The 65,013-nt window shown below is 48.1% G+C and overlaps 3 protein-coding genes across 19 annotated transcripts in view; 2 read left to right on the top strand and 1 right to left on the bottom strand.

Annotated features, from left to right (window-relative positions):
* Positions 1-5,610: 5,610 nt before the first annotated feature.
* CACNG6 (calcium voltage-gated channel auxiliary subunit gamma 6) lies at positions 5,611-25,335 on the top strand. 2 transcript variants are annotated; one of them, XM_034637778.1, is made up of 4 exons: positions 5,611-7,285; positions 11,729-11,803; positions 13,549-13,686; positions 24,869-25,335. In XM_034637778.1, the coding sequence occupies exons 1-4, from the start codon at positions 6,955-6,957 to the stop codon at positions 24,970-24,972; spliced, it is 648 nt and encodes a 215-aa protein (XP_034493669.1). In that variant the 5' UTR covers positions 5,611-6,954; the 3' UTR covers positions 24,973-25,335. The 2 variants fall into 2 exon arrangements, with proteins under 2 accessions (XP_034493669.1, XP_002928008.3); XM_002927962.4 differs by lacking the exon at positions 24,869-25,335 and adding an exon at positions 20,859-21,528.
* Positions 25,336-35,894: 10,559 nt separating this feature from the next.
* On the bottom strand, positions 35,895-52,328 carry LOC105241461 (V-set and transmembrane domain-containing protein 1). Of its 7 annotated transcripts, none has more exons than XM_034637779.1 (9): positions 52,129-52,326; positions 47,575-47,610; positions 47,165-47,449; positions 43,495-43,533; positions 38,646-38,738; positions 38,370-38,397; positions 38,187-38,281; positions 38,047-38,078; positions 35,895-36,143 (listed from the first exon to the last, which is right to left on the bottom strand). In XM_034637779.1, exons 1-9 carry the CDS (start codon positions 52,163-52,165, stop codon positions 36,111-36,113), a joined length of 678 nt encoding a protein of 225 aa, XP_034493670.1. In that variant the 5' UTR covers positions 52,166-52,326; the 3' UTR covers positions 35,895-36,110. The 7 variants fall into 7 exon arrangements, with proteins under 7 accessions (XP_034493670.1, XP_011233983.1, XP_034493676.1 ...); XM_011235681.3 differs by having other exon boundaries at positions 38,187-38,224; positions 52,129-52,324; XM_034637785.1 differs by having other exon boundaries at positions 47,165-47,357; positions 52,129-52,321.
* A 7,060-nt stretch (positions 52,329-59,388) lies between these two features.
* Positions 59,389-65,013, top strand: part of LOC100466036 (T-cell-interacting, activating receptor on myeloid cells protein 1) — a 63,142-nt gene continuing 57,517 nt past the window's right edge. For 8 of the 10 annotated variants that reach the window (XR_004629091.1, XR_004629094.1, XR_004629093.1 and 5 more), the window contains exons 1-4: positions 59,389-59,521; positions 61,231-61,266; positions 61,396-61,686; positions 61,977-62,273. Coding sequence is in view for 4 of the 10 variants with exons in the window: in XM_019808706.2 (XP_019664265.2) it covers positions 59,488-59,521; positions 61,231-61,266; positions 61,396-61,686; positions 61,977-62,273 (658 nt within the window). In the remaining 6 variants the exon portion in view is untranslated. Of the gene's footprint in view, positions 59,522-61,230; positions 61,267-61,395; positions 61,687-61,976; positions 62,274-63,200; positions 63,449-63,533; positions 64,504-65,013 lie in introns of those variants that run through there. The other 2 variants (XM_019808707.2, XM_002927963.4) reach the window with 2 other exon arrangements.

Raw genomic sequence — 65,013 nt, 5'->3', positions numbered from 1 at the left:
TATTTTTTTGTGGGAGGGGGGAGGGCCGTGGAGTTTTTTTGCAGTTTTGAGATGTTTTCTTTTTAATGTTTTGCTGTGTGCATGTGGGGGCGAGGCGGGGGGAGGAGGGAGGGACTCCCAGCCCAGCCCAACTCCTGGAGAGGGGCCCATAACATATGAATATATAGTTATGCCTACAAACTATATATATGCCCTATGTAAAGAGACAGAAAGGTAAAGAGAAGGCTTGCAGAAAGGCAAAGTAATAAGGAATGGACGTGGGCATTCATTCACTTTTTCATTCATTATTCCACAAGGGTTTATTGAGTGCCTGTTGTGTACCAGGAAGGTACTGGGGAGGGAACATAACCGGCACAGACAGTTACTCGTTCATTCGTTATCCGAAATTTATTTGTATACCTAAGCACTAGGCATTGTGCTGGATGCTGAGCCTACAGAGGGAAGGAAGACAGACAGGGTTCCCCAATGTCCTCATAGAGTTTGCATCTTGTGCAGGAGACAGACGTTAATCAAAGAACTGTATATACGAACAGTAAGTTACAGTTAGAACACAAATGAGCAGAATGCTTTGAAATGCCCTGTCAGGGAGGTGTAACCCAGTTTAAAAGGAAGGAATATTTTAGCTGACATTGAAAGGATGACAAGACACCAGCCTGGTGAAGCTGGGGGATGTGTCTCAGCCAGGGAACATTCACCCAGGGCATATGCAAAGGCCCTGGGGCAGGAAGAGCTTCCAGGGAGGGCTAAGGTATAGTGAGCCAGGTACAGATGGGACAAGACAAAGCTGGGGATATAGACAGAGCCAGACTGCCCAGGGACTTGTACCTTAGGTCAGGAGTTTGGATTTCACTTGGAGGGTGGCAAGGAACCCTGGAATGGCTTTAAACAGGAGCATAATGTGAATAGGGTACAAAAGGGAGGCAGGAAATCAAAGAGGAGAGTGAGAGGCAGAGGCAGGCTGAAATTCAGCATCAAACACAGGCACTGGCTCTTGAAACTCACATTCCTGGGAGGAAGCAGGTAATCACACAAAGTCCTAAAGCACAGGCAGGTGTCTGGTATACGAGGGAAGCTCAGTGGGACTTAGACATTTGTGTTTCATTCATTCATTCATTCAGCCATTGACTCGTTGACATTTCTGTGTCTCTGCTAACATCCCAGGCCATGTGTTGGAATCAGGATCCCCGGAGATGAAACAGACCCTATCCCTGCTGTTGAGGAGTCCTTAAAACCCGTAATGCAGGCAGGGCGATTGGTGCTGTGACAGGGACCATGATGGGCGGAGAACAGAGTGACCGAGCTCCAGCAGTGGGCGGTACTCAGGGACACTTCCTGGAGAGCCTAATGCCCAGCTTAAAAAGGATGCATAGGAACCTGTCAAGTGATGAAGGGGGTGACTCAGGCAAAAGCCAGGGGGAGTGACATAGTGCGCTGTATTTGGGACAGGGTTCAAAGTTCTAGCATGCTGGAGGATAGGGTGGGGGTGGGAGGTCAGGTCAGAGAAGCAGCTAGAAGCCAGAGTTGAAAGGTGCTGGAGTTCCAGGCAGAGGAGTTTGGGCTTTATTCTGAGGGTAGGGAGGAGATATGGGAGAGCTTGGAGCAGCAGAAGTCCAGGACCGGATGTGGGTGTCAGAAGGAGCCACTTGGGAAAGTGGTGAACAGGAGGCTGACGCTGTGGGATAGGGGCGAAGAGGGTGGCAGGCGAGCTGTGCAAGGGCTATGGGGGTGGAGGGGGATGGATATGAAGGCCACTGAGGATGCAGAAGGGACGGTGCTTAGTGCATGTGCCTTCATTTGCTCAGTAAATATCTCCCCAGGTCTCCTGTGTGCCAGGCCCTGTGCCTGGCAGTGCTGGGGGTTGGAGATGTTTCAGACCCTGCCCTGCCCTCTAGGGCTCCCAGTCTGGTGGGAAGACAGCCTCAGACACGGATGGGGAGGAACGGATTATTGGTGGTGCCAGGGACTTCAGCAGCCTCTGTCCTGATGATGTGAGGCAGCAGAAGGAGGGATGGGGTCAGACTGGGTGTTGGGAGTTCCCCCCAGAGGCCTTGTGGGTGGACTAGAAGCAGGGAGAACCTGGAGGGCAAGGGACCAGGGAGGAATTCCCTGGGAGCAGTTTCAGGGAGAGTGGATAGAAAATGTGGGGGAAGGAATACAAGCCGGGAGAACAGAGTGCAGGGAAGCTAAATGGAGAGGCGAGGACAGGGAGAGGCAGAGTCAAAAGAGACAAGCTGGGTGGGAGGGGGGGTTCTTTGGTGGAGTAAGGGGTAGAACTGGTTGGAAGGAGTGGATTCTAGAGTCCAAAGGCCAAATATAGAGCAAGAAAGAGGTGGAGGTTGGGCAGAAGGGTGGAGGGGAGATGGGGAGGAGTAGAGGGATGGGAAGAGGGGGGATGGGGAGGGGGAGGATAAGGACATAAGAGAAAATGGGGTGAGTCACAAAGACAGGGAGAGTTGAAGACACTGAGGGTGACCCAGAGGGGCAGAGAGAGGGGCAGAAGTACACAGGTCAGAGGAGGGATGTCTCAGAGACACACAAAACCACACAGACACGGAGAGGTGGAACCACAGAGAAAGATCCAGAGATCTGTCCAGAAGCAAGTGCGGAGCAGACAGGATAGGAATGACCCACTTCTTTTGTGTTCAGTGCTAGTATGCAAGAAGTATTTATCGAGCACCAACCTTTTCGGGACCAAGGCTAGGCCTAAGGAATGTGTCAAGGTCCTGCTGTCCTGGATCCCCAGGAGAGACAAAGGATAAATACCGCGGTTACTGAGAGGTGCTTTAACACTAAGCAGGATGTGGTGACAGTGACAGTGATGGGACACAGTTGACCTCAGACGAGGTGCCCTGAGAAGACCTCACTGCAGTGGCACCATGTGACAAGGGAAGGGGGCAGGACTAGCATCCAGGCCACCCAAGGCAGCACGGAAGCCCCGGGGGTCACAGGTTTGGGAGGAGGCCCGGTGGCAGGCGGATTAACAGGGCTGAGCACATCGGGGCGAGGTCGGAGTGTAGGCTGGGTGCCCATCCTGCAGTCCGGGAAGAAATTCGCGTTTTTCTAGATTTCGTGTGAAGCCTTTGGAGGGTTTTGAGCACAGGCATGACATCACATTTTTATTTTTAACAACAACAACAACAACAACAACAAAATAACAGAACTGCATGGTTGTGCTGAGACTAGGAGTGAAGAGTGGAAACAAAGAGCTAGGAGCTGTTGTCCTTGTCCAGTCGTGGCTGACAGTGGCCTGGACCGAAGTGGAGTCAGTGAGGATGGGGAGAAATGGAGGACAGGGTCTGGAGTTTGGAGGCTGAGCCTACAGCGCTGGCGAGTGAAGAGTATGTAGCAGGACGCAGAGTGAGAAGCCAGAGTTACAGAAAGAGGAACTCTTTTTTTTTTTTTTTTAAGATTTTATTTATTTATTTGACAGAGAGAGACACAGCGAGAGAAGGAACACAAGCAGGGGGAGTGGCAGAGGGAGAAGCAGGCTTCCCGCTGTGCGAGGACCAACGCAGGGCTTGATCCCAGGACCCTGGGATCATGACCTGAGCCAAAGGCAGAAGCTTAAGGATTGAGCCACCCAGGCGCCCCAAAAGAGGAACTCTTAATTGGGCTTGCGCAGCACACGGTGTGTTGCCTGGAAGGGGCTCCCAGAACAAGGAATCAGGATTTGGGTGGGAGGGACCAAGCATCCTCCTTTGGATATGTCAACTTGGAGATGTCTGCCAGAAACCCAGGTCAGGGTATCCGGTAACCCGTTGGATATGTGAGCTTCGGGGAGAAGCCGTGGCTGGAAATATAAGTTTTGGAAACATCAGCATATAGGAGACATGGAAAGCCACAGGGGCTGGACGGGGTGACCTAGAGGGAGAGTGTCGACAGAGAAGTGACCCTGGCTAGAGGCTAAGGGGCATCTGTGTCAGGGGAGAAGAGGATGTAGCAAAGGGAGCCGCGGGGGAGACCAGAGGGTAGGCAGAGGCCAGGAGGAAGTGGCCAGTGGGGCTGAGAACTGCAGAGAGAGCCCAAGAGCCAGAGGGCGCAAGGTTTGACCTGGTAAGAGGTCACTTCAGTGCAATGGTAGAGACCAGAGCCCTGCTTGTGTGGAAGGAAGAGGGGCAAGCCATTTTTTTGGCGTGAAGACGAGAGCTTTCATACCAAGGGAAGTTCATACTCTTTCTGGGAAAAGACAGCAAGGGGAGAGAAGACAGAACCGTGCGCTCTGAAGTAAGTTAGCGCACGCGAGGTGCGGATGGGTGGGCAGGTGGGCGACTGGGCCAGGAGGGGAAGATGGAGTCGAGATGGCCAGTGTGCTGCAGGGGGTGGTGTCTGCTCAGAGGCTCTGGTTCCCCTCTGGGTCCTGTCAGGGCTGGGGAAGGAGAGAACGGGAGTCACTCATTTAAGAAGGAGTGCCAGGCCTTCCAGGAGCCTGGCCGTGCAAGCTCACAGCTGCTGGTCCGGAGAAGGGTAGCAAGGCCGGTTAGGATGCAGAGGGAGGCGCGACCTGATGGGGGCAACTTCCCCTCGCTTGGGAGGACCTGTCTGTGTGTCACATCTCGTTTCATCCATCTGTCCATCCTTTTGAGTCACCTGATGCACATCTCCCAAGGCCTGTGCTCCCAGTCCTGGGCTAGGCGGTGTGGAGGACAGACATGAGCTCCTCCTGTACCCTGGCCCTGCCCCAGGCTGGGGGAGAGCTGGACACACGCACACACGCAAACCACACAGGGCGCTGTGAGCATCCACAGCAGGGTGGACAGACAGGGCCACGGTGCACCGGAGCAGCCACGGACGAAGGAGGTGGTGGAAGGTGGGTCCCACCTGGCCTGTCTGCACGAGGGCTGAGGGAGGGGTCGAAGGGGTGAAGTTCAGGCCCTGCTGCCATTCCACATGGCTGTCCCGTCCCTGCCCCCGGGGAGCTGAAACTGCATGGACAGTCCCCCGGGGGTGCCCTGTCTAATAAACTCGACGACGAGGACTGTGGCTCTGGTTCTAGTGCCCCTGACACCCCACCTCTCCCTGAGGCCTGCCCTTTCCACCTCTGGGGAGCTGAAGATGCTAGCACCAGAATGAGCTCTTACATCCATCAGGACCCAGGGATCTGGGCCCGAGTCTTCTGTCCCAGGGGTTCTGGATCCCAGTCCCCTCCTCCCTCAGATCCAGGAGTCCAGGCCCCCAGCCCCTCCTCCCTCAGACCCAGGAGTCCAGGCCCCTCAGCCCCAGGAGTCCAGGCCCCTCAGCCCCAGGAGTTCAGACCCCAGCCCCCTCCTCCCTCAGATCCAGGAGTCCAGGCCCCCAGCCCCTCCTCCCTCAGACCCAGGGGGTCAGGCCCCCCAGCCCCTCCTCCCTCAGACCCAGGGGTTCAAGCTCCCAGCCCCCTCCTCCCTCAGACCGAGTCCAGACCCCCCAGCCCCTCCTCCCTCAGACCCAGGAGTCCAGTCTCCCAGCCAGGCCTTCTCCGGACCAAAAATCCAGGTGCCCTGCCCCCTCTCCTGCCACCATGGAGATGGGACCCTTGGCTCAGACGCTTGCCCCTTAAGGAAATATAAGTCCCCTCAGGCTCCAGTCGGGTCAGGACCCCGCCCCCAGGCCCTCCTCCCGGGGCAGCCTCCCTTCCTCCCCCCGCGTCCCCTTAAAATACCCGGGGTCCCTATGGCAACAGGCGCGACAGGTGCGGGTGTTATTTACGGGTCGAGCCTGAAATAGCCCGGGAGGGCGAGAGCGTGGGCGGGGAGGGCGAGGCCGGAGCGAGCCGAGCGGCGCGTCCGGGCGGAGCGGGCGGCGGCGTGCAGGACCCGACGGCTCGGAGGCTGCGCGGAGCTGGGGCCGGCGCGGCGCGGAGGCAGGAGAGCGAGAGGGGGCCTTCCCCGGGAGACCGGGGTGGGAGGCCTGCGGGAGGCAGCTGGCCTGGAGCTGAGCCTGGAGCGGTCCCGGCCCGGCAGGCCCTGGGAGCCCGGGGGAGGAGGAGCCGAGTGATCCCAAAGGGACGCAGAGTCCCTTCCGGGTCCCAGTTGTCCTTCGAATCCTGGGGGATTTAGTCCCTGTTTCCTGAGCCTCAGTGGGGACCACAGCCCCTCCCTCTGACCCAGAGAGAGACCCCAGGTCCCCCTCCTGAGCCCGGGGGGCGTCCCTCTGCCCCCTTCTCTGGACCCCACTCTGTCTCTGAGCCACTAGTCCCCTCTCTCAGACCCACGGAGACGTTCTCCGATCTCTCTTCTCTAAATGGCCAGGGAGACACCCACCCCCTTTTCCTGAAACCAAGCCAGGACTCCACTGCCCCCTTCTGTGAATATTGGGGTCCTTTTGCTTTTCTGAGACTCAGAAGGAGTTCTGATCTCCTCTTCTGAACCCCAGAGGGAACCCAGCTTCTCCCTCCTCAGACCCTGAGCCCAGAAGGAACCAGGAGGCATCTCCTCTCAAACACTCCGAGGACCTCAGTAACCCTCCCTGGGTACCCCAAGCTCTGAGCCTTAGTGGGGTGCTCAGATCCCTTTCCCCAGGACACCCAGTGTCCCTCTGGTGATTTCTCCCCGTGGGGACCCAGAGCAGCCCCTCAGAGCTTCAGTCAGTGCTCGGTTCTCCTTCTTCTGGAGACCCGAGGCCCCCCCTCCTAGAGACCCAGCTTCTAGCTCTGGGCCTTGGGGATACCTTGCTTTTCTTCTGGGTCCCCCCTTCCTTGCGGAGTTTCTGTGGCCTCCCCAGGCCCTCCTCTGAACTTAGAGGGTTTCTGGGCCAGAGGCTCCTTTTTTTCCCCCTTCTAAGCTCCAGAGGCGCCCTCGACTCCCCCACTGGAGGTTTCAAGGAAGATTCAGATCTTCCTTTCTCAGAATCGGGTGGAAACTGAGCCCCTCACCTCCTTCAGGACCCCAGGCGCTCCCCTCCCGCCCTCAGGACCCCTCCTCAGCTCTGCCTCCTTTGCACCTGTTCTGAGCCCCATCGGCTGCTGCGGCCTCTAGGATGATGATGTGGTCCAACTTTTTCATGCAAGAGGAGGACCGGCGGCGGCGGGAGGCTGCGGGCCGGCGGTGGGCTCAGGGGCAGCACCAGCTGACGCCGGAGCGGGAGGGAAAGATCAAGCTGGGGCTCTTGCTGAGCGCCGTGGGCGCCACGCTGGCCGTGCTGGCGGTGGGCACCGAGTTCTGGGTGGAGCTCAACACCTACAAGACAAATGGCAGTGCCATCTGCGATGCTGCCCACCTGGGGCTGTGGAAGATGTGCACCAAGCGACTGTGGCAGGCCGACGTGCCCGCGGACAGAGACACCTGCGGCCCCGCAGAGCTGCCTGGAGGTGAGAAGCCACGCCCCCAGCCCGGGGATTGCACCCCAAGATATCAAGAGTGGTCAGAGTCAGGGGAACCCATACCCCAGAGGGAGGCTGAGCCCCAAGAAGAAAACTTGCACCCTTAGAACCAGCCCATACTCAAGTCAGCTTGTGCTCCCCAGACACGTAGTGTGTGTGTGTTGGCAGGGGAGTAGGGGGTAGGGGAGAGAGAGAAGAGAGGAAGTCTGTACTTCCAGACTAGCTTGTAACTGACAGTCCTGTACCCACCTGCCCCCCAAGCAGCCTGTCCCAGTTATTTCCTGTGTCCCAACCTGCCTGTACCCCCAGACTTGTCTGTGCCCTAAAACTAGCCCATACCCTTAGACCAGCCTGCACCCCCGGGTAGCCTCTGCCCCCAAACCAGCCTGTACCCTCAGACCAGCCTGTACTCCTAGACCAGCCTGTACCCCCAGACCAGCCTGTGCCCCTAGACCAGTCTCAGACAAGCCTGTGCCCCCAGACAAGCCTGTGCCCCAGACCAGCCTGTACTCCTAGACCAGCCTGTATTCTTAGACCAGCCTGCACCTCCAGCTGTACCCCCAGACCAGCCTGTGCCACTAGACCAGCTGTACCCTCAGACCAGCCTGTGCCCCTAGACCAGCCTGTACCCTCAGACCAGCCTGTACCCTCAGACCAGCCTGTGCCCCTAGACCAGCCTGTACCCTCAGACCAGCCTGTACCCCTAGACCAGCCTGTACCCTCAAACCAGCCTATATCCCTAGACCAGCCTGTACAGACCATCCTGTACCCTCAGACCAGCCCGTACCACTATACCAGCTGTACCCTCAGACAACATCTTCCCCAGAACCAGCCTATACCGCTAGACCAGCCTGTACCCCTAGACCAGCCTGTACCCCTAGACCAGCCTGTACCCCTAGGCCAGCCTGTGCCCATAGGCCAGCCTGTACCCCTAGGCCAGCCTGTGCCCGTAGGCCAGCCTGTGCTCTAGATCGTGCTCTGCCCTCCAAAGCTCCGGTACGTCCAGCACAGCATGGGATCCCAGACATTTCTGTGTCTCCAGACCAGCCTGTATCCCAGAGACAGCCCGTGTTCCCTAGAGAGATCTCGTACCCCTGCATGCAGCCTGTGTCCTGACACGCAGCCTGAGCTCCGCTCACAGCTGGTAACCTCAAACCCACATTCCCCAGAAGCACCCGCACTTACCGAGACAGCCTGTGCCCCTGGAGAGAGAGTTTGCACTCCTGGGGTCAGCTTGCTTTTCCCACACTGGAGACAGGCCACACTCCCATCCTGCGGGCCCTGGGGAGACAGACCATTTTGATGCCAGCCCCCAGGTGGAATCTGTGCCCATTCCCCACCACCAATTCCGCCAAGCAGAGCCCTCTCCAAACACCCCCCAACATCCCAGCGGAGACCTCGTGCTTCCGGGAAACGTGCTTCTCCATTTCCTGTCCCTCCCACTCTGGAATGTCCAGACTGGACCCTCCGGTCTATCTTATTTTCTCTTACAGACGCCCCACAGCCCTCACTGTCCTGCAGAATGGCCTTTCACCCCTGGCGGTGCCAGAGAGCTATCCCATACCTCTCGCTCTCCCTGACAGGACACGCCATGCCCTCCACGTATACCCGCGGGACGTCCTCCACCCCTTGGGGGCAGGAGCGGGCTCTAGCTCCACATCTGACACCCCTCACTGCCCAGCCGGGATGTCACAGGCTTGATCACCCGCATGAGATCTCCCACGCTCCACTCTCCCAATGATGTCCCGTCACCTCTGTGCCCCTCAAAGAAGATCTTCTGTCCCTCTGGGCTCCAGATGGGATTTCCCTCCTCACTTATCTAGTTATGATATCTTACATCCATGGGTTCCCAAATAGGATGTCCCAAATCCTGATAGCAAGGTGGGATGCCCAGCACCCCTTGTTGTGTGAGTCCCCCACCCACCCAGGGTCCGGATTAAACACTCACTTCTGCAGATGGACTAGATTTTTTTGCCCCTCAGAGCCTCAGGCAGGAAGTTCCCAAACTTTTGCAAAATGGGATGCCCTGGTAATCACACGCTTGTGTAATATGTTTAGATGCTTCTGTGGTACCCAGGCTCTGTTCGAAGTACTTCACATGCATGAACTCATTAGTCCTCACATCCTCATAGCAACCTTCTGAATAGTTATTAATTATCATCCCCATTTTGCCGAAGCGAGAAATGAGGAGTGAGGAAGGTTAAGTGGCTTAATCTACGTACCGAGGCTAGTCATACGGGATTTGAATGCTGGTTGTCTCTGTTCTTAACAACCGCACTCTATCGCATCTCCTTAGTCTGCAAAGATGTCCCAAAGGTCCTCGCTGCCCTGGAGGGGATGCCCCCTGCCCCAGCCTCACTGCATAAGGCAGATTCCTCACATCCCTCGATGTCCCCCTATCGTTCAGCAAGGACTTCAACCTCCTCATTGGACCGTCTCCATCATCCCCCAGTCCTGACCCTTCAGGGGACACTCCAGAAGCTCACAACTTCCATTATCTCAGAAATATCCCACATATCGCCCTACCCATCGAAGGACATTCCATATTTCCCCAGATGGCATGGGGAGAGGGTGTGTGACCCATCCCACTCTTTCCCAAATGGGATATGCCATCTGGAGTCAGAGGCGAGCTGTCCTCAATCATCAGTAGCCAAAACGGGAGGGCGGACCCCCCCCACACTCTCTCAGACAGATGTACCCCACCTTCTTACTCTCTTGACGGGACTCCACATTTCCCTCATGGATGAAGACCCTGGGTCCCCCCCCGACCACCACAAATAGCATCCTCACCCTTTGCTCTGCTGCATGAAGCATCCTTTACTTCTTGCTGCCGCAGGATTGCTGCTGCTTCGGGGTAAGGACTCCCGTCCCACTGCTTCTGATGGGACCCCTCCGGCCCCTCTTCTTCCCTTAGGCCACGGCTGCGGCATCCCCCCACCTCGCCCAACTCACAGTTTATTTCTTGTCCCTCCACATCCTCCTTCAATTTGGAAAGTTCCTTTCTCCTTCTCCAGACCAGCCGGCCCCTCTCCTACTTCTTGTACCCCTCTTGCTGTCTACCTCTCTTCCCCCTCCCTGTGCCTCTGTTTCCCCATCTGTAGACTGAGAGCACGGGGCCAGGTGAATTTTGTGGGAAGTTGCTGGCTTTGAAATGCAGTTCAGAAAGTGCCCCTGCCTTTTTAAAGTTTAGATTTCTTTGCACCCCAGGTGCACAAAGTTGGATGAATCTTGCTCTTCTTTGGTTTACACGGCAGTTGTCACCAGCCTTCCCAAGATCCTTCTTGTGCTTTAGTTTACATGATATTCTTTTCCCCCTTCCTTCCTAACTCAGCTCTTTCATGTGTTTGATATGCATCCACAAATATATATGTTAACTTGGAAACGTGTAGCATTATTTATATCTGTCTGTTTTAATTTACATAAATGATATCATGCTGTGGACTTTTTCCTGTTGATGATTTCTTTTTCTCAACACTTGCTCAGATCTCCCCACATTGCTTTGTTATTCTAGTTCACGGCTACTATGTGCTGCAGAGATTTGCCCAAGAGGGCATCCCTCCCACTTACGAGATCCCCTAGGGATGGGTACTTGGGTTATTACAAGCCGTGTTGCAGCGAACACCCACACATATGTTCCTGCTCGTAGTTTTTGTCTGGAAACACACCCAGAGGTGGAATTGTTGGGTTATAGGGTCTAAACGTACTTCATTTCATAAAGTATGTCAGAGTGCTTTCCAAAAAAGACTAGTGTATACTCCCAGCTGTTTCCTCTTCTCTCCAGTGCTTGATATTATCCTCCTAATATTTGCCCATCTAATTGATCTAAAGTGGCGTCCCCTGCTGAGTGAAGCTGCGTTTCTGTGATCCCTGGTGAGGTGGAGCATCTCTTCATATGCTTGTGAGTCATTCAGACTTCTTCTGCTATGAATGGGCTATTCCTGTCCTTTGCCCATTTTTCAATCGGTTTCCCTCTCTTTTCTTACTGACCTGCAGGAGTTCTTTGTGTGTTCCAGCTAAGAATTCTCTCTGAGATGAGAATCTCTTCTGAGTCTGTTAGCCTTCTGTTCCCTGTATCTTGGTGTCCTTTGTCGTTTCTAATCCCACTTGACCCTCAACAAACCCATGCGATGGAGTCAGGAATGAGACTATTATCTCATTTTATAGAGAAAGATTCAGAGGCCGCAGAGCGGTCAGTGGCCCTCACAAGGCCACAGGTCTGGACCTCAGAGCTCCAGACTGGAATCCCAGCTCCTGTAGAGCTGGAGGACGGCAGGTGGTTTTTGCTTCTCCGAGCATCGTCGGTCACCTGGGTATGTCAGGGATCCGTATGTCCTTTTTTTTACGCTGCCGTGAGTGATGTTAAATGTCCAGTCCTGCGCTTACCCTAGCAACTTCCATATCATCACCTCTTTCTCTCTCCTACTCCCACAGAAGCAAACTGTACCTATTTTAAATTCTTTACCACGGGGGAGAATGCACGCATCTTCCAGAGAACTACAAAGAAAGGTGAGAACAGCACCGTGGGGGGTGGGGTGGCGGGGGTGGGGCGACGTGCTGACCCCGCCAGAGGAGTTCTCCATAGCATTGTCTTCTCTGCTTTGCCCTGGGAAGGTCCCATCTTTGGAGGCAGGCGGTTCTCCGAGCCCCGTGCCAATGATCCTGCCCCAGCTTTGCCTTTGCCGCGTGCTGTGTGACCTTGGGTGAGTCATGGCCGCTTTCTGGGGACAGTACTTAAGCGTCTTCAAGATGCCACGTGCTAAGGCGTTTCCTTGACAAGAGCTCCAGTCCCTTGCACGACCCTGCCGGGCACCTACTTTATCTGCATCATCCACACGAGAAAACGGAAGCCCAGAATTGGTTACATTTACTTTTCCTGGGAAGTGGCAGAGGCAGAGTTCAAACCCAAATAACCCTGACTATTGTCTCCTGTGGAATCTTCCGTGAAATGGAAATGCTGTGTATCTCTGCTGACCAGTGGGGTCGCCACTGGCCGCATGTGGCTGCTGGGCACTTGCCATATGGCTAGTGTGTTGGAGAAACTTTTTTTTTTTTTAAGATTTTATTTATTTATTTGACAGAGAGAGAGAGAGAGCATGAGCAGGGGGGAGGAGCAAGGGGAGAGGGAGAAACAGGCTTCCTGCGGAGCAGGGAGGCTGATGCGGGACTCGATCTCAGGACCCCGGGAACGTGACCTGAGTAACTGACAGAGCCACCCAGGCGCCCGAAACTAAGTTTTTAAAATTTGAGGTGTTTCTTTGTTTTTAAGTAGGCTCCATGCCCAGCATGGGGCTCAGTATGGGGCTCGAACTCACGACCCTGAGACCAAGACCTGAGCTGAGATCAAGAGTCGGACATTCAACCCACTGAGCCACACAGGCAGCCCTAAATTTTGTTTTAATTTCAATCCATTTCAAATGAAAAGACCACACATGGCTAGTGGCAACTGGACTAAACAATGGGACTCTTAGGACTTTACCCTTTCCGCTATACCCGCAGCCTCTCCATCACCCCAGGATCTCAGCTTCCCTCCCCACCAGTAAAGGGATTGCGATCATGTCATGAGTCTGATCTGGTCTTTGTAAGGATTTGGTGAGATGATGCCGCTGCAACAGACAGTGTGGCTCCTGGTACATAGTAGAGCGGTCTCCCTCTTTCTCTCTCGTCTCTGTGCTCAGCGAGCCCGGGCAAGTCTCTGTGCCTCTCCGGGAGAGTAAATAATCACAGTGAGCGTGTTTGGCACATCTGCTGTGTGCCAGGCGCTGCCCTGGGCACTTTGCGTAAGCGATTTCTAACCCTCACAACAGCCCAATCAAATAGGGATTTCGATCCTGATTTTCTAGAGGAGGAAACCGAGGCTCAGAGAGGTTTGGTGACTTTACTACAGTTTTCCAGCGAGGAAGTGGCCGGGGAGAATTCAGATTTGCACCGTCTTCTCTGCTCTTCCCCCCACACCCACTGCCTCAGCGGCTTCACCTGTAAGCAACAGGGACCGAATCACAAGTAGTGATGGGCAGTTCCCATTCCCTTCTCATCCTGGCTGTGTCTCCTCTTTGCTCTGTGGCCTCAGGCAAATCACTGACCCTCTGTGAGTCCTAGTTCCTTCAACAGTGTAAGCAAAATACTGGACTGGATGATCTACCAGAAAATTCCTGTCTAGTTCTGAATCTGCCATCGTCCCGGCTCCTGTAGGGGAGTTCCTCCCACTGCCTACAACCCCTGTTCTCAGCTTCTTCCCCTTCCTCTCCTTGCAGAGGTGAATCTGGCAGCTGCAGTGATAGCGGTGCTAGGCTTGGCAGTCATGGCCTTGGGGTGCCTCTGTATCATCATGGTGCTCAGCAAGGGTGCAGAGTTCCTACTCCGAGTTGGAGCCATCTGCCTTGGCCTCTCAGGTGAGGGTTGGGAGCCTGGAGACTGAGGGAATTGGATGCTGGGAGGTTGGATCTCCAAGCACTGTTGCGTGCTGGGAGGTAGGGTGTCTGAACACTGTTGCATGCTGGGAGGTTGGATCTCCATGCACTGTTGCATGCTGGGAGGTAGGGTGTCCAAACACTGTTGCATGCTGGGAGGTTGGATCTCCATGCACTGTTGCATGCTGGGAGGTAGGGTGTCCGAACACTGTTGCATGCTGGGAGATTGGATCTCCAAGCACTGTTGCATGCTGGGAGGTAGGGTGTCCGAACACTGTTGTATGCTGGGAGGTAGGGTTCCCAAGCCCTGTTGCATGCTGAGAGTTGAGGGAAACCCATGGGCTATAGTGGGCTCAAAAATGGGAGAATTCCAAGCTTTGTTGTTGCCCAGGGATTAAAGGGTCTCCAAACACTATATTAAATTTGGACCAAGGGTCTCCAAGGATTGTTGCATGCTGGGTTGTATGCTGGTGATTGGAGGAAGCTCCAGGGCTATAGAGGTCTCAAACATAGGAGAATTCTGAGCCCTGTTGTTGGTTAGGAATGGGGGTGTGTGTCTCCAGTTTGAATCTAGGGTCTCCAAGCACTGTTGCATTCTGGGAAGCACCAGGGCTGTAGTAGGCTCAAATGTGGGAATTCTAAGCCCTACTATTAGCTGGGAATTGGAAGGTCTCCAAACACTCTTTTAGATTTGGAACTGGGGTCTTCAAGGACTATTGCAGTCTTGGAGTTGATGGTCCAGAAAAAAAAAAAATTACTGCATCTTGTTAATGCAGTCCACATTGGATCAAATGTTTTCTAAGGTATATAGAAAGGTCATTAATTATATATGGTTCATTTATTTATCCTTTGTGTATTTACTGAGCACCTGCTATGTTCCATGTGCTGTGCTAAGGGCTGGAGATACAAGACTAACAACAAGATAGTGTCTGCCCCTCGCAGAGCCTAGGTTTTGACGGAATTAGACAGTATCCAGGGGCACCTGGGTGGCTCAATCGGTTAAGCATCTTCCTTCAGCTCAGGTTATGATCCCAGGTCCTGGGATCGAGCCCCACATTGGGCTCCCTGCTCCGTGGGGATCCTGCTTCTCCCTCTCCGTCTGCTGCTTCCCCTGCTTGTGCTCTCTTGCTCTCTCTGTCAAATAAATAAAATATTTTAAAAAAGAATTAGACAGTAACCAGTAATTACACATATAATAATTCAACCATACTTGTGATAAGAGTTATGATAAGGCATATTAGGGGTATGTTTTACGGTGAGAGTGTGTCAGGGAAACTCAGAGAAGGTGATATTTAAGCTGGTAATTGAAGGATGAATAGGAATCATCCAGTCAAAGTGTTGTGGTGACAGTGGTGGGGACAATACTGGTGATGTTTGTTGCGGTGGTGATGGTGACAATGATGGTGGTGATAATGGTGATGTTGGCGATGTTGGTGGTGATGCTGGTGATGGTGGAATAGCATGTACAGAGGCTGTAAAAGACTTAACAAGTTTGAGGAACAGAATGAAGATCAGAGCATAAAGCAGGCCAAACCTTGCACAGATGTGCATGGTAGCCTTAACTAACAAGGGAGTAGAGCCTGGTGCAAGATAAGAGAGACACGCCGAGTCTTCAAGAGCATGGACATATGAGTGGAAAATAATAAGGACCAATTCTTATTATTTTGTTGCCTTAGACGGGAAAAACTCAGTCATCCCCTTTCCTTTTTTCCATTAACTCATGTATTCATTTTATCCATTGGTACACACACAGTTATCCACAACACATTTGTGTGTGAATGTAGATGTAATCCCAGAGTGTACAAGACAGAAAGGTGCTTTCCCTTATGGAGATTATCATCTGGTCAAGGACTATGAGAGGGCCTAACGAGAGAACTTGACTTGAAGCAGAGAGTTAGAGAGGGTGTCCATGAGTAACCAAGCTAGACAGAGTTTGGTGAATTTAAGCTCTTGAAAGAAAGCCAGTGTGGCTGGAGCATGGAGAGTGAGGAGGGTACTGGTATAAAAGATGGACCAGGAGATCAACAGGGAATCCAAAGATCTGGGTTGGAATCCCAACTTCTGAAGAGTTGTGTGATCTTGGGCAGATCTTTTTTTTTTTTTTTTTAAATCTCTGAGCTCAAGCATTTTTATATCCCTGAACTCACTCATCCAAGTATCCATTTGTTAAATATCCATCCCGTTCATCCATCTGTCCACCACATCCATTGATTCACAAATTCCCTCCCATTCTCTTCTCTTCTTCCTTTTCCATTCTCCTTTCCTTTCTCCCTCTCTCCCTCCGTCTATCTGTTTTTACATCTGTTCATCCATCCAATTATTCAACAAGTATTTTTCTGATATTTAGTTAAGGGCTAGATGCTGTGCTAGGTACCACTGGGGATGGAACGGTGAGTAAGATTAAGATGTGGAATTTATAGTGTGGCAGGAATCTAGTGCTGCTGTTATTACTGAACTCATACCCGGGTTATTCCTGGGGGTGCCATGAAGGTGTGGATATAAAGGTGTTTTATGGAAGTCTCAGGCTTGAAATTTTTCTGCAAATTGTATAACCAAATGAAAGTGAGGGGTGGATTTGATGCTGTAAGGACTTTGGTTATATGGGGTATAAGGGACTGGGCAGATTGTGCTTTTAAGGTCTCCTTAGATAAAGGGACATATTTCGGTTACATCGTTTCTCTCCACAAAATATATATATCGGGTGTCATTCATGTTCTAGAGATGTGAGACAGACAAGCTTCCCTTCCTTGTGGATTTGTAGTTTAGTGAGGGAGATAGTAATTGGCCAGACAGACAGTGCTAATATAAATTAATATATGTTAATAATTCCAGGTGCAATAAATGCTAGAAATGAAAAGAGTATGAGGGACATGTATAACAGGGAGATCTGATATTGACTTAAGTGGCAGAGCTCAGGGAAGGCTTCTCAGAAGGAGTGTAATGTAAGTAGGGATGCAAACAGCTCTCCAGGCTTGAAAGAATTTGGTGCACTTGAAGGTTGGAAGAGGGGCACCTGGGTGGCTCAGTCAGTTAAGTGTCTGCCTTTGGCTCAGGTCACCATCCTGGGGTCCCGGGGTTGAGCCTCACATGGCACTCCCCGCTCAGCGGGGAGCCTGTTTCTCCTTCTCCCTCTGCCCCGCCCCCTACTCCTGTTCAGGCATGCTCTGTACTCTTTCTCTCAAATAAATAAATAAATAAATATCTTAAAAAAAAATAAAGGCTGAAAGAAGTCCTAGTCCCTACTCTTTTTTTTTTTCTAATATTTTATTTATTTATTCGACAGAGATAGAGCCAGCAAGAGAGGGAACACAAGCAGGGGCAGTGGGAGAGGAAGAAGCAGGCTCCCAGCAGAGGAGCCTGATGTGGGGCCCGATCCCAGGACCCTGGGATCACGCCCTGAGCCGAAGGCAGACGCTCAATGACTGAACCACCCAGGCGCCCCACTCCCTACTCTTATAGGGTGGGAAGAGCAGCTGAAAGGAGGCTGAAGAAGTAGGCAGGGGCCAGGTCATGTGGGCCCTTCTGGGTCATTCCAGGGATGTCAGGCTTGATCAGGGAGGAGGTACAGTGATGTGCCTAACAGAATGGTCTACGGAGTAGGTCTGGCTGGGCTCAAACCCAGCCTCCCCTTCTCCAGGCTTTAATGTTCCCATCTATAAAGTGGGGATGATAATAATATGACCTCATACGGTCTAGTGGGAAGAGATGAGGTGTGAGAGCGTCTGGTTAGATTCTTGGCACAAAGCTGGCGTGTCAAGGCCAGGGGTCTGCAGACTACAGCCCACAGCCAAATCCTACCTTTCTTTGCTTTGACGTTAGTCATATTTTTAAACCGTAAGTCATATTGTGGTTCCTGCCTAGTTCAAAAGCCAATAGAATAACAATAAATTATGCCACTAGAATAACATGGCTCCAAGGTCTTCCGTGGCCTGGCTCCTGGCTACGTGGAACTTCATGTCTTCCCATTTGCTCCACCCATTCTGGGCACCTTGGCTTCTCTGCTGTTCCTCAGATACTCCGAGCTCATTTCCCCCACAGAGCATTTTGAACTGCTATCCCCTCAGCCTGGAATGTTCTTCTACCAGATCATCCCACGTCTCATTTCTTCATATCATTTAAGGCTCTGATCAACTATTACCTCCTCAGAGAGACCAGTATTGACCACCTTGTCTAAAGTAGGCCCATTACCTGCTGTGTCCCTACCTTGTCCTTTTTCCCTCCATAGAATCGATCACTACCCCAAAATTACATATTTACGTATGTGTTCATTTGCTCAGGCTGCCATAACAACGTACCATAGCCTGGGGGTGAGGAGGGGGCTTAAAGAACAGAAATGTATTTTCTCACAGTTCTGGAGGCTGGAAGTCTGAAATCCAGGTGTGGGCAGGGCTGGTTTCCTCTGAGGCCTTGAGGCCTCTCTCCTTGGCTTGTAGATGGCCGTCTTCTACCTGTATCCTCACGTGGTCATCACTCTGTGTGTCTGTGTCCCGATCACCTCTTCTTGTAAGGACACCAGCTACATTGTCCTCCATATGGGATTAGGGCCTTGTTGGCCTCATTTACACTTAATTATTGCTTTAAGGACCCTATCTTCAAATATAGTCACATTCTGAGAAACCACAGGGTCAGGACGCCAACACATGAACTTTTGGGGGCACAATTCAGCCCACAGCAATATATTTACCTGATTATTGTCCAATTATCCCTCTGGGAGGGAGCTCCAGGAGGACAGGGCCTTTGTTAGTCTTGTTTATGTATTTTACAAGGCGAGCTCAGTTAAGATCTGTTGAAGGAATGAAAGATGCGTGAATTAGCAAAGGAAGAAAGGGGACTGGAGAGTGAGCGTCTCCTCCTTGTCTGGATGCTCTTGGCCCTCCAGTGCCCTAAGCTGAGCTGCATGGGAGGCCAAGGAGGCCTCAGAGGGGAGCCAGAAACAGGACACAGATTCCTGACTGCATTCCCCAGGCCCCTGATTAAAAACCGCATAGGGAAGCGGAGTGCCAGGAGGAAGGAGGATCTGGGACTGAGGTTGGGGCCAGAATCTGAGACAGGAGACAGCTAGGACCCATGACTCATGGATGACCATCAGATGGTCCTACATGATCTGACCGCAGCTTCCCTCTCTACTTCCATCACCCACCACTCTCCCCTCCCCACTCTCTTTGCTCCAGCCACACCGACATTCTTTCCCCCAAACACACTGTATTCATTCTACCACAGGGCTTTTGCACCAGCCATTCCTTTTGCTTGAAACAGCCATCTCTTAATTTGGCGTGTGACTGGCTTTTTTTCATCCTCCTGGTCTTACTCAAATGCCTTTTCCTGGTGACATCATCTTAAAGTCCATGCTTCACCCCTGGATGTCACTCCCCTTCCCATCAACCTGTTTTTATCTCCTTTCCCAGCACATATCACTCTCTGAAATTATCTTGTCTTCTCATGTGTTTACTTTGGAAGTTACAACCTGGCAGCCCGCAGCCAGCATTGACCCATAAACGTACTTTGGCGGACAGTGCATAAGGATTTCTCTGGGCAAATATTTAAAGGTTGGGTGAATTTCCATAAAAATCATCATCATTAAAAAACTCCAGCTATCCTTGAAAAATCAGAAGGTCTGGCAATGTTAAGTCCCCATTTCTGAAGGGCTGCCATTGGCCGAAGGTGCGTTTTGGCCACTCTCTGTCGTGCTTCCTGCCTTGTTGATTTGTGCTTTCTCGTCACCTCCTGCAGTCATCGGAGTTTGGCAAGCTTGGTTTCTGTCTTGTCCAAGTAGAATATAAACTCCCTGAGGTTAGGGTCTTTGTCTGTCTTGTTTTTTCTTCTTTTCTTGCCGTTGTCGTTTTTAATCAAATTGCCTTGCAACTTGACTGCCTTTCTTTTCATTTTGTGACCCCTCATCTGTATTGCGGTATGATTAATGAGCTTTACTGGGGGATGATTGATGAGTGGAGATTGTAGATCTTTAAGGTGTAAAGTTGACCTGTTGAAATACACGCACGTCCTGAAATGATCGCCACAGTCAGCCTCGTTAACACCATGCATCATCTCACATGGCTACCTTTGTGTGTCTGTGTGGTGGGAACTCTGAGGATCTAGTCTTGTAGCCGATTTCGAGTGTATGATACAGTGTTGCTAACTGTAGTCACCCGGCTGCACATCAGATCCCCACAACTCATTCACAAGGCCTTGCATAGTTGAATTCTGTGCCCTTTGCCCCACATCTCCCCATTTCCCCTCCCTCCAGCCCTTGGCAACCATGTTCTACTCTGTGCTTCTATGAGTTGGGCTGTTTCAGATTCCATCATCACTCTTTCCCAAAGCCTTGATAGAGTTTTTGTTGTTGTTGTTGTTGCTTTTAAGTAAGCTCTACACCCAACATGGGGCTTGAAATCACAACACCCCCCACCCCCAGATCAAGAGTCGCCTGCTCTACTGACGGAGCCAGCCAGGCACCCCTTTTATTTTTTTTAAATATGTATTTTTCTATGGAGTCTTCATTTGATTTTTGCTATGCTTGATTCCAGGGTTTGCTTTATTTGTTTATTTATTTATTTATTTATTTGAAGGAGGGGGAGGGGCAGAGGGAAAGAGAGAATCTTAAGCAGGCTCCATGTCTAATGTGGAACCCAAGGTGGGGCTCGATCTCACAGCCCTGAGATCATGACCTGAGCCTGAGTCAAGCCGGATTCTTAACCAACTGAGCCACCCAGGCGCCCCTGCTTTTTTCTTTTTTAAGGCTATAAAATTCACATAACGTAAAATTTACCCTTTCAAACATTTTTGGGTTCGGTTGCATGACGTGAAGTATGTTCCCGCTGTGAGGCAGCCAGCCCCGCCGTCCAGCTCCACGACTCTTCCACTTTCGTGTTTCCCCGGCTGCTCTGTCCCCACGAAGCAGCAGCCCCCATTCCCCTGGCCCCTCAGCGGCCACCATCCTGCTTCTGTCCCTATCAGTTTGGGCTGTGTTCCTTCTTTGTCTCCAGCTTCCCAACCGTTCGTGCTGCATAGTAGGGCTTAGTAAGGAGCTGTTGTTGGCATGAGGTGGGGCGGTTGCTGCTTGAGCGAGCACGGGATGGGGTGTGTGAGGGGAACGCTCAGACCCCGGCGGCCGGGTCCCCAGGGGCCTGAGCACCGCGCCTGTCCTCTCCCCACAGGCCTGCTGCTCCTGGTGAGCCTGGAGGTGTTCCGGCATTCCGTGCGAGCCCTCCTGCAGAGAGTCAGCCCTGAGCCTCCCCCGGCCCCAGCCCTGGCCTACGAATACTCCTGGTCCCTGGGCTGCGGTGTGGGGGCCGTCCTGGTCCTACTGCTGGGGGGTGGGTGCTTTCTCCTGCTCACCTTGCCTCCCTGGCCCTGGGGCTCCCTCTGCCCCAAGCAGGGGCCCAGGGCCGCCTAGAACCACCACCGTGCCTTCTGCAAACTCCTTCTAAACCCTTCTTTTTCTCCATTTTATCTCCCCAAATCTGCCCTCCCAGCCCCCATCCCGGAGAAACTGTTCTTATTGTGGGGCACATGTGGTTTGCACAGACCTGCCTCATCTTTTCCCTCTGTGAATGTGTTCTTCTCCGTGGCTGAATTGGGATGCTTGGGGGCGGGATGCAGAGAGGCTTTTTGCAAACGAGGTTCCCCAGGGAAGGCTGGGGGGGACCTGATGGGGTAACTAGGGAGTGGGGTGGGGGGATCTTAGGAGGGAGTTGGATCGATTCATTGCCCAGGTCTGGATGTGTTCAGTTGTGGGAGAGACCTCTTCCAATTAATTTGAACCTTGGGGAAACGGGAGGGGGAGGGGAAATCTTTGGGTCTGACCTTGCTACGGTCAGTTTGGGATTAAAGGTCTGGAAATTTAACAGCTTTTATTTGGAGTCTGTTTGGGTGTCATTGTGCGTCTCCAGAAACCTGTGGCATGCTACTTCGCGGCCCCGGAGTCACATGTCAAGAAACCCAGAGAGTGTCAGGAAAATGCAGCAATTCAGAACACAAACATTGTGGGTGGAACTGCATCCCTCCTAAATGTCTGTGTTGGGGTCCCACCCCCCAAGACCTCAGCACGACCCCTGATCTGCAGAGAGGGTCTGCCCAGAGCTGATTAAGCCCTAGTCCAGTGCCTGGTGTCCTCCTACGGAGGGGAGATTACGACTCAGACAGGCCTGAGGGAGAGATGGGGAAAGGCGGCCAGTCACCTCTGAGCCCAGGAGAGCACCGGGGGCTCTCGGTCCTGGGTCCTTGGAAGGAAAGAGCCCTGAGACATGCCGACCCCGGGCTCCCCGTCCCCAGAACCCGGACAGTGCTCTGTGTGCTCTGTTAGGGCGGCCCCAGCTGACCAGCTCTGAGTCCGGGGCCTGGGAACAGGTGCTAAGCAGGAGCATGGGGCTCTGGGACGGGGTCCGAGAGAGGCTGAGGACCGCCGAGGTACAGGTCTACAGGTCGGAAAAGCCTCCATCGTCTCCTGGAGACTGTGGGAGGGGATGCGCATTCCCAGGGCTCCAAAGAAGGAGGCAGGAGAGCTGTCCTCTCGGGGAAAGCAGTGATCACGCGGACAGAAGGCTGGGAGAAGCTGGAACAGCCCCTGCGGACAACAGGGGGGAAGGAAGACTTGGGTCCAGGGTTCCCATCCTGCCGGCAGAAGGGCTGGTCTTGAGCCTTGCGAAGACCAGGTATGTATCAACCCAAAAACCATGCCTCGAGGGCATTCTTCAGTTACCCAGGAATAGCCGAAGCTGATTGTTATTTCTCAATGGCCAAAGTCTCTTAAACATTTAAAAATACTCAGGGATTTTTAAATACATAGGGATGCCTGGCTGGCTCAGTGGGTGAAGCGTGCAGCTCTTGATCTCGGGGTGGCGGGTCCGAGCCCCAGGTTGGGTGTAGAGATTACTTGAAAATAAAATCTTTTTTTAAAAGATTTTATTTATTTGAGAGGGACAGAGCGAGAGAGAGCGAGCACAAGTTGGGGGGGAAGGGCAAAGGGAGAGGGTTCTAGAAGCAGGCTGTGGGGCTCGATCCCTGGCCTCTGGAATCATGACCTGAGCTGAAGGCAGGCGCTTAACCAACTGAGCCATGCAGAGACCCCTAAAAATAAAATCTTTTTTTTTTTTAAAGATTTTATTTATTTATTTGACAGAGATAGAGACAGCCAGCGAGAGAGGGAACAACAAGCAGGGGGAGTGGGAGAGGAAGAAGCAGGCTCATAGCAGAGGAGCCTGATGTGGGGCTCAATCCCATAACGCCAGGATCATGCCCTGAGCTGAAGGCAGACGCTTAACCGCTGTGCCACCCAGGCGCCCCTAAAAATAAAATCTTAAAAAAAATTTTTTAAATTGGGACTGTGTGCTGGCTTATGAATACAAATGTGTTAATATCCAAAGTTTGATTCTCTTAAATGTTGCTATATTTAATAATAAATTATAAATATGATTCCATATATAATATTATATAGTATACCAGTATTACATATAGCACATGATTTTATTATAATCATTTTGTTATTATATTAATAATACTATGGATATTATATTTAATATGTTAACGCTCTCTTAAGTATTTCTATATTTAATTATACATTGTAAATGCAATTATATATTCTATATATAATGTAACATCATTATATATTATAGTCGTCTTTATATAAACATATTAGCGTATCATGTTATATAAATATAGCATTCATAATATTACATATATGGAACATAATATATAATGTGTAAATATAATATTTATAACATGTAACATAATATTTATATACCATGACGTGTTATAGGACATAAATAATTATGCATATGTAATTACAAACGTCCCAGGGTTCCCAGCAGCCTCCTCACTGGCGAGATTGGTTTCCGTCCAGGAAACGTGGGGTGGCCTGTTAATTCGCTGAGACTGCACCCCGTCTCAGACTCAGCGGGGCACTCTTTGGCAAGACACTCTCTTCATTTCTTTATGTACTGACGTCAGCATCGTGTTGAGGATGGGGGGTTCCCGTCCTCTTTCGACAGGTAGAGGAGGCGTGGGACAGTGGTCGGGAAACCCTTGCTCCACCTCCCACCGCCCGAGCAGGCCGATGGACCGCTGGGTTTCCACTGGTCATCCCTTCAGAGAGCTCCTCTCAGGGGTTACCTTCTAGAGCAATCGCCAAGTGTCGTGCTGTCCTAATCCCTGCGGAGTCTTGGCATCCGGGCATGACTCGATCAGCCCGGCTGCTGTTATTGAGTGGTACTTTGGGCCCGGCATACAGTAGAGAGCAAAAATGGGACCCCCGAAGAGTTGACAGTCTGGTGATGGAAACAGATATTAATCACATAATCACACTAATGAACGTGCAATTATAAACTCAGATAAAAGCCAGGGAACAGGATCAGCAACTTTTTTTTTTTTTTTCTACTTGACTTTGAGCCCAGCCTGCTCGGGGCGGCTCTGAGAGATGTCCGCCTTGAGGCAGAGAGACCTCTGGTCTTGGGATGGCTCTTTGCGCAGGGGTCCGTACTCTGCACCCTCTTTCCTACCCAGAGTCTCCAAGACCAGTAATTGGAACCACATCGTACTCTGGGATAAGTTGCCAGAACATTAACTTGCATCTCTTCACCTTATATTTTTTTGCAGTAAAGGAAAATAGAAGCTTCTTGAAATCTACAATCCTGTCCTTTCTAAATACATTTTAAAACTTTTTGAACATCATTTCAAAGTGACAGAGAAATTGCAAGAATCAAAATAACACGCAGAAGACCCACATACTCTTCGCTCAGTTTCCCCTGTTGCTAACGTTTTACCCTACGTCCGAATGTGTCTTTTTGAAATTCAGCGAACATTTATTTTTAAATGTGGAATGCATCATATATGCAAAAGCGTGTGTAAGAACCCAACATCCCATTTAAAGAATCAGAATAAAAAACACTCGCTTTCTCAGAACCCTGGCTGAGAAAAAGAGCTCCGATCTTGGAAGTTGCCCTTATGTTCTTGGCTGAGCTCACTCTCACCTCAGTTCCCAGCTCCGAGATTACGAACCACAACCTGGATCTTGTGTAAATCCCTCCCTTTTCCTTGTAGTTTTGCAAACTATAATTCCACTCTTTAAAGAAAGTGTTGTTTCATTTTGCTTATGTTTGAACTTCATGTAAATGGAATCTCACCCCGTATATTTTTCTGTGTAATGTTTGTCTTTTTATTTTTTTTAAAGCCCGAAGAAGATTCAAGCTCATGGCCAGAGGGACAGACGAGACCCACAGATGTATTTGTTTAGGCTTCACGAAGTTTACAAGGTTATTTACTTATTTAATCTAGGGACAATTCATACAATGTAAAATTAACCATTAGCCATTTTTAAGCAAACAATCTGTTAGCATTTAGTATATTCTCGGTGTTGTTCCAAGACGTTTTATGCCCCCAGAGGAAACCCTGTCTGCGCCAAACAGCTACTCTCTGTTTCCCCCGTCCTCCCAGTCCCTGACAGCCGCTCAGCTACTTTCTGTCTCTGCGGATTGACCAGTTCTGGGTATTTCCTGTAACTGAACACAGGTCTTCAGACTACGGCCTGTACATGAATGTTGTCTGCGGGGAGTCAGAGGAGGGCACCATGCAGAACCTGATGAGATCAGCTCTAAACACTCCACTACCTCCTGGAGGAGAAACAAGGAGCCCTCAAGGGTGAGATGGGAAAAGCCTAAGATAAGGAGGGCTTAGGAATGTGCGCGTCTTCCTTCTCAGTGTTGTGAAGGCATTTTCCATGCTCTACTTCCTTTTCCACTTGGATAAAAATTCAGATTTCTCATGGGTCTGTGCGATCTGGCTTTGTACCTTTCCTCCTGTGCTTTGTTCTGACCAGCGTACTTTGCCCCAGTAGCACTGGCCCCATGCTCAGTTTTTAGAGCTAGAACATGCCAACTCTACCCTGTCTCAGGGCCTTTGCACTGGCTGAAATTCTGACGGAGTGGCATTCCCTTTACATTCCTCATGGCTGGATACTTTGCAGTCTTTAAGTCTTGTAAACACACTTCCTCCAAGCCTTCCCTGCCTCCCTTCTTGAAGGGAAGATCTACCCTCCCCACACCCATTATGTGACATTGTATCACCCTGCTTATAGCCAGCCTAACACTCATCACAATCTATAAATATTTACTTGGTTATGCCTGTCTTTCCAAGCAGAATATAAGCTCCATGAAGGTGGGGATCTTGGCTACTTTAAAAAAAATAAAATAGTAATAGCTCTTGCAAAAAAAAAAAAAAAAGCCTGGTATATCGTAGGTGCTCAATAAATGTTTGTTAAATAGATAGCTGGATAAATAAACAATTCCAGAAATGGGTGGGGCTTGCTCAAGACAGGGAGCCTGCCCCAGGCTTCTGTCTCCTGCCTCCCAGACCAGGGTCTGACCATTGCAGGTACAACGCCTGCCTAGAGCAAAGAAAGCCCTAAAGTGGACTGACTCAGTGTCATAAAGTCCGTTCATGCCTTTGTCCACCTCCAGAACTTTGTCTTCCCAAACTGAAACTCTCTATGAAGCAGTCAGCCCCGCTCCCCTCTCCCTCCAGCCTCTGGCAGCTATTTTCTGTCTCTATGAATCTGACAACTCTAGGAACTTCATCTAAATGGAACCATCCAGTGCTTGTCCTTTTGTGTCCTGGCTTCTTTCACTGGGCCTGGTCTCGAGGCTCATCCATGTTGTAGCAAGGGAAATGTACAAGCTCCTTCCCTTTTAAAGGCTGCGTAATGTTCCATCGTGTGGTGTTATGGACTGAACCTGTCAGCCCCAAATTCATATGTTGAAGCCCTCACCTCCAATGTGACTCTATTTGAAGATAGGGGCTTTAAGGAAGTAATTAAGGTTTAATGAGGTCGGAAGGATGGCACCCTGATCTAATGGGACTGCTGTCTTTATAGAAGAGACACCAGAACTTGCTCGCACTCTCTCTTTCCTCATACAGAGAAAAAGCCACATGAGGACGCAGTTGAAAAAGTAGTCATCTGCAAGCCAGACAGAGAGCTCTCCCCAGAAACCAGCCCTGCCGGCACCTTGATCTTCGCTTTCTAGCCTCCAGAACTATGAGAAAATGAATTTCTGTTCCTTCAGCCACCCAGCTATGATATTCTGTGATAGCAGCCTGACCTGATTAATACCCGTGTACATGCCACATTTTGTGTATACATTCATCCATTGATGGATTGCTTCTACTTTCAATGCTGCTGTGAACACGGGTGTGCAAATACTTGATACAAATACGCACATTTGAGTCCCTTGCTTTCGATCGTTTCGGGCACATGCCAGGAAGAAAGGAGCTGTAGAGCACGGTAATTTATTTTATGAGTTGGAATCTGACGGTCTGAATTTTTGTTGTGTCAGTGAGGACTCACAGCAAGAACTGCTGTGGGGGGGGATGGCTTTGGGGAGCGTGATGTTGCAATCAACTATATTTCATTTCCTGAAGGGTCAGCAAAAGACCAACTGTGGGGCAGAAAACAGAGCAGGAGAGAGAGTGTGAGCTCCCCAGCTTCACTCCCATTCTCCGACTGCAGAACTGGAACTGGGGGGCTTTGGAACAGGGCAAAGGGACCCCCGCATGTGTGATCCCTGCTGCGTTTTGGGGAGCCCCCTGTGGCTGAGCAAATGGCGTGAGGCTGGAAATGAGGGTATTGGGGTGGAGACATGCAGGATGGGACTGGGTTTCTGTAAGGAAATCACCATTGCAGTGCTCAGCGCTTTTGTGTTGGACATTAGACTTGGGGTGAGAACCGTGGGTGTCTTGCTTCTTCTCCATCTTTCTTTGGCTGGAGACAATCATTGGCCGCCACCTAGCTGCAGAAACTGGCAGCAAGTGGGGGCCACGAGAATAAAGGCTTTCACCACCTCATGGGCCACCCATTCCTGGAGCTGATTCTCTGTTCTGGTTACCTATCGGTTTATGGCAAAACCTGAATGACAGAGAGAGATGTGGGTGGCAGGGTCCGGGCATCCAGCCCAGTCATCCTCTCCCTGGTCCCAGGCTCTGCACTCACGCTGCATTCTCTCACCCTTTAACAAGTAGACTTTTAATTTTAGAAGGGTTTTAGATTTACAGGAACATTGCAAAGAGAGTGCAGAGATGCCCATTTATTCTATGACCTGCTGCCAATCCCCCCTATTGTTAATATCCTGTGTTAGTGTGATGCATTTGTTACAATGATTGAGCCAAGCTAGATACATTGCTGTTAACTAGAGTCTGTGCTTTCTTCAGACGTCCTTAGTTCTTACTTTGTGTCCTTTGTTCTGTTACAGGATACAGGACACTGATATACCATGCCTCCTCTTGACCCCAACGGTTTCCAGACTCTTGTTTTGAATGACCTTGGTGATTTGAATGACCTTGATGGTTTTGAGGAGTGCTGGTCAGGTGTCAGGGGTGGGGTTCATGTTCACCGGAAGGTGTGGAAAAGCGGTGTCGCAATTGGAAGAGTTGTGTTGTTTTCAGGAGCTGTGAGTCCTCACGTAGGAGGGTAGCAAGCGTGCCAGTTTCTCACTTCAAGCTTCGAGGGGGAAAGCTTCCACTGGACCACTCAGAGCATTTGGTCATGGGGTCAGGGCAGGCTCAGAGAGGAATGGGATCCGGCTCAAGTTTGAAACATCTCAAGGGCTCCAGATCACGGCCCACAGCTCTGGAGACGTTTGGGTCCGAATGAATGAATCAAGTGTCTTTTGTGCTTTCTACCAGCGCCACCTGGAGGTGGAAGGTGAACCTTGCAGAGAGGCTGGAAATGGACTGATGGACCCCCAAGACAGAGCAGGAGGTCCTTCCTTGAGCACCCGGAGGAGACGCGTTTACAGGCACCAGGGGGACTGCAGGTGAGAACGGTGGCCTGGGGAGGGGGAGAGGGGGAGCAGAAGCTCCAGGTGGGGAAATGAAGAAAAAGCTGACCATGCCCACTGCAGCTGCAGGCAACCTGCCAAAAGCATTTCAATTACTGAACTGACACTGTTTTTCCCTTGCATGTGACTAATTGGACACCTTTATTACCTAAGATGACTGTGAAGGTCAGGAGACTCGCCTTAGATGTCTCCCAAGGGCACAGACCTGTGACGTGGGTGTGTTAGGGTAATGGGGGCGGAAGGAGAGAGCCAATGTTCTTATCACGCCTGCTTACAGCTCCCACGCTTACAATGAGGGTGAAGAACGAACTTGTTCCTGTTTGCCCAGGGCTTTCTCAGTTTTCGCCCTGAAATGTCCATGTCCTGTGAAACTCCTCGTTCCCACATCCTGGGGCAGCCCCCGCCCCAGCCCCAGTCCTGGGGAAACTGGGACGGTGGGTCCTACTACTGGCAACAGCCCTATCCGATATCTGCCTCTCTTTATGGTGAGGACGCGGAGTCCTGGCGATTTTAAGAAATCTTCCTTAGGTTCACATAACCCGAATGTATACCCAACACCATCGGAAAACAAAGGACACCACCTTTCCACAACCCTGGCCTCTTCCCCGGCACGCCCCCCCTTGGAAGACACAAGTTAGGAAAACACCAGTGGGAGACCCTCATTATACTGTGTTTGGAATTTTAGCAAATATGCGATAGATTGGGAATCACTTCATTGCCATGAAAGATGCACTGTCGTGACTGAGGGTGAATACCAGAGTGGATGTCCGAAATGATATATGAGGGCCCGCGATTTTAACGATATTTGTCCAGACTCTGTTCAAAACAAAATCCCTTCTCCGACTAGCTCCGACTCAAAAACTTTTTCGGGTGTCATTTATTTAAGAAAAAAAAATTTTTTTTTTGGCCCAGAGGGCTCCCAGAATGATGGAACAAGAAAGCTGCATGGAGGGGGGGATGCTGCGTGTTGGAAGCAGTCAGAAGAAAACAAAAGCTGCAGGGCTCCGTCTCCTCCACCGAGGCTCTGAGTCATCTTCGTGTTTCTCGTTAAAGACCGGCTTCCTCCACATGGTGAGACAGATGGCCACCAAGAGCGCCCAAGTTTTAAAGAGAATGACTTCCCGACTAGAGGAACAGAGGTAGCGCTCCCCCGCCCACTGACTCCCCCAGGGGCTTCAGTGCCTTGTCAGTGGCGGGCTGTGCGGGAGCGGAGGGCAGCAAAGGGGCAGGTGCACGGATCCCGGGAGCTGCTGGCTGGTGCCGGCCGCCCGCTCCTCCAGCTCCTAGGCCGTGCAGGCCGTGAGGCCAGGGCCGCGGGGCCTCGCCTTCAGCAGGGACCCTGTGCTTGGGGCTTCATGCCTGCACTCACCATCTTGAAGTTCTTAGTCATTTATCTTGGGATCTGTGTTTTGCTGATGAATTCCTACGGGACAGCATAGCATCTGCCAGGGGCTTGGAGCCATGCTCACCTCCTGCTAGCCGGCCTCCTGCTGCCTCCCTAGTTCCCTGGGTTCGCCTGTTCTCCCAGCTGCTGTCACAAAGCGGCACAGACTGGGGGGGGGTGCTTAAACAACAGAAATCTATTCTCACTTGGTTCTGGAGGACAGAAGTCCAGAATCGAGGTCAGCAGGCTTGGTTCCTTCTGTCTCAGGCCTCTCTCCTGGCTTCTGGGGCTTCTCGGCTTGTAGATGCCTCACCCCGATGTTCACATGGTCTTCCCCTGTGTGCATCTCTGTGCCCAAATTTCCCCTTCTTAGAAGGGCAGAGTCGTGTGGGATGAAGGGCCCGCCCGCCTTTTAAATTAGGTCTGCAGTGACCCCATCTCCACATAAAACCACCTTCTGAGATACAGGGGGGTTAGGCCTCACATGTATGAATTTTGGGGGTAGACAAAGTGGAACCCACAAGAGTGTGAGTTGGTGTGTGTGATTGTGCATGCGTAGAGGGTCTGTGTTGCTCTCTCTGGGGTGTCTGCATAGAAGAGTGTATACGTGTGTGTGTTATGGACGGACTCTCTTTGTTCCCCCAAAATGCATTATGTTGCAGCCCTAAACTGCCGTGTGGCTGTATTTGGAGATGGGCCTCTAAGGAAGTAATTTCGGTTAAATGAGGTCCTAAGAGTGGGGCCCTGGTCTGATAGCATCAGTGTCCTTATGAGAAGAGCCACCAGGGAGTTGGCCCTCTCTCTCTGTCTCTCTCTGTCTCTCTCCATCTCTCTCCATTTCTCTGTCTCTCTCCATCTCTCTCTGTCTCTCCACCCACCGTGCGAGCACAGAGGGAAGGTCATGTGAAGACACAGTAGAAAGGTAGAAAGAGAGCTCTCACTGGAAGCTGAGTTGGCCGGCACTCCATTCTGGACTTCCAGCCTCCAGAACTAAGAGAGGATAGATTTCTGTTGATAAGCCCCTCCCCACCCCCCCGTGTTTTAAATCACCCAAATCTACTGGGTGTTACTGTGGCTGCTGGAGGGGTATTAGTGTGTGCGCGCGCGTGTGTGTGTGAGAGAGAGAGAGACAGAGAGAGAGGGAGTCAGAGAGAGACTCTTTGTAGAGCAGAGGCCCTTGTGGCTTCATCCTGTGGGCCTTTCGTGGAAATCCAGACTGAGCCTTCTCTCCCTTCCTCCGAGCTGACTGACCCCTCACTCTCCTCTGCTTTCTGTCCTCACCCCCAGAGTGCCCCCCCAACCATACACACGTGCACTGAGAGCAGAGAGGCTGACACACCCAAGGGGGAATCTGGAACAGGCCAGGGTCCCAAGATACAGGTGGCCTCTCTGTTCTCAGGCCCCTTCACCCTCTTCCCAACCCAGTTGCCTTGAGTGCACTTTACAGACTGACTCAGGCTATCCAGGCGAAGCCACAAGCTGCAAAGTTCCTGGGAAACAAGCCCCATCCTGGCTGCAGAGCCAGCTGGGTCTGTTCACAAAGAGATGTCGGTTGGGCCCCCTCCCTTAGGCGAAACCACCTCTGCAGCAGGATGGATAGCCCCAGAAGTTCAGCACCCCAAGCAGAGAGGACTCCAGAAACCATCCTATCCTGCTTGTTTCCCACTTTTACAGATCTGAAAACTGAGGAAGGAGCAAAAAAAAAGCCTTCTATTGCATCCTAGAATACGTATTCCCTGGCTTAATTCAATTCTTATCCTGGTGATTCATTCAGATTTCAAAAAGCGTTGGTCTAGGATGGGTGCTGGCAATAGGCCCATTACTTGTGTTTGTAAATAAAGTTTTATTAGAATACAGCCCCATCTATTTGTTTACATAACAGATATGGCTGCCTTCATGCTTCAGGAGCAGAGATGAGTCGACATAGAGATCTTATGGTTTGCAAAGGCTGAAAATACCAGCCTCTGGTCCTTTTCAGAAAAAGTTTGCTGACCTCTGGTCTAGGACTTGGCAGGCCTGGGTTTTCTGTCTACCGTGTAGATACATAGATGAAAGATGCTAAACCATATCCTCTGTTATTATTCCTGATCAGGTGGGCATGCATTAGCCAAAGATAAGACTTGGAGGTTTTCTTCTTTATGTATTAGTTGTAGTAATGTATGAGTTGAAGCTTATCTTCCTAAACTGTGGTTGTGCTGAGGTCCAGGTTATAAATGAAAGGCAAGATAAATGCTTGATTTCTTTCCTCTGTGCTTAAATCTTTTGTGAGTGAGTTTCTAGCATGTTCCAAAGGTAGCCAGTAATATCTTTTTCTAAACTGATCCAGTAAGTGAAAGCCCCCCTTACCTCTTTGGCTAAAAGTCTGCAAGGCTGTGAGCCTAGAATTGTCACTGTCAGTCCCAGACTCCTCAGGACAGCTGGTCTGAATAATAATGATAACACAGAAATAGAAACAGGGATGAGAGATACAGAGAGGAAAAGTCTAAGTGATATTTGAGCCTGTGGATGCAATTGTCTGAGATATCTCTAGCTCTTTCTTTTCCTTAGTTCGGTTACATGACTCAATTTCTTCTTTCTTTCCCTCCCTCCCTCCCTCTTTTTTTTTTTTTTTAATGTAATCTCTAGGGGCACCTGGGTGGCTCAGTTGGTTAAGCATCCGACTCTTGGTTTCTGCTCAGGTTATGATCTTAGGGCCTTGAGATCAAGCCCAGTGTCAGGCTCCGTGTTCCCTGGGGAGCCTGCTTGAGATTCTCTCTCCCCCTCTCCCTGCCCCATGTGCATGAGCGTTCTCTCTCTTTCTCAGATAAATAAATAACTCTTTTAAAAAAATAAATGTAATCTCTACAGCCAAGGTGGGACTTGAGCTCACAACCCCAAAGTCAAGAGTCACATTTTCTATCAACTGAGCCAGCCAGGTGTCCCACCTCTTCTTTATTGTTTTCAAGTCTTTTCAAATCAGGTTTCTCCTTTTGTCACTTCCATCCAAGAGTTTGAAGTTCACTAATAATGGAAGGCGGTGCAGATGAAATAGAAGTGAGCACATTTCATCAGATTAAAGACACAATTTGAGTGAAAAAGAATGCGTCTTTCAATAAAAGGTACTAGGGCAATTGGTTGTCCAAGTGGAAAAATTAGATCCCTACCTCACACCTTAGACAAAAATTAGTATCAGCTGCATTACATATGAAAAGCAAAATTAAAGCATTTTAATTTAGAAGATATGGGAGAGTATATTCATCATGTAAAGCTAGTCAAGATGATGAGAAGTCCCTCAACATATAAATTAAAAGATGAATTACCTTAAGTAGCTAACATTAGAAGATACAGAAGGAATGAAAACAAGTCACAGGCTTCAAGGAGATGTTCGCAGCATACAGCTTACAAAGGAAAGGTATGCCTGCTATATGTATATAAATCAGAAAGGAAAAGACCAACAGTTCAGCCAAAAAGTGAACACTGGATAGAAATAATCAATTTACAGAAAAGAAACCCCAAATGGTCAATAAGCCTCATTCACAATCAGGAAAATGAAAATTAAAGCAACCATGAGATATCTTTATATAGGCAGCTTAAAGTGGGTTATGAGTTCATCTATTTTAATCAGCAAAAATTATCAAGTTTAATATATTTCTGAATTGGCAAGGACGTGGGGAACTGGGAACTTATACATCCCTGGTGGAAGTATAAATAGGGAAAACTACCTTACTTCTCAGTTTGGCTCTCCTAGTGGGATTAAAGGCGTGGACATCACAAAAGACAGATTTTACTTCTAAATATGCCATCGAGAGATCACACTTGTGAAGGGAATGTCTACTGTAACATTTTGCTGATAGCACAGCCCCGGAAACAGCCCAAACATCTAGCCGTTGGGGAAAGAAGGAAAGACAAGCCATGGTTGGTCCATCCAACCAGTTCTTTTTACAAATTTGGATTATTGAGATATAATTCACGTACTGTAACATCTATGCTTCTAAAGCATTACAATTCAGCATATTTTTAAAATGGTATATTCAAAAAGATATGCAACCATCACCAGTTTCTAATTCCACAACATTTCTCTCATCCCCAAAAAGAAACCCCATGCTCATTCTCCCTTCCCTCCACCCGTTGGCATGCATGAATCCACTCTTTGGGTCTGAGGGTTTGCCTGTATTGGGCATTTCACAGAAATGGAATCTTACAGTATGCATGTCGCTTTTTGTGACTGGCTTTTTTCACTGAGCATAATGTTTTCAAGGTTCATTCATGCTGTGGTGTGTCACGGGGCTTCGTTCCCTTTTGGGGCTGAGCAACGTTCCAAGGTATGGCTAACAGCCGAATTCTATATGGCAGGAAATGAGCTAGACACACAAAATTCACCTGGATGATTTTCAACAGCATAATATTGGGGAGAATAAAAAGTCACAGAATTATAATATATAATAGGATTCCATATATATGTGTGTATGTTAATAACACATCGAATATTGCCATATATTGACTATCAATACATGTCTGTGTAGTAAAAGTATGAAAAAATGCATAAGAATTACATATAATAGGGGCACCTGGGTGGCTCAGTCGTTAAGCGTCTGCCTTCGGCTGGGGTCGTGATCCCAGTGTTCTGGGATCGAGCCCCGCATTGGGCTCCCTGCTCAGTGGGAAGCCTGCTTTTCCCTCTCCCACTCCCCCTGCTTGTGTTTCCTCTCTTGCTGTGTCTCTCTCTGTCAAATAAATAAAATCTTAAAAAAAGAAAGAATTAAATATAATAACATGGATAAAGCTCACCTCTGGGGAAGAGAGAAAGGGCAACAGATTGGGAGTGGTAGAAGTGAAACACAGCTAAAAATGCCTAGAAAGTAAGGATAGTGTGCATATTTCCATTTATATAATGTGGTGTTTTCCTTTATGGTCAAATTAGTTCATAATTAAAAACCTAAAAAGAGACATGTGACCCAGCCATGTGCTTGTGAGTTAAGAATATTTATATGTGGATCCCAAATCCTTATACTTTCGTTCATTCATGTATTAAAAAATGACTTTCAGTCCTGATCGTGTGACATGACTTTGGAAGCAGAGCTCATTTATTTGTGTTTGTATGTAGCTGGCCATTCTGTGTCATTGTCACAGAAAAAAGTCCACGCTCAGAAAAATCCTTACAGGGACATAATACGTAAATTAATGAAGTTATGGGTGCCAAGTGACAAAATCCACATATTTTTGGATTACCAAATATATTTGGAAGTCTAGCTTCATTGCATCCTTTGATTTTAAAGAAATAATATGAATAGAAATATGATGTCACTGAGAAAACTCTTACATTCATGTCAACAAGGAAACTGATCTTGGGTTTAAGACTAGAGGGCTGCCCAGAACAGCTTGGAAGGGTCATGAGCCCAACACAGCTAGTGGCTTACCCTCGTGCACGCCACTGAGGGTCGCTTTGTTGGTTCACGGTTGAGTGTTCATTTTGTGGCTTGTATCTTGTGCTTCTTTCCTTTTCTTTTCTCTTTTCTTTTCTTCCCCCCTTCCTCCCTTCCTCCCTCCCTCCCCCCCTCCCCCACTTCCTTTATTTTTAAGATTTCATTAGTTCATTTTAGAGCGAAAGAGAGCACGAGCAGGGGGAGGGGCAGAGGAAGAGGGAGAGAGAGAATCTCAAGCAGATTCTGCACTGAGCGAGGAGCCTGATGTGGGGCTCGATTCCACAACCCTAAGATCATAACCTGGGCTGAAACCAAGAGCAAGACGCTCAACTGACTGAGCCACCCAAGTGCCGCTCTTGTGCTCCTTTTCAAAATCCCTTTGTCTGTGGGAGGCCTCACCCAACAGCAGCCAGTGGACTTTTCTGGGGAACAGTCTTTCTACTTATGGGGTGCCATCCAGAATCCCCTAAGTGGGTCTTATAGTACCATCAGCCCATAAACAAAGGACATGTTTTAAGTCAATCCGTTCTAAAGCCACACTCCAGACTTTAGGAAAACCCAGCCAGTAATTCTTGAGAGGTGTGGAAGCAAAAAGGCAGAAAACTTAATTTTATTACTATGAATTAATGAGCCAAGGACACGGAGTGACCTGATTTCCATGTGTCCATTCATCCCACCATCTTAACCCCATGTTCTCCTTCCTCCAGGGCTCCGGCTGTCCTCCTTCACCTGCCTCATTGCACATTCACAGATCCTGAGGGCTCCTTGGCGGGGGACAGAAGCTGCCACAGGTATAGATCAGCATGGCTCACTCCCTGGGGGTCTTTCAGTCTTTGGGGGAAAGAGATGGGCGTTTAGAGCTTACTGTTCAATATGGTACCTACAAGCCACACATGGCGACTTACATTTAAGTGAATTAAAATCACATTTAATTCAAAACTTGGGTCCTCAGTTGCACCAGATGCATTTCGTATGTGGAATAGCCACGTGTAGCCAGGGGCTGTTGCATTGGACAGCTCAGCCGCAGGGCACATCCATCATCGCGGGCAGTCGTACTGGACAGCGCCATTCCAGGAATGGCTGTGTCTCGGGGAGGATGAGGGTTTTGACTCCGGTTTTAATAACATGATACTAATAACTACGACCTGTGCTAAGAACAATCATTGCAAATGTATGGTGTTGAGAATAAGAACCACCATCCCAGAAGAATACCTACTGGTTATGTAATATTAAGCTATTTTTAAAACAATTTTATTGAGATATAATTTCTATACCATGAAAGTCCCCTAATATAGGTGTGCAATTTGATGACATTTAATGAGTTTGTAGAATGATGTAGACTTCACTACAATAAGTTTTAGAACATTCGTCACCAAAAAAGTTCCCTTGTGCTCTCCTGGCTCCTGCCATAGGTAGCTATTGATTTTTCTAGAGATTTTACATAAATGGGACAATAGACAGTCTCCTGTATCTGGCTTTTTTCATACCTTAGCAGTGCATCCATTTACCACATGGATCTGTCACTCGTTTCTTCCTTTTTTAATTGTTGAATAGAATTTCAGTGTATGGAGGCATCACTTCATAATATTATGTTATTATAATATTATTATTATCAACAACTTGTTAATCAATGTCATTTACCCCACATTTAAAATAGACTAGATTTGTTCATTGATGGTTCATTTGTGAACCTGCAAACTATGTTTTCCATACCTTTAAAAAATATATGTATCTAAATGAATGCCATGTGCATAGATATTTTTAAAATACAACAGTGAACAATTTGCAGCTTTTGCTAATGCCTCTTTTTACTTTCTTTGGCATAAAGAATGAACCAATGAACCTCCGTGTCCTATGGAAAGACACATAAATGTCACCTGATAAAGGTTCTTAGAGGTAATGGTAATTCATGTTAAATCACAAATAAGCAGTATTTTAAATAGAAAAAAACTGATTGATGTACATTGATTAACATTTGTTAACTGATGCTTTCATGCCATCCATCTGACATTTAAAATTTGCCAGAAATTCCAGCAAACCCTCTATGTTTCGTGTCTCCCTGGATTCACACAGCCCTTTTCATGGGGGATTTTGATCCCCATTAGATAAGGGAGGGAATGAAGGGTCCAGATCACAGGGGTCTCGTGAGTTGTCTCAGACCAGACCGGTGATACACGGTAGCCATGGGGAGTTGGAGCCCAGCTGCTCTGGAATGCGGAGCACGTATTTCTTTGTTGGGTTACTGAGATATAACTGACATGTAACATCGTATGGGGCTAAGGGGCACCATGTGTTGATTTGGTACCTTCATGTTTTGCAACATGACCACCACCATAGTGTTAGCACACACCTCCATCCCGTCACATCATTACCATTTTTTTTTTTTGCAATGAGAACAATTAAGGTCTAGTCTCTTAGCAACTCTGAGGTTTGTGATACAGCACTGTGAACTATAATCACGGTGCTGTGCGTTACGCCCCTATGACTTACTTATCTACTAGTTGCAAGTCTGTGCCCTTTAACCAACATCTCCCCAGTTCTCCCACCCCTGGTAACCACCATTCTCCTCTCTCTCTTTATGAGTTTGGTCAGAGCACGTGTTTTTAAACACCATATTAATTGGCCTCTTGTCAGTTGTGTGAGCTGGGGGCTTCCAAGTGACTAGAGTATGGGCTAAACCAGGAGGCAGACGGGGTCGCCTGTGGTAGTAAGTGACCTCGTGGGGAGAACTCACCGAGACAGATATCCTATCCAGGTTGGATAAATCTGCATGTGAGTGAAAGGGGAAAAAAAAAATCAACTCTCAGATTGCAGGAAGGAGACTTATTCTTTCCATCCCACAATTCCCTTGTGGTTTCTTCCCTTACCACTCACCCGTAGCCTCCTGCTTGGGAAATTCAGAATGGCTGGTTCTGAGAGACAGAGACACATTAAAGTATGGGATCTGAAGACTGAGGGAGAGGATAAGGCTTTGGAGAGAAGAGGCGTGGGAATCACAGATGTGCGAACAGGGTCTCTGAGGAAGGGAGGGGCGCGAGAGATGTCAAGTGTATCTACCTCTTGGTGGCTTCTTCATGTGACGAACCTACAAAACAAAAAAATACAAGGAGGAATTGATGTAACGAGAAGATCCTTCAATTCATTCCCCTTCCCCAGCGTTTAAAACCGGTGCTTCCCTGGGGCGCCTGCGTGGCTCAGTCGGTTAAGCGTCCGACTCTGGATCTCAACTCAGGTCTTGATCTCAGGGTCTTGAGTTCAAGCCCTGCGTTGGGCTCCATGCTTACTGATTAAACAAGCAAACAAACCAACAAACCAGTGCTTCCCTGAACTCACCATGCTGGGTGCATCTGTTGATGAAGACGACCGAGAGGAAGAGGATCGAAATGGAGAGGCAGCTGAAGGTGGCAGCAAAGATTAATCCATTGGCTGGTGGGAGGGGAGCAGGTCGGAGAATCAGTTTGGCTCCTGAGACACCCTGATCGAGCTGAGCCCAACAGGTGTGAGCAGCCAGACAACTTGGCTCCCGAAACTAGCAGCTGCCACTTCCGACCTGGAACTTCCAATGACTATGGGAGTTTCCTTAATCTGTCTGACCTTCCGTTTCCCTGTTCAAAGTGAGGATAAGAACAGTAGCTGCTGGCCTGGATGGCAGGGGGTTAACTGGGTGGGCGCTCGCAGAGAGGGCCTCGCACGGGGGAAATCCCCAATAAACCTCTCAGCCATATCAATAATTCTGATTATTTATCGTGAGCCTCTCTGTGTCAGATGCTTCACGTGTGTTCTTCTCATCTTGACAAGAAGCACATGAGATGCTGGGAATGGACATTGGCGCAGACACTCTGGAAAGCAGTGTGGAGGTTCCTCAAGACGTTAAAAATAGAGCCGCCTACCCTGCGGCCCAGCAGCTGCACTACTGGGTATTTACCCCAAAGATACAGACGTAGTGAAGAGAAGGGCCACATGGGCCCCACTTGTTCATAGCAGCAGTGCCCACGATAGCCAAACTGTGGAAGGAGCCCAGATGTCCGTTGACAGATGACTGGATAAAGAAGATGTGGTCCATATACACAATGGAATATCACTCAGCCATCAAAAGAAGTGAAGTCTTGCCATTTGCAATGAAGTGGATGGAACTGGAGGGTATTATGCTAAGTGAAGTAAGTCAGAGAAAGACAATTTTCATATGGCCTCACTGATACGTGGAATTTAAGAAGCAGAACGGAGGAGCATAGGGGAAGAGAGGAAAAAATGAAACAAGAAGACACCAGAGAAGGAGACAAACCATAAGAGACTCTTTTTTTTTTTTTTTAAAGATTTTATTCATTTATGTGACACAGAGACAGCCAGCGAGAGAGGGAACACAGCAGGGGAGAGGGAGAGGAAGAAGCAGGCTCCCAGCCGAGGAGCCCGATGTGGGACTCGATCCCGGAACCCCGGGATCACACCCTGAGGCGAAGGCAATCGCTTTAACGACTGCGCTACCCAGGCGCCCCATAAGAGACTCTTAATCATAGAAAAACAAACTGAGTTTCAGCAACCCTCAGTTTGTTTGGGGAGGAGGCGTGGGGTGACTGGGTGATGGGCATGAAGGAGGGCACGTGATGTAATGAGCACCGGGTGTTAGGTAAGACCGATGAGTCACTGACCTCCACGTCTGAAACTGGTAATACATTGTATGTTAATTAATTGAATTTAAATAAAATAACATTAAATTTTTAAAAAAGCACATAAGATAGCTTTATAGGGGCGCCTGGGTGGCACAGCGGTTAAGCGTCTGCCTTCGGCTCAGGGCGTGATCCTGGTGTTATGGGATCGAGCCCCACATCAGGCTCCTCTGCTATGAGCCTGCTTCTTCCTCTCCCACTCCCCCTGCTTGTGTTCCCTCTCTCGCTGGCTGTCTCTATCTCTGTAGAATAAATAAATAAAATCTTAAAAAAAAAAAAAAGATAGCTTTATGTTCCTATTTCATTCCAACGTGAACCAAGTATCCAGAAGTTAAGGGAATTGCTCAAGTCACACAGCCGGGATGGGCTTCACATCCTGGTACGTGTAACCTTTTCGGCCGGTCGGCCACAGGTCCGGGCAGCTCCGTGCTGGCCTCTGGGTGTGGAAACCCCAGAGAAGTGACCTCACGATCTGGGGAGATGCACGTTTACCCAAATAACTGTGATGCTGCCGAGGGAACAGTAAGTCCCATCCCAGATGAACGAAAATCCAAACTCTCTCCCAGTTCAAGAGTAGTTTAAATGGTATATATACTGGAATATTATTCGGCCATAAAAAAGTAGAAAATCCTGCCATCCGTGATAGCACAGATGAGCCTGGAGGGCGTTATGCTAAGTGGGGTGAGCCAAAGGCAAGTACTACGTGATTACATTGCACTTACACACGGAATCTAAAACAAAATTTAAAAAAAAAATTGAACTCGTAGAAGCAGAGTGGAGTGGTGGTGGCCAGGGGCGGAGGGCAGGGGGAGGTGGGGAGAGGCTGGTAAAAGGCTACCAGCTTCCAGTGAAAAGATGAGTGATTGCTGGAGATCCAGTGCACAGCATGGTGACAATGCTTGACAACCACAACTGAAATTCGCCAAGAGTCGGTCTTATACATTCTCATAAATCCAAAGGTAAACCCGCGAGGGGAGCGTGCGTTCATTAACTGGATCCTTCCACGGCGTGCACATGCATCAAACCAACACGTTGTACGCTTCCGTCAATTATACCTCAAGCAGGTGGGGTGAGAAGGAGAGGCGCGGGATGAGAGCACCGAGCTTGCGGGGCTGCGTAGTGATGGAAAGCGCTGGCTTCAGAGCTCAGAGCCTAGAATCTGACTCATTTGTAGGATAATGAGATTGCAGTGATAATGATTATTTTCTCCCCCGATATCCCACCCACACCTGTCTCCCTCTGTAACAAATGATGCCAGCACGCCTCCACCCCTGCTCACCCAGATCCCTTTGCCATTTTTATGCACTCGGATCATGGTTTCTTTCACTCCCCAACGTGAACATTTGCATCTCTTTGGCGGGGGACTGCCGGGAAGGACCCCAAAGGCCTCAGGATCTACGTATCGCAGGGACACCTCTTCACTGTGACTGCCATTTGTGGGAGCATGGATGCCCTAGCCCGGCACTGAGCCAAAGACACCACGGAGGGATGCGCACATCCCACTCTTGCTCTGTCCTTTTCTTCTCAGCCCTCCTTCCCCTGCACCCCTGCAATGTCACTTTCACATTAATACTTATTGGAGTCTTCTAGAAGCACTGAATCCAAGAGACCCTCAAAAGCAGCAAACTATCAGCGCATCTCCAAGGACATAAGAAAGCAGGGTGGGAACAGTTGTTCCCAGACTAGGGGGGCCCCGTAAGGCCCTGCCTTACCCTTCGTCTAGCCAATGGCTTCTCTCACACAGCAACTCACTAGAAATGAGAAGTAAGCTATCACAGGACTTTCCCCTTCATACGTCGCCACAGCCTACTGATCTGAGTTCACCCTGAGATGTCCACATTTCCTGGCCAAATTTCACATCAGTCTTTGCAAACCACCAGAATAGATTACAGAGTCTCTGGTGTCAGTGTGAAGGAATCACACGGAGCAGTGGGATACAGCTTGCCAGGGGGTCAATGAGGTCACAGGCTGCAGAGAGGAAGCCTGGCCTTGTGTGCCCGTACACATCTGTACATACGGCTGGGGGCATCACGTCTGCGCTTAAAGACTTTATTCCATTTAGGATTGCTATAAATAATATAAATATATTTCAAATATAAATTTGAACTCAGAAAGTACATCTCAAGAAATGATCTACACGCCCACTAGGATGTCTATAATAAAATAAAAGGAAAATAAGGGTTGGCAAGGATGTGGAGATATTGGAACCCACATGTATTACTGGTGGGAATGTAAATTGGTGTGGCCACGTTGGAAAACAATCTGGCAGTTTCTCAAAAAGTTAAACATAGAGTTACCATATGTCCCAGCAATTCTACTCCTAGGTAGATACTCAGGAACATTGGAAGCAGGGACTCAAACAGGTGCTTGTCCACCAATGCTCAGAGCAGCATGAATTGCGATACCCAAAAGGTATGAACAACCCAAGTGTCCATCATGGGGATGGGAATGGGGAGAGATTGCTTATGGGGAAGGAGATTTCATTTGGGGGTGATGAGAATGTTCTGGAATTATAGAGTGGTGATGGTTGCACAACGTTGTGAACGTACCAAATGCCACTGAATCGTGTACTTTAAAAGGGTGGATTTATGGGATGTGAATTATGAATCAATAAAAAAGAAAGAAAATAAGTAATGCGAGAGCTAGAAGCATGAACGCTCCTCTTCCCCTCTCACCCATCACGAGACTTCCCGCCTTATTTCCGATACTTCCATGATCCTTGACTCTATCAGATTTCATATCTCTCCCAGAAAACATTCCTGGGGTGAATTATGTTCATAAAGCTGCAGTAGAAATCATTTCCCAAGTCTGCTAATACTGCATAAAAACATCTTCCAAGGCTAGTACTTAGGCGAGGACATGTTGGGAGATACCTTTAAAAAAACAAAACTGGTTATGCCAGCATAGACTCTAATGACAGCCTTGAACAATTTTGGCTCTTGGAGCAGATTACAGGGAGGTTATGAGTTGCAGAAATTAAGGATGAGTAAGCAACTAGATGCCAACTTACATTATATATTTGGCCATTAAAATCTGGATGAGCTCCTGTTTTTATCCAAAGATGCCAAAAGCTCGAAGTTTTTACAAGCATCTCCGAGGATAGACTCTTAGTCAATTCCTCATGGAAAAGCAACATCAGAGACAAATAACTTCATATTCACCTGTTTTTGAGAACTTTAAAGCTTTAGCAAACCCTTGATCACACACGTTCCCAAAGCACCTGGGCTCCATGGGTCCCCATCCCATTGCCCAAACCAGACACACAAGCTCATCCCCATTCTTCACAAAACTCCGCGATGGTTTTTCATTATGTAAAATAACAAACGACACACCTCTAGTCGTTTTACCCATCCTTAACCCATGAGGAGCTTGGGGGTCATCTGCCCAGAAAGGCAGTCATTCTCCCAGTGACCGTCAGAAAGCAGGCGTCAAGAATCTTCTGTGCCTTTTAATCAAAAGGGACTGCCTGCCTCATAAGGTGGGTATAATTTGGAAAAACACCTCTCAAATTATCTTACCATTTTTCACTTCAGTAGCTCCACGTCCATCAAGGTCATCTAGAAAACAGGATGCAGGGGGGAGAAGGTCACAATGATAGAGTGGAAACCTTGGGGACGTAGGTCCTCATATTCTGCTTATGGACTGTAAGCCCTCTTTGGGAAGCAGAGAATGTCTTTTCCACTCTTGGGATGCTCACTGAGTCCCCAAACCAGGGCCAGAACGTTAGATGGCTCTTTTTTTTTCTTTTTAAAGATTTTATTTATTTATTTATTTATTTATTTATTTATTTATTTATTTATTTATTTATTTGTTTATTTATCTAGTTAGTTAGTTCGTTAGTTAATTAGTTAGTTAAAGGAGTGGGGAGAGGCAGAGGGAGAGAATCTCAAGCAGACTCCATGCTGAGCACAGAGCCTGACACGGGGCTTGATCTCATGGCCCTGAGATCATGACCTGAGCCGAAATCAAGAGTCAGGTGCTCAACGACTGAGCCACCTAGGTGCCCCTGGATGGCTCTTTTTCATACTCCCGGAGTTTGATATTATTTTTAATAACAAGAACATTTATAAATGATCCCACTAATTTCCCCCTTCCAGTCCTCTTCCTTGCCAGTCTTCCCTATCCCAGGAAGGAGCACCCCCATTTTGCAAATATTTTCTCCCATTCAGTAGGTTGTCTCCTCATCCTGCTGACTGTTTCTCCTGCTGTGCAGAAGCTTTTTGCTTGATGCCATCCCACTTATTTATTTTTGCATTTGTTTCTTGTGCTTTATGTATCATATGCAAAAAAAAATTATTGCTGAGATCATGCAAAGGAGTTTTTCCCATTTTCTTCTAGGAGTTTTTTTTTTTTTAAAGATTTTATTTATTTATTAGAGACAGCTAGTGAAAGAGGGAACACAAGCAGGGGGAGTGGTAGAGGAAGAAGCAGGCTCATAGCAGAGGAGCCTGATGTGGGGCTCGAACCCATAACGCCGGGATCACGCCCTGAGCCGAAGGCAGACGCTTAACCGCTGTGCCACCCAGGCGCCCCTCTTCTAGGAGTTTTATGCCTTGGCATCCTACGTTTAAGTCTTTAATACATTTTGGGTTAATTTTTGTGAGTGGTGTAAGATGAGGGTCCAATTTCATTCTTCTGCGTGTGGTTATCCAGTTTCCCAACATCATTTATCGAAGAGACTGTCCTCTCCCCATTGAGTATTTTTGGCTCCCCTGGAAAATATTAGTTGACTGTATATGTGAGGGTTTAATTCTGGGCTCTTGATTCTGTCCCATTGATCTGTGTGTCTGTTTTTATGCCAGTGCCATACCATTTGGATTACTCTAGCTTTGTAATATAGTTTGAAATCAGGATGTGTGATATGCCCGGCTTTGTTCTTCTTTCTCAGTATTGCTTTGGCTATTCAGGATCTAACGGTTTTTTGGTTGCGTCTTTAGGATTTTCCATATATGAGATTATATCATCTGCAAATAAAGACAGTTTTACTTCTTCCTTTCCAGTTTGGGTGCCTTTTATTTCCTTGTCTTGCTTGATTGCTCTGGCTAGGACTTCTAGTACTATGTTGAATAGGAGTGGGAAGAGTGGACGTCCTTGTCGTGTTTCTAATCTCAGAGGAAAGATTTTGACCTTTCACCTTTGAGTATTAGGCTAGCTGTGGGCTTGTTGTGTATGTCCTGTTATGTTGAGATGCATTCCCTCTATACCTGATGTGTGGAGAGTTTTTAATCTTGAAAGGACGTTGTATTTTGTCAAACGCTTTTTCTGCTTCTCTTGAGATGATCATATGATTTTTTGTCCTTCATTCATTAATGGGGTCTATGACATTTATTGTGTTTTTGTTTTATTTGTTTTTGGTTTTTTTCCCCATTTATTGTGTATGTTGAACCATCGTTGCACCCCAAGGATAAATCCCACTTAACCATAGCATATGATCTTCTTAATGCACTGCCAAATCTGGTTGCTAATATTTTATTGCGAATTTTTGCATCTGTGTTCGTCAGGAATATCGCTCTGTAGGTTTTTCCTGGTGTTGCTATCTGGCTTTGGTATCAGGATAATGCTGGCCTCATGAAATGAGTGAGGAATGTTCCCTCTTCTTCAGTTTTTTTCTAAGTAGGCTCCACACCCAACGTGGGGCTTGAACTCATGACCCTGAGATCAAGAGTCACATACTCAATCGACTGAGCCAGCCAGGCACCCCCACGTCTTCATTTTTTAAAATAAGAGTTTGAGAAAGATTGGCATTATTTCTTCTTTAAATGTCTGGTAGAAATCACCAGTGAAACCACTGGGTTGTGGGCTTTTCTTCACTGGGACTTTTTGATTATTGAGGCAATCTCCTTAACTCTTACCCATTTCTCTATTTACCACATATTTTATTTTCTGAATTTGACACTTTGATATCTTGGGACCTTGCTGACCCTGGAGAGATCCTCCCCCAAGGGTATCCACTTCCCCAGGTGCACCTCTCAAGTGCAAACCAACCAATCCAGAGCTCATACTCCCAACCACCTCCTCTATGGCTGTCATACTCTGGGTCACCATCCCCTTGCCCTAATCACTCCAGGGCCAGATACCAGACAATCAGGGACAGCCTCTATACCCCAGAGCCAATCCTAAGCCTGTTCCTTCCCATAGAAACCACAGTAAAGGTGTTTGTCCTGTCTTATCCCTCCCTCTGCTTCCTGACTGACCCTGGTGCTTCTCTGTGGGGTCCTGCATGGCATGGCTATACCCCTCTTCTTGGGAACGCTAACAGACTCTTTCTTTTTTAAAAAAAAATTTATTTGAGAGAGAGAGCACAAGAGAGAGCACAAGCAGGGGGTGGGGCAGAGGGAGAGGGAGAAGCAGACTCCCTGCTGAGCAGGGAGCCTGACACAGGGCTTGATTCCAGGACCCTGGGATCATGATGCAAGCCAAAGGCAGACACTTAACTGACTGAACCACCCAGGTGCCCCCAAACTATCTTTTTCTCAATGACAATCATCTCTTCATCTTTGGCCGTACTCTACCTCAAATTTTCTATTAATACCTATATTCTTTTAAAAAAATATTTATTTATTTATTTATTTATTTATTTGACAGAGAGAGAGAGTACAAGCAGGGGGAGTGGCAGGCAGAGGGAGAGGGAGAAGCGGGCTCCCCCCTGAACAGGAAGCCCAATGCGGGGCTCAGTCCCAGGACCCTGGGACCATGACCTGAGCTGAAGGCAGATGCCTAACCAACTGAACCACCCAGGCACCCCTAATACCTATATTCTAAAACACTCTCCCACATCCACGTCATTGATACACACTCAGAATCTCCAATGAGAGCCTGTCCCCACACTCATTTCCCATTTCCCCCATACTTTATGCTCAAGTGGTCCCATCTGTCTGTTTCCTGGACTCTTCCTTCCCCAGCCAACTTCCATCACAGGAGAAGGGAGATGAGCCTCAACAGAAAACCTGAAGCTGCCTTTGTCAACTTTTTTTTTTTTTGTAAGATTTTATTTATTTATTTGACAGACAGCGAGAGAGAGAGAGAGAGGGAACACAAGCAAGGGGAGTGGGAGAGGGAGAAGCAGGCTTCCCGCCAAGCAGGGAGCCTGATGCGGGGCTGGATCCCAGAATGCTGGCTGGGATCATGACCTGAGCGGAAGACAGACGCTTAACGACTGAGCCACCCAGGAGCCCCTGCCTTTCTCACCTTTGACCTCCAGCTGGAGGTAGTCACTCTCCCCTGACCACTCCTGGGAGTCCATTGTCTTGTAGGTGCAAAAGTACATCCCAGCATCCTTCGGCTCCAGGTGAGTGAGGAGAAATTCAGCCTTGTGTCCTGTGGATCGCTGTTCCTGCCTGTACCCGGAGTCCTGCAGCTTCCCCAGCGTGAACGTCACATTCTGGAAGTGAGACTGGCACCTCAGGGTCACGTTCCCTCCGTGTCCAACCACTAAGCTGGACAAGGCACTGAGGGAGGGTTTGGGAAGCGTCTCTGGAAAGAATCGAGAGTTAGTCGGACTCTTCTTATGATGACCACCAGTACCCTCCCAGAATTCAGAGGATTAAGGAGGAAATTTGGGTTGCAGGAGGAGATAGAGTTTATGCAAGAAAACTCACCATTCTTTTTCTCATCTGCAAAGCCCAGGCTAAGCCCTGGAAGAGAAACCCTCATGAGACATGGATTATAGACTCATCTTTGAGTACATATCAGGCAGAGAATGCATGACTGATTTGTTCAGGACCCATCCTATTTCTTGAAGGTACTACCTTGGATTGATTTTTTACCTTTTACTTAGTCCCGTTGTTTCTCATTCAGGAGCTATGTTTATGTACAAAATTCCAGCAACCTTTTGTGATTTACCATGTTGCTTTCATGATCAAGCTTTCTTTTACTATCTAGACATCATTGCATGTTTACCTATATTTTCCTCTCCTGCTTTCTATGACTGCCCTTTTCACCCTTTGCCACTTCAGTAACACAATGGTTATTTTACTGTGGAGTGTGAGCAGAGGGTTTCCTCCCTGATTCAAATGGAGAGAAGGCGCTCTCTCTGATCAGGTTCTTTTCACAAGGAGTTCAAGACATTCGTGGTCCTAAAGCATGCGGCTTTGATCTTCACACACGTCAGACCCTACCTCTCCTGTGTTCTGTTCTGTGTGTTTCATTCTGGGATAGGAAGGTCATCCCTTGGATGGAAATAATGGGAAACCAGTCTTGGGGTCTGTCAAGAGGTGAAGCTAGAATTTCTCTAGATGCAAGAGTATCTCAGGACGTCTGGGCCTTGTTTAAACTCAGGGGTCAACTCACAACATGGACCCCCCAAGTTTCACCAAGAAGGAAGGAGGTGGGGGCCTGAGGGGGCACTTTCAGTGATGGTGGCTGGGACTCGTAGGTAGGATGTCATCCCCTGGGTGGTCAGGGGATCCTAGGTCTCATGGTCCCTTTTTAGGCCTCTCCCCACAACCTGCTTTTAGACTCATGTTGTCTCGGCTCCGGTATCAGACAATATTCTGCTCAAACAGTGATTCTTTTTTTTTTTTTTGAAGTAAGCACACAGGTGACGTTAGTTCATTTTGCCTTACCATACTGGAGAATAGGGTATAAACGTGATGGAGAGGTTCTCTTTCTTTAACAAATAAAGCTGTATCTACTTGAGTTTCACAACATGATGATCTGTATAGACACACGTAGAATGATCACCACAATCAAGCCAGTTAACACGTCCATCAGCTCAGAGAGTTACCCTGTATGTGCGTGTGCGTGTCTGTGATGAGAACACAGAATTATTAACTACAGTCTCCACACCGTGCATTGGATTCCTCAGAACCTGTCCCTCTTTCCTAACAAGGGACCACCGTGGACGTAGACAAGGAGGACTGGCCACACAGAGGGAACTGTCATTGAGGGGAATGCAGGATAACTTGCAAAAAAGCACATTTCTCCGGAAAGAAGTACAGTAAACACCCACCAGTTATCAAGTGTCTGTCATTTGGCTGACCCTTTACAGACACCACTGACATGCTTGTATTCTTTAGCAGGTTGTTGGCAGACAGCTGTCATCTACCCTGCGGCTCCCTGCTCTGAACACTCTCCAGCCTTGTTAGGTGCTAGCACCTTCCCTGAGATAGGAAGGCGTGGGGACATTGGAAACCACAGCTCCCTAAACACTAATGTGATACTGTGATTTACGATAAGAAACACACATTTGGTCTTTGTCCTGGTTCCTGGCACACGGCTGCTAAAACCCTTGGAATTTTCTTAACCATGTCTTTTTTAAGTCTATTTATTTATTTATTTTAGTAATCTGTACGCCCAACGTGGGGCTCGAACTCACGATCCCGAGATCAAGGGATCATGCTCTTCTAACTGAATCAACCAGACACCCACCTTTGGAATTTTCTAACCGTTGAATGCAACGCAAGTGTCTTTCCTTATGTTAATGAAGTGACTTTTGGATTACACCTAAGGATGAGGGCTGGTTGCCAGGGGAACCAACCATCTGATGACAAGGTTAGAACATTCGATTCTCCCTCCTGGACCTCTGGGAAAGAGAGAGGGGTTGGAGATGGAATCAATCGTCAATGGCCATGATTTAATCAAGTGTGCTTATGTAATGAAGCCTCTAAAAGGGGGGGGCGGTTCAGAGAGCTTCCGAGGTGATGAACAGGTGGAGGTGCAGGGAGAGCGGCGTGCCTGGAGAGGACGTGGAAGCTCTGCTTCCTCTCCCCATACCTGGCCCTCCACGTCTCTTCCATCGGGTTCTTCCTGAGTTATACCCTTTTATAATATACTGCTAATCTATTAAGTTAACTATGTCTGTGAGTTCTGTGAGCCTCTCTAACAAATTAATCGAACTCAAAGAGGGGGTCATGGGAACTCCTGATATACAGTCCGTTGATCAGGTGACAACCCGATGAACCGTTGGCATCTAAATTGGGAAGGAGGCAGTCTTGGGGGCACTGAGCCCTTGCCTACAGGATCTGACGCTAACTCCAGGCAGATAGTGTCAGAAGTGAGGTAAGTTACAGGACACCCAACTGGTGTTCAAGAGTTGGTGTCCGGGCCCCACCCTCACACATCGGAATTGGGCACCAGACCTGGATCTCTAGGTTACTGTTAAATCACAATTTAACTCATCTTTTGAACTTGTCATCTGGAAAGCTTAAAAATTTTATGTAAAACCTTATTCGGATTATGTTATATAAAATATTATCCTATTCTATTTTAGAAAGAAATGTAGCGGTGATACATCATGGATGGACCTCAAGAACATCATTCCAAGAGAAAGAAGCCGGACACGAAAGGTCACATGTATGGCTCCATTTACATGGTGTACCCAGAATAACTACATCTGCAGAGACAGAAAGTAGGTGGGTGGCTTCCCCTCCCAGGGAAGGGGGACGGCAAGTGACTGCTTTGTGGGCACAGCGTTTCCTTTACGGGTGATGAAAACATTTGTGGTGGTTACACAACATTGTGGATGTCTAAAATGCCAGTTGATTGTCTCCTTTAAAGTGGTTACTCTTATGTGAACTGTATCACAATACATTTTTAAAATTTTACGTAAGCTGGGTACACGTACCCTCTGTACTAAAGATGTGTAAAGATTCAAATATCAGAAGTGTGCCCGAAATAAGATGAAGTGGAAATGACTAGTTGTGTGAGTTTAGGCAAGCAACCTCCGTGAAGTGCAACGGTGGCTCTGGCCTCCAGAGCAGCCTGACCCAGGGATTCAGTGCTGTTGGGGTCTTTTCTCTCGGCTGCCAGGTCCCATTCCCTCCGAATATATTCAGACAGGACCAGGAGCCTGGAAGCGGGCTGTAGGCAGCTACACTCTAGCATCTTTGGAAGCTCACACTCAGACCAAAATTTATCTGAGTCCCAATGCCAGTTTGAGAAACTTCCTGAGAGAGCTGGACAGGCTTGCTTTTCATCACGGACCCATCCCTGGAGTAATGGTTATTTGTGTTCCCCAGAAGGGTACGTTCAAGTCCTCAACCCCAGAACCTGTGAATGTGAACTTATTTGGAAATAGCATTACTTGGGAGTAGGCTGGTGCCATAATTCAGTATGACTGGCTTGCCCATAAGAAGAGGTGGAGAGGTGTAGACAGATGCAGAGGGAAGCTGGCCACCCGAAGCCATGAGGCATTGCAGCAAAGCCTCTGCAAATGAGGAACCCAAGGACCGCCTTCCATCCCCAGAAGCGAGGAGAGCCTGGAACAGATTCTCCCTTGGGGCCTGAGAGCCCTCAGAAGGAACCAACTGTGCTGGCACCTTGATCGTGGGCTTCTGGCCTCCAGAACTGGGAGAGAATAGATTTCCGTTGTTGAAGCCACGTGGCATGTGGCACTTTGTCACGGCAGCCCCGGGAAATGAATACGGGCAGGACGAGGTCAGTCTCTTGACTGCCCAACTGATTCTGCCCTGCAGCTGGAGCTTTGCGGTATAGTGACTGACAGCCACCCCTAGAGCTCAAAAGTCTGGGGGGGGGCAGCATTAACCCAAAGGAAGGGCTGCATTCCAGAAGAAGGAAGAAGGAACTGGGGCAGATGACAAGTCCTGATTTCCTCTACACGCACCACTCAGCCCCACCTCACGAAAGAGGAACTGGGGCTTGGTCAGTGGAGCTGCTGGTGCACAGTCTAGAGCTCCTATGAGACCAAGCCAAAGTCATAATCCCGGGTCTTCCTTTTTACAGGCTGAGGTCCCTTTGACTACATCATGTTCAAGTTGAGGACAGTTAAAATCAGTAGAGCAAGGGCTGATCAGAAAATTTTCTTTTCATCCATTGTCTCCAGACGTAGCCCTTCTCTGTAATCTTGGTCTATACCCAAACCCACAACTCCACAGCCTACGTATCTCGCCCCCCTATATGCCCACAAACATTCATGGCAAGACTGGTATGTGGATTAATTAGGTTTGGAGACCTCATGGGAGCTCTGCATTTCTCAGCCGAGTAAACGAGGGTGTCACCCCACATCTCTGAACCTCACTTCCCTGTGTCCTATGTGCGAGCACCAGAACAGAGGCATGTCGTACCACAGCCCACGAAACTCTGACAGGTAGCATGTGTCCAGTACAGAGAAGACATCATTTCGCATCAACCCCCGCTTCACCGTGAATTTTCTCATCCACCCAAACCCATCTGTCCCAGTCCTGGAGACTTACCAAGGCAAAGCAGGGACAGGAATTCTGTGAGCATCATGTCCCTTCCACCCAGACCAAGATCCCGTCTTCAGTTTTACAGTTCAAAGGAAGAAGGGGGACTGGGCCATCTCAGGTCCCTCCTGCCCACTTTGTCCCCAGGTTGTGTTGGTAGAGGTTTTACTCTGACGCTTTTGTTCTCCACTGCCTGGTGTACAGTTTCCTTATCACAACCAAGCCAGGAAACCATCAATGACAACATTTCCCTCATAGATCCGGGGAGTGTGTCTCTAGTTCCGCCCGCCCTGAGATCTGTCCTATCTCATCTGAAGTCCTGACCAAGACATTTTCTTTAAAAAAATAATAATTGTTTTGGAAAATGTTTTAGAGTTGCAAAAAAAAAAATAGTAGAGTTCCCATGTACCCATCAACCAGCTCTCCTGATGGTAACAGTACTGCAGTACACTACGAAAACCAGAAAGTTCGCATGGGCACAATACGACGGCCAGGCAAGCACATGGTAACATCTAAAACATCCTGTGGGAGTCTCTGGCAAAAGCTGGGCACCCACTGCTCCTGAGAGCAGGGTGGTCAACAAGAAAACAGAAATGGATGTCTGTCTTTGAGGCTAAGCAACTTGTCTTTTAGTAAACCTTGACAAATGGGTCACACAACATCAGATTTTTGCTGTGCTTTCTTCTACAGAAGAGAAAGTAATCAAGGGAAATTGGAAAACTTCCATTCAATTTTTTTCCCACATGGGATGAGTGTAATCCCATTTTCCAGGAACAAAGGAGGAAATATTGGTGAATTAAGGGAGCAAATTACTATCTAGTAGTACAACACTCATCTTTCCTTCCCAGCTACTCCTTTCTTCCCAAGTCCGTTAAGAACTCTTGTTGATTAATGATTGCCTCACATAACTGAACACTAGAGTTATGATGGGTTCAAGCATGGGTAGATGCAAATGTTCAAATAATGGTACTGGGAATCTGTCTTTTTCCGTGTCTAGGTGCCACTTTCCACTGTGTAGACTTAACTCTCAGATTGGTTTTCTTCATATGCTGGGAAGATATCCACCAGCATCTCCAGGCAGAAATAGTGTGCTAACACTAACACTTGCAACAAAACGCATAAGGCAGACTCAGCATTGCTTGCATGTCCATTTCTAAATTGATCAATGTAGCCAGGGTGATGGACTGCACTAATTGGCCTTTCTGGGACATGTGAGCACACCTGCAGGTAGAAAGCTGGATTAGTCTCATTTAACCACCAAGAGTAAGTGACAGGTGGCTAGTGTCCCAGTCAAGATAGTCATACCAGGATATACTGTGTGTGAATAGCTGGACATGCAAGAAGTCAATACTGTCCACTAAGTGCTTTCATCTGCCCATGTAGGCTGTGCCCAGGCACATCGAGTCCTGATTTTTATTAAGATTTGAAATCACCAAGGTTCAACACTAGCTAGTAATAGGAATGTGTGTGTGAATGCACACGTGCACACATGCCCTCCCAATCTCCCAGATCCACTCATTTCTGGTCCAGCTCTTTCTGCATTCAGATGGGGCGACTTGGCTCTAGTTCACATGTCCTTCATCTTCCCCTTGAGAACAACGTGCGAGCTTTCACATGTTCTTCTCGTGGAAATGGAAGATGCACAGGGGCTAAGTCAAGATATGTTGTGCCCCTGAAGACCTGGGCTGGAGTTAAAATATTGCCATTTGCACCTTATCCTGTTGACCAAAGCAAATAACACAGTTGAATCCATAGTCAAGAGGTTACTAATGCGTTGGACTACTAGATAGTAACTTGCTCCCTGAATTCACCAGTATTTCCTCCTTTGTTCCTGGAAAATGGGATTATACTCTTCCCATTTGGGAAAAAAATTGAATGGAAGCTTTCCAAGTTCCCTTGATTACTTTCTCTTCTGTAAAAGAAAGCACAGCAAAAATCTGATGTTTGTGACCCATTTGTCAAGGTTTACTAAAAGACAAGTTGCTTAGCCTCAAAGACAAACATCCATTTCTGTTTTCTTGTTGACTTCTTGGCCACAGTTATTCATATTCATCCCATGTACAAAATATGCTCATTCCCATCCCAGGACATGCTCCCCCGGATTTCCATCCAATAATAGCATCAGGCTGTAAATCCAGGATCTAGTGATATTATCAAGTCTATGGGTGGCTCTGCTGGATCCAGGACTCATGAACTAAAAACCCAAATTAAATGGCCCATACATCTGCCATATGATGACAAAGCAGAAGTGGGGTAACCACGGACTCTCACTTGAAGAAGCTTCCTCCTTATGTTTGTAGGTGACACGAAGCAGTCACTGGTTTGCAGCAACTTCAAAAATCACTCTGGGAAACTGCTGCTAAATGCCACAGTTCTGGAAGTGGAAATGTTCCTTCATAAAGTTTCAGTTCTGTTCTCTATGAGGAGCTTCTCAGCCCACTCTCCTGTGAGGTCTTGGTTCCTCCCTCTGAGATGTCTTTGTTTTATCAACCTTCCTGTCCACTTCTGAAGACGATCTTGGAGAACATGGCCCTCTTGATGGATCGCCCAGTTTTTCTCAGCTTGCTTTCTGCACATAGAAGGTGGAGCCTTCAAGTCTTTGTATAATTTCTTTAAGCTTGTGATGGCAGCCATTTTGCCAGCGTAGCTCTCAAAACCATTGTGGCTTTCGGGGCACCTGGGTGGCTCAGTTGGTTAAGCCTTGGACTCTTGATTTTGGCTCAGGTCTTGATCTCAGGGTTTCTGGAGCAGAATTCAGTGATCACTTACATATAACACCTAGTGCTCATCACAACAAGTGCCCTCCTTAATCCCCATCCCCCATCTACCCATCCCCCACCACCTCCCTCCATCAACCCTCAGTTTGTTCTCTCTCATTAAGAGTCTCTTATGGTTTCTTTCCCTCTCTCCTTTTTTTCTTTTCCTCCTTCCCATATGTTCATATGTTTTGTTTTCTAAATTCCGCATATGAGTGAGATCATATGGTATCTGCCTTTCTCTGACTTATTTTGCTTAGCACAATACACTCTAGCTCTATTCATTGCAAATGGCAAGAATTCATTCTTTTTGATGGCTGAGTAATATTCCATTGTACATATACACCGCATCTTCTTTATCCATTCATGAGTCGATGGACATTTGGGTTCTCTCCATAGTCCATCTATTGTGGACATCGTTGCTATAAATATCGGGCTATGTGTGCCCCTTCACATCTGTATTTTTTTAAAAGATTTTATTTATTTATTTCACAGAGAGAGATAGTGAGAGAGGGAACACAAGCAGGAGGAGTGGGAGAGGGAGAAGCAGGCTTCCCGCTGAGCAGGGAGCCCGATGCAGGGCTCGATCCCAGGACCCTGAGATCATGACCTGAGTCGAAGGCAGATGCTTAACAACTGAGCCACCCAGGTGCCCCTCAAATCTGTATTTTTGTATCCTTTGTGTAAATACCTAGTAGTGCAATTGCTGGATCATAGGGTAGTTCTATTTTTAGCTTTATTTTAGGTTTTATTTATTTATTTGAGAGAACGAGAGAGTGTGCGCGTGCATGAGTGGGGGGAGAGCAAAGGGAGAGGGAGAAGCAGACTCCCTGCTGAGAAGGGAGCGGGATGTGGGGCTCAATGCCAGGACCCTGAGATCATGATCTGAGCCAAAGGCAGACACTTAATCGAATGAGACACCCAGGCACCCCTATTTTTAACTTTTTGAGGAACCTCCAAACTGTTTTCCAGAGTGGCTGCACCAGTTTACATTCCTAACAGTGCAAGAGGGTGCCCCTTTCTCCACATCTTTGCCAATACCTGTTGTTTCTTGTATTGTTAATTTTAGCCATTCTGACAGGTGTGAGGCGATATCTTATCCTGATTTTGATTTGCATTTCCCTGATGATGAATGATGTTGAGCATCTTTTCATGTGTCTGCTGGCCATCTGTAGGTCTTCTTTGGGAAAATGCCTATTCATACCTTCTGCCCATTTCTTATCTGGATTATTTGTTTTTTGGGTGTTGAGTTTGGGGAGTTCTTTATAGATGTTAGATACTAACCCTTTATCAGATATGTAATTTGCAAATATCTTCTCCCATTCTGTAGGCTGCCTTTGAGTTTTGTTGCTTATTTCCTTCACTGTGCAGAAGGTGTTTATCTTGATGAGATCCCAGTAGTTTATTTTTGCTCTTCTTTCCCTTGACTCTGGCAACATGTCTAATAAGAAGCTGCTGTAGCCAAGGTCACAGAGGTTGCTGCCTGCATTCTCCTCTAGGATTTTGATAGTTTCCTGTCTCACGTTTAGGTCTTTCATCCATTTGGAGTCTACTTTTGTGTACAGTGTAAGAAAGTGGTCCAGTTTCATTCTTCTGCATATTACTTTCCAGTTTTCCCAACACCATTTGTTGAAGAGACTGTCTTTTTTCCATTGGATATTCTCTCTTGCTTTGTCAAAGATTAGTTGGCCATGAAGTTGAGGGTCCATTTCTGGGCTCTGTATTCTGTTCCATCGATCAATGTGTCTGTTTTTGTGCTAGTACCATACTGTCTTGATGATCATGGCTTTGTAATACAGCTTGAAGTCTGGAATTGTGATGTCTCCAGTTTTGTTTGTCTTCTTCAGAATTGCTTTGGCTCTTTAAGGTCTTTTGTGGTTCCATACAAATTTTAGGATTGTTTGTTCTAGCTCTGTGAAAAATGCTGGTGGTATTTTGATAGGGATTGCATTATAAGCGAAAATTCCTTTGGATAGCATAGACATTTTAACGGTGTATCTTCTTCCAATCCCTGAGCATGGAATGTTTTTCCATTTCTTTGTGTCCTCTTCCATTTCTTTCATTTCAGTAGGTTTATTACCAGGTATCTTATTGTTTGGGGCGCAATTGCAGATAGGATCCATTCCTTGATTTCTTTTTCTGCTGCTTCGTTGTAGGTGTATAGAAATGCAACAGATTTCTGCACATTGATTTTATATCCTGGGACTTCGCTGAATTCCTGGATCAGTCTTAGCAAGTTTTTGGCAGGGTCTTTGGGTTTTCTGCAGAGAGTATCATGTCACCTGTAAATAGTGAACGTCTGACTTCTTCCCTGCCAATTTGGATGCCTTTCCTTTCATTTTGTGATCTGATTGCTGAGGCTAGGATTTCCAGTACTAATGTAATGGTAAGAGTGAACATCCTTGTCTTGTTCCTGGCCTTAGGGGAAAGGCTCTCAGTTTTTCTCCCATTGAGGATGATATTAGCTGTGAGTCTTTTGTATATGGCCTTTATGATATTGAATTATGTTTCACCTATCCCTATTTTGTTGAGGGTTTTTATCAAGAAAGGGTGCTGTATTTTGTCAAATTTTCTGCACCTATTGAGAGGATCATATGGTTCTTATCCTTTCTTTTTATTAACGTAAGGCTCACCTTCTTTAGAAATATTTGGGGGTGATATATCTTATACAGGATATCTGATACAGGATCATACAAACACACACACACATATGTATTTCTCAATTAAACATTCCCTTTAAACACAAGGAATGAATTCTAAATATTCATAAAGATGAATTAAAAATGAAATCCCTCCAGTAGGGTGTGTGTAATCACCGTGTTCTTGGTCACTACTGACGTTTACTGTTTAACATCAAAAACAAAGACGGATTATTTAAAAATCATGCTACTGGGGCGCCTGGGTGGCACAGCGGTTAAGCGCCTGCCTTCAGCTCAGGGCGTGATCCCGGCGTTATGGGTTCGAGCCCCACATCAGGCTCCTCCGCTATGAGCCTGCTTCTTCCTCTCCCACTCCCCCTGCTTGTGTTCCCTCTCTCGCTGGCTATCTCTCTCTCTGTCAAATAAATACATTTAAAAAAAATCTGCTTTATGAGATACTAATATAGCCATATCACTTTTCTGTTTCTGGTGTTTACATGTTATGTCTTTTTGGATTTTTTTTTTTTTGCTTTCAACTCATTTGTGCATATACTTCAAGTGTTTATTTTATTTTTTAGAAGCGTTTCTCCTTAAAAGACAGCATATATTTAGGTCTATTTAAAACACCTAGTCTAATAGTCTTTTAATTGCCTTTCTGAGTCCATTTACATTTCGTGTAATTCTTATTTGTGGGATGTAAGTTTATCATCTTGCTAATCCTTTTATCGGAGCATCTCTGTTATGTTTTATTTCCAATCTCTCTCTCTCTCTCTTTTTTTCTTTTTAGAGAGCACGTGAGTGGGGAGGAGGGGCAGAGGGAGATGAGAGAGAGAGAGAGAGAGAGAGAGAGAATCTTAAGCAGGCTTAGTGTGGATCCTGATGCCAGGTTCAATCTGATGACCCTGACATGACCTGAGCCAAAATCAAGAGTCAGATACTTAACTAACTGAGCCACCCAGTGCCCCTCCAATATCTTTAAAAAAAAAATTACTGTTATTTTTAATAGGCCATCTTAACTCCCCTATTTTTTTAACCTCTATTTGCTTTTTGTACAATTCATTTAGTGATTACCCAATGGATTGCAGCATTTATGCTGGACTTACCAATAGCTGTGTTGAATTTTCCCACTTGAAACAAAAAACTTTACACCGTGTAACTCTCCAGATTAAATTTGTCTTCAATTGCATGAGCCATAGTCTTACTTTTTTTTATTTTAAAAGATTTTATTTATTTATTTGACAGAGATAGAGACAGCCAGCGAGAGAGGGAACACAAGCAGGGGGAGTGGGAGAGGAAGAAGCAGGCTCATAGCGGAGGAGCCTGATGTGGGGCTCTATCCCATAACGCTGGGATCACGCCCTGAGCCGAAGGCAGACGCTTAACCGCTGTGCCACCCAGGCGCCCCATAGTCTTACTTTTTTTAAATTTTACACCCAGCGTGGGGCTTCAACTCACAACCCTGAGATCCAGAGTCACACACTCCACCGACTGAGGCAGCCCAGGCGTCCTTATGAACCATCAGTCTTGCTCCTTCTCTGCACATTGACCTCAGAGAAACACCTCATCCGTTACAGTCACTCAAAAACAGTCACTAACACTAACTCCTTCATTCAGTTCCACAGCCCAGCATCTTTCCTATAGACCGGAGAATCAGCAGGGTCTCTGCACCAACGTGTTTCCATCTCAGCGGAATCATTTGGATCCGGGTGTCTATCACCTGTGGCTTTTCTAGGTGGGTTAGGATTTGAGGCCTGAATTCACTGTGTTCATATAAAGAGTTTGCATAAATGATGATCTCATGGGGCATTTTATTCCTTCTTATTTCCTGAATGTGGTTGGAACATAAGACCTGTAGGTCACATGAGAGGAAGGAAGGGAAGGGTTGGTCAAAGATGCCCCCACCCACATCCAGCTTCCCTCCCTGTTGTGGATGAAACCGGAGAGGGGCCCCTAGAGTAGGCTGTGGGGCCAGTATGATCCCTGAATTCCTCTGCCTCTTCTGCTTTGGTAAGTCTCTTGGGCCTGTCTACTGGGATTAGAGGTGAAGGTGGGTGCAGACAGATGTGGCCGCGAGAAATGGAAAGAGAAGTAATACCATCTGCTTGTCTTTGTTGACTGCTTCATGTGGGTCAGGAACCTTGGGGAAGGCTCTAGATACCGTTTACCCATCAAATGTTCTCCAGTGTGCAAATGCATTTCACATCCGTAACCTGTCCTGTATGCCTCTATCATTCCTCTTTTCTTACAATTCTGACTCAATATCTTAATTTTATTTTGTTTTATTTATATTTTCAATATCTTTATTTTAAAACAAGCACATTCACCTGAAGGTGGAGATTTTATGCATATAGCTTAAATGAAACAAAAATAAAATTTAAAGAAAAGCCAGGGTCACTTAGCAAAAAATAGAAGGTTAATGTAAACACATATACAAAGCAAAGGAAGAAGACATTAGGACATTCTAGCCCTGGGCTGTTGGCCATCACATTTCTGAGCCCATGGCCAGCTACTTCTTTATTACAAAGGGCAGTTGGCCAAGACAGATGTGTAAGAAGGTTGATCTGTAGCTTGAGAAATTCTTTGTTGTGCTGAAAGGAGTGGAAGTCATTTAAAAGGGTAATACCTTTCTGATGCCTTGATCAATGCTATAGAATACTGTGACACTGCGTCCCCGGAAAGCATCTGTAGAGCCCCAGGGTTTGCATTCCACTCCGTGGGAAATACTGCTCTGACCCTTGCAAACAGTCCTTCGTGATGGGAATCAGGTCTGTGTTGATAAACGAGGACCCTGAGACTGATAGCTCAAGGTTCCTGCTCAGGGCCACACAGTGAGTGAGCAGAAACCTCAGCGTTCAAACCCAGGCCTGTCTGGCTCCAAAGTCACTGTTGTTTCCACTTGGTCATAATGGGATATTAAGAATGAGGTGCGGAGTCTTCATAATGGGAAAGTCCTTGGGGTGAGTGAGCAAATGCCAGGTTGGGAAAATTATAAGGCGAAGAAACAAGAGTGATTCAAAATGTCCTTGGACGTAGAGTTGGGGGCATCTCAGGATGTCTGTTTGCTGGTGCTAAGAAAGCCTGCTTTCCTATTCATGGAAAGCAGTGTAGGTCTTAGCTTGGTTGGGTCCCAGCGATGTGACTGGTCTTCACAATAGTCTCTGATCCCTAGATTCTAGGGTCATCTATGGGGCTTTCGTTGCCTTCATGCTGGTCTATCTGGTGAAATGAGGAAAAGATGTTATTATAAGTTTGAATCTTTCTACCATCCTTGACAAATCTGAGCCATGCTTAATTTGGGGCATCTTTTCAGTTGGCCATGTGCTTTTGTTGATTCTTACTATGTCCCAGGATTGTGTGGACACTGGGGATGCTAAGGAGAACAGAATAGAGTAGCTACGTTCCAGGTGTTGACGGGACAGTGACGCCTTGTGTCTCCCATGGCATGACTACCTAAACTCTCTTAAGAATGAAGGGGCTTGTGGACATCTGTGGAACCAGGACAGGTCCTGGGGCCATGGGAGGAGTAAGCCACACAGGAGACCTTCTGGGAGACACGGGGCAGCAGCTGAGAGCAGAGCTGCACTGAGTCCGGTGTGGGGAAACGAGAAGCCCCAGAGGCCTGACCTCCAGCGCGAGCTCAGAGGCAGCCCCCGGGGAGACCCCTGGGGATGTGGCTCCAGGCGGGCGCTCATGTCACATGGACGGTTCTCTTGCAGGGCTGTGTGCTGGCCAAGGAAGCATAACGACTGATGGTGAGTTCCTTAGGTCATACCCTCCCTCTCCTTCACTCCAAACTCCCCGTTTCCCTTCTCTTTCCTTCAGGGGGTTTCCTGAGAGCAGACGGGGCACCAAATCCCATCCTGAACTCTGCTTCCTTCCAGACTCCTTTCCCAAGCCCTCCCTCACAGCCTGGCCCAGCTCGGTGATGCCTCCCAAGAGTAATGTGACCCTGCAGTGTCAGACTTCTACCAAGAATGTCAACTTTGCTCTCAGAAAGGGAAAACATGTTTTGGAGTCCGTACAATCACAGTATTCATCAGTGGGCCTGGCTGAATTCCGCCTCACTGACCTAAAAACGTCCAATGCTGGAGAGTACACCTGTGAGTACTACAGACAAGGGCTCCCGTACGTAAGCTCACAGCCCAGTGACGTCCTCCTACTGCTAGTGACAGGTGAGGAGGGTGCCTCGGAGTGACACAGGGTCTTGCAGGGACAGGTGTGGGGGAGGAACCCATGGGAGGGAGGGGGCAAGGGGAAATGGAGAAACCCAGAACAGAATGACCTGGCTCAGGTTCAGCCAGAGTTTGTAGGGAAGGTCTCCTTCCTGCAGTCAGACTGGGAAGAGGGTGAGACCAGGAAGCTGTCGTTTCCCCCACTTGGCAGGAAGCCCCGCCAGGAGAACAAGGTGGGTGGGGGACCCCAGGCTTCTCCCCGTGACCTTGGAGCCCTCCTTCTCTTCCAGGAGATTTCCGTAAACCTTCCCTCCAAGCCCACCGAAGGGGTGAGGCGACCGCAGGAGACACTGTGACCCTGCAGTGCCAGAGGCCAGACAATGTTTTTGGGCCTGTAATGTTCGCTCTACTTAAGGCGGGAGCAGCGGGGCCCATACAGGTCCGGACTCCAGCAGGGAAGGAGACAGACTTCTCCCTCCAGACTGTGACAGTCAGTGACACCGGGAACTATAGCTGCGTGTACTTCCTGATGAAGGCCCCTTTCTGGGCCTCGCACCCAAGTGATCGTCTCGAGGTCCGGGTGACAGGTGAGGTTTGCATGATTCTTAGGACATTTTAAAATTTAATGTCTTAATAAGCTTGTTTTTATTTTGGCTATTTTATTGCTTTCTCCAGTTTTCTGACCTATAACTGACTTATAACACTGTATTAGTTTAAGGAGCGCATGCTTGTTTGTTTGTGTTTTAACTGAAGAGCATCTCTTCTGTTACTTTCTGATCCCTGTCTCTCCTTCGCTTTCCCGATCATCTCCTTTTAAAATCTCTCCTTCCCGTTTCTAGTCTCTGGCCATTGTTGCTTTGCATTCTTGGAGAATTTCTTAGGTTGCTCTTCCAAACGTGCATCCGGCCACCACTGGCGCCCCTTCTGCCACCCTGGGCGTCCCTGAGAGCGGCGGGTCCTCCTGCCGACGGCACCTTCACGCGGTCCCGTTCTCACTCTCAGGACACACTGCTCCCCAGCCGCCCACTTCTGTGGCGCAGACAAAGTATCTTCTAAACTGGTCTGTTTGGCGGAACGTTGCTTCACTGCATGCTACGCCCCGCTTCCTCAGTGTCGCAAAGGTCTGCGTGCGCGCTGTGGTCAGCGAACGTTCTGTAGTTAGGAAGCAAGGTCCGGGCGGGCAGTGCCGAGAGGTGCGGAGGGCATCCTGGGCTTGGTGGGGTCATCACAGTCTGTCCCCGGACTCTGTCTCCGGGGAACCTTGTCGCTGATGGGTTGGGACACGAACTCTGCACTCATGGCATGGGTGAGCGGGAAGATTCAAACGCAGGTTCTCTAGGAACCAGGGCCAGTGGCGAGCCCTAGCTCTTCTTGGGTGAAGTGGAAATGAAATGCACGTGGTCCCCATGCTCGGTTACTAAGCCTGAATTTTCTTGGGCTCACTGGCGGCACTAAGTCTTCGCTATGAGGAAGGAGCAGACGCAGTCACTGAATGACTTCTGTTCTCTGTGCAGCAACTTTGGGTTTGGGGGTTGCTCCTAAGCCTGATTCCTACCACAAGGAGGGAGAAGGGGAACGGGCAGTGCGGGAGGGTGGAAATGAGATGAAGAGCAAAGATGAAGGAAGAGCGGTAAGACGAGAGAATACAAAGGAAAGAAGACAAAGGGAGACCCACTACAACTCTCAGGAAATCCCACGTTGTGTTCAGCGATGACAACGTCAGTGACGGTCCAGCTGACCACTGGCCAGGAAGCACAAGCAGGTGCAGGAGAGCCACGGTGGGCAGATCCACGGGAGAAGGAGGGGTGCTCCTTCCTGGCTGGTGCTCATCCTCTTCTCTCTCCCAGCTCCCCCAGGTGCCATGTCGCGGGATTATACCACGGGCAACCTCGTCCGGCTGGGTCTGGCTGTCATCATTGTGGTGATTATGGGGGCTCTCGTGGTGGAAGCCTGGTGTAGCCAGAAGGAGTCTCCACGTGGATCTGCATAAAACAGCTGAGGGCCTCTCTTGCTCATGGGCTGGCGTAGTGACACAAGGTTCTCTCAACTCCAAACTCTACCACAGGACTTCTTGTGTTTCTCAACACGGGCACAAATGGCACTTTTGGTGGGATATTTCACCATATGGGACTGTCCTGTTCATTGTGGGAACATTTAGCACCGTTTCTCTTTCCCATCAAAAGAGCAGGTGAAGCCCCAATCATTGTGGAACAAGATAGCAAGCAAGTACTACTGTACTTTTGCCAACACCCCTGGATGTGGAGGAAGGGAGTGGGGTGGTGTCCCCTGGAGGAGAGCCTGTGTTTGGAGGCCAGGAAAAATATTTCTTCTCTTCCTCCGTTTCCTGATGTCAGATCTGTCCTTCTATGCATAGGCTCCACAGCTGTCCAGGGGAAATGATTCATCCTTGATCAAGTGAACAGCTTGTGTGAGACCTTCTGGTTCTCCTCCACGCTGGGAGGTTTGGGAAGCTTGCAGATGAGATGTGATCTCACTTGTTTCCTGACATCATCTAAGACCCAGAGTAGCCCCAGCATCTCCTGAGAGTGTCATCTGGGATAGAGTGGCCAGGAACTGTCCCCCATATCCAAGCCTTCTTGGTGCTCAGGATGACATAAATTTAGAGAGAATCATTTGGTTGTAAAATTTGTTGCATGTCAAAGTCAAAGTTAATAAAGTATATCGCACCAGCTCACTTGTGCTGGTACTAGGATATGGAGAAGGTGGACTTCAGCCAAACAATTCCACACTAGTTAAGAGTGATACAGCATTCCAGTGTTTTGTAAAAGTAAAAGCATCCTGATTCCTGTCGTTCCATTACCTGAGAATAAGTATCTTTTACTTCAGTGTGGTCTTGGTTTCCGCAATGAAAAGCTAAGAACAAGTGGCCTGGAAAAGGATTTTCTGAACTGTGGGTTTATGTCTAAGCCCTTGAAAGGCATCAAAACCGCTCTCTTAAATCATCTGTTGCTCTCAGGACCAACCCCAAAGCATCCACATGCTCCTTTAAGTCAAGAAAGAGTTGAGTCCGCGTCCCTTGGGACTTCCGGTACACAAAAATGGAATAAATGCCAAAACAGTTTACAAAAACAGCAGCATATTTTGAGAGCTTATATCTAGCACACACACAACTCAATCTAATTTTGCTACTCAGAAGTTAGTGATAGGGTTTATATACGTGTGTCGATTCTTAGAGCAACAGGAGCCTCGAGGTCCAGAAACTGGAAACTAGCGGTGAGATGTTCGCTTTTATTTAAGCCTGGAGATGGATCTCCCTGCCTGTGCTGATAGTCTCCCTTGGAGGGAAACTCAAAACGGAGGCCCTTC

Source organism: Ailuropoda melanoleuca, chromosome 12, assembly GCF_002007445.2.
Source record: "Ailuropoda melanoleuca isolate Jingjing chromosome 12, ASM200744v2, whole genome shotgun sequence".
Lineage (NCBI taxonomy): Eukaryota > Metazoa > Chordata > Mammalia > Carnivora > Ursidae > Ailuropoda > Ailuropoda melanoleuca.
The sequence above is the reverse complement of the archived record's forward strand: the minus strand, read 5'-3'. Positions and strand labels throughout refer to the sequence as shown.

Bases quoted from the DNA above. Each gene is read 5' to 3' on its own strand.
- LOC105241461 (XM_034637779.1), bottom strand. From the start codon at position 52,165: ATGATGCTCACAGAATTCCTGTCCCTGCTTTGCCTTG. The intron at 38,739-43,494 runs GTAAGATAATTT...CCCTCCCACCAG, and splicing joins AGCTACTGAAGTGAAAAATG to CCAATGGATTAATCTTTGCT. The intron at 38,079-38,186 runs GTGAGTGGTAAG...ACTCACATGCAG, and splicing joins TCCCAAGCAGGAGGCTACGG to ATTTATCCAACCTGGATAGG.
- CACNG6 (XM_002927962.4), top strand. From the start codon at position 6,955: ATGATGATGTGGTCCAACTTTTTCATGCAAGAGGAGGACCGGCGGCGG. The intron at 7,286-11,728 runs GTGAGAAGCCAC...CTACTCCCACAG, and splicing joins CCCCGCAGAGCTGCCTGGAG to AAGCAAACTGTACCTATTTT. The intron at 13,687-20,858 runs GTGAGGGTTGGG...CTCTCCCCACAG, and splicing joins CATCTGCCTTGGCCTCTCAG to GCCTGCTGCTCCTGGTGAGC.